This window comes from Neopelma chrysocephalum, unplaced genomic scaffold, assembly GCF_003984885.1.
Source record: "Neopelma chrysocephalum unplaced genomic scaffold, ASM398488v2 Primary Assembly neopelma1_159, whole genome shotgun sequence".
Lineage (NCBI taxonomy): Eukaryota > Metazoa > Chordata > Aves > Passeriformes > Pipridae > Neopelma > Neopelma chrysocephalum.
This window is the reverse complement of record NW_020897821.1, coordinates 1,093,677-1,164,659: the sequence shown is the minus strand read 5'-3', so window position 1 is coordinate 1,164,659 and position 70,983 is coordinate 1,093,677. Positions and strand designations below refer to the sequence as shown.

General features: G+C 44.8%; 2 protein-coding genes across 5 annotated transcripts in view; one reads left to right on the top strand and one right to left on the bottom strand.

Moving 5' to 3' along the window:
* LRP3 (LDL receptor related protein 3) overlaps positions 1 to 10,736 on the top strand; it is a 23,908-nt gene extending 13,172 nt beyond the window's left edge. For all 3 annotated transcript variants that reach the window (XM_027701522.1, XM_027701523.1, XM_027701524.1), the window contains 4 exons: positions 6,103 to 6,311; positions 6,598 to 7,684; positions 8,828 to 8,960; positions 9,906 to 10,736. In XM_027701522.1, the coding sequence (XP_027557323.1) occupies positions 6,103 to 6,311; positions 6,598 to 7,684; positions 8,828 to 8,960; positions 9,906 to 10,709 (2,233 nt within the window). In that variant the 3' untranslated portion in view covers positions 10,710 to 10,736. The remainder of the gene's footprint in view (positions 1 to 6,102; positions 6,312 to 6,597; positions 7,685 to 8,827; positions 8,961 to 9,905) is intronic.
* An 8,525-nt stretch (positions 10,737 to 19,261) lies between these two features.
* On the bottom strand, positions 19,262 to 60,554 carry SLC7A10 (solute carrier family 7 member 10). Of its 2 annotated transcripts, XM_027701550.1 has the most exons (11): positions 60,347 to 60,554; positions 35,328 to 35,532; positions 29,017 to 29,168; positions 28,161 to 28,286; positions 27,061 to 27,214; positions 25,340 to 25,463; positions 25,140 to 25,243; positions 24,022 to 24,118; positions 20,954 to 21,103; positions 20,426 to 20,603; positions 19,262 to 19,566 (listed from the first exon to the last, which is right to left on the bottom strand). In XM_027701550.1, the coding sequence occupies exons 1-11, from the start codon at positions 60,438 to 60,440 to the stop codon at positions 19,439 to 19,441; spliced, it is 1,512 nt and encodes a 503-aa protein (XP_027557351.1). In that variant the 5' UTR covers positions 60,441 to 60,554; the 3' UTR covers positions 19,262 to 19,438. The 2 variants fall into 2 exon arrangements, with proteins under 2 accessions (XP_027557351.1, XP_027557352.1); XM_027701551.1 differs by lacking the exons at positions 25,140 to 25,243; positions 25,340 to 25,463.
* Between the last annotated feature and the right edge of the window lie 10,429 nt (positions 60,555 to 70,983).

Here is a 70,983-nt window from a genome sequence, read left to right as displayed (position 1 = left end):
ATCAGATAAAGATGTCATATACAGTAACTGCCTTTGTACCATCCTTTACAGGCTTTATAGGTGTATGTTTCCTCATATCTGAGAAAAAGATCAAAATAATTTTTGTTTGGCAGTTGCTGTTACCTGAATGGTTGTAATAAACCCTGATGTGGGCACAGTATAACTTTGTTATTTTATTATTGGAATTTATGGGACTGAGAGTAAAATCTTCCCCATGCTCATAATTCAAGATGAGAGTGTTGAAAAGCAATCTGCTCAGTGAACCACTCAAGCTGTCTGTTATTAATTGAGGTGGGGGAATCACCTTCATTAGCTTTCACTTCAGTGATTCGTGACATTGGTTTTGGAAGAAGGAATTGTCAGGTACCTGACAGGAGGGTGGAGCCCAGTGGGGGTCAGGCTCTACTCCCAGGAACCAGCAGTTGGACAAGAGGGCACAGGCTCAAGCTGCACCAGGGGTGGTTTAGGTTGGACCTTAGTAAGAATTTCTTTCCAGAGAGAGTGATCAGACGTTGGAAGGGGCTGCCCAGGGAGGGGGTGGAGTCCCCGTCCCTGGAGGTGTTTAAGGACAGACTGGATGTGGCATCAGTGCCATGGGCTGGGTGACAAGGTGGGGTTGGGTCACAGGTTGGACTGGATGATCTCAGAGGTCTTTTCCAACCTGTGATTCTGTGATTTGTGTCTCAATTTCTGACTAAAACCGAGACCTGTTCATGTAAAGGCTTGCTGGTCTGTGACTGTGTGGATGGTTAAAGGGGCTGTTTCAGAGCCTATTTACCAAACTCACAGGGTTTCAGAACTTGACGTTAATTGGAAAAAACCTTATAATAGCCACTTCAGTTGCATGTGCTCAGCTTTTGAAGAAGCAGGCCCAGTGTCTCCTGCCTGAGGTTATGCAGTTAGCTGGTGCTTGGGAGCTGGGAGCAGAATAGAGCTTTCCTGACTTTCAGATCCTTGTGCTTCAGTGGTTAAGCAGAAATTTTTAATGAGCCAATTAAGTCATCAGTTGTTCACAGTCTGCACTTGCTCTGAGAAGTTGGCAAATAGAAGTAACTTTTCTTGCTTAATTGGCTAGTTCTGTTTTATTTTGGGACTGTGCTCTACTACATAATGTTAATTCTCCAATTTTTAAAAGGAGTTTAGAGGGCCAAATTGGACATTTACTTTTTCATTTATTTACTAATTACTTTCATTCAGATTTTGCATCCCGTGTTTGCCCCTTTCCAGTTATTAAGAATGTTTTTTTTTCTTTTTACTTTAATCTCTAGTCACTCATGCTTAAACTGCCATGAGGGCTGTAGAGAATTCCCTGCATTATTTACGGAAGTACTTTTTTTTCCTGGCTGCTACCACTCCTTTCAGTGCAAAGGACAAAAAGCTTAGCTCTGCTAAGCATTAAGTTTTGCAGGTAGCACATTTTTCTTGTATGTACAGGCTGTTAATGTGTGTTTATGATAATCTGGTTTAATGAAGTTCTTTTCAAGCAACATAAAATACTTGTCAGTTAATAGGACTTTGTAGGCTACTGTTACTTCATTTGAGTACACAGGCAAGAACTGATATATATGACTGACCCTGTAATTTTCTGTAAGCTCCTGGAGTTCTGCTCCCTGTTGGAGGTAACCCTTTTTTCAGTATCATACCACTGAAAGAAAAATCAGATGAATTTACTGATTTCTGCAGAATTCGGTAAAAACAAGATTTAGTGCTGCGTTTGTCAGTTCACACTGAGTTGTTTTGATCCTCAAAGTCTGAATACTGATGGTGTTTACTAGACAATTCTTGTACTTTTATATAAAAGTAGGGGATTTTTAAAGGAATTAGCTGTGGAAGAGACATCCCAAGAACAAGATAACTAGAGTAAGTGCTTTTGAATAGAATCTTTCAGAAGAGACAAAAGCTGCAAAACTTGGTCCAATAATTTTGGTCGTGTATACCAATCTCCTTCCCTCTTCCTGTATTGTTTTGGAGATCCCCAGGCAGCAGTGAGAACAGCCTGAGGGCCAAAGCATTTTGAAGGATGTTCTGTGGTGGGTGTTGTGTTTTGTTCATGGTGCAGTTCCAGTGCTGGAAATATCAATGCTGGAGCGCTTTTCCTCTCCCTGCCCTGTGACCTGGGGCTGTGTGCCCTGGGCATGGAGCAAAGCCAGCTTCTCCTTCCCTTCATCATCCAGTTGGGATGCTAAAGCAGAGAAGTGAAGCTCTTGGGTGGAGGGGGATGCCTAGAGCAGGTGGGGAAGGCTGTAGTTGAGGAGTGCAAGGACTGGAGTTCAGTGCATGAGATATGGGTGACATTATTCATTAGTGCTCTGTTTCAGTGTGGCTTGATCCTCTTTCTTGTTTTAGTCACAAAAAATAATGCAGCATTGGATGAAAGGACCTTCCCTCAACAACAACAATCACAGACTTTACTCAGTGCTTTCCCAAAGACTGTAAGATGATGATCTTGGAGGTCCCTTCCAACCCAGCTGATTCTATGATTCTATGATTCTCTGATTCTAAGATATTTGTATAGTCCTACAAGCACAAGACTTTGTCCCTTATTTCCACTGCACACCATCATTCATTCAACCACTGGGTCAATCCTTTTGATAGAAAAAAATTTGCATTCCAGTTTGAGAAAGTTCAACTGAATAAATAAATGTCCCTGAGCTCTATTTTGTGGGTAGCAGAATTAAATTATTCTTCAGAAGACTGTAACAGCAGCAGCACTAGATCTAATTACAGATGATGAAAGAAGTGGAGTAGCAGAGGTTGAGCACAGTATTCAGGACTCTTGGCTAAAATAAATCAGTTATATACTTAATGTCAGGAGTAGTATGGCAGAAACTTGTGACACAAAACCTCGTTGTCACAAATGCACAAAGTGAAAAATTTCACAAAAGTGAAAAGTAACTGTATGTATTTATAAGTGCACACATAAGTATTCATGTTGTTTTGTATTTTTTTGCAAAGGAGTGCTTTTTGTGGTGAGGGCTTGTTCAAATATATCATGCTTTTGGTCTTGGGTAAAATCACCATCAATTTAAATGAGGAAAAATTTGCTTCTAGTGGGGACAGTATAACTTAAAAGGATGCTGGAGTGAAGTGACAGTGTCTTAATCAAAGGAAAATTTGTTCAAAATACATCTGTTGATTAGTTTGCGTGAGGTGGAACATCATTCCTTTGACTTTGCTTTTGCCCTTAGAAGAAGAAATTTTATAACTGCTATGGTATCTATTTGCACTGGATCTAGAATGTATTTCAGAGAAATTGTGTTTATTCAGTGGTGTTTGAAACTCCTGGGCACTTGGGATTAAGATATACTTGGTTTTGTAAAAGAGCTTGTTCTTGTGAATATTCTATATTGACCCTTTTCAAATACCAAGGTGTTTTGTTTCAGTTGTGCATCTCTGAGAAGCATGAATCTGTTAAACCTGGTGTTTCCTTGCAAGTCTGTTCTGCCTCATCACCCTTCTACTCTGTTGGCTTTGTGGCTAAAGTTTGGATTTTTTAGTGGAGAAGTGTGGAACTCTGCTCTGAATCTGTTTGAGACCCACAACTGGCACTCAGGAAAATCACTTATCCTCTGTATGCCTGGTCTTCTGCTTTGGAAAGTGGGAGTAAAGGTTCTTCCTCTTCCACACCTTTTATAATAAACCAAAAAAAAGATGTTTATTAGTAATGTACAATACTAAATTTTCAAGGTGCAGGTAAAAGATATTAATTATACTCGACAGCTATTGCTGTAATCTGCAAAAGAGTTTGTAAGCAAGGCATGTGCTTGTAGCTGACTTTTCTATATTCTTTGTGAATCTTAAAAGTGTTAAACCTTTTGTTTTGTTTTTTCCTGGAAAGAAATGCATTTTATTGTAAGGTGTAGACAGCTTATTATGTAGGCAAATTCTGCCCTGGGTGAATTATTTACTTGATAGACAAAAGTAGCTCTTTTCAGCAGAGTGGGGAAAACAGTGGCTGTGGGACCCATGTGGAGTGCTGGGAACTGAGTAGGATAGGAGAACAATTTGTTTTTATTTTTAAGGTTGATCCTGGTACATCTAAAATAGTTGCAGAAGTAAGAGATCAAAAGACTTAGTAAATGATCTTGTTCGTATTGCAGAAGCAGAAGTTTTTCTAGTCATTCCCACCCCCCCTTCCAAGTTTTGAGTTTCCATTTCTTTAGTGACTGTTCCCTTTTCTTAAAAACTTTTGTTCTTGGGCAGATAGGTATTTCTAACACTTTTTCAAAATGTCTTTATGACAAGAAATCCTTACAAAAATCCTCCAAGTAGAAACCCTGGGTGATGTCTGGTGCCAAAATGAATTTCAGAGTGCAAAGCCAATGTGGTAGCTCAGTGATGCTGCCTCACATCTCCTTGTAAAACAGACTTGATGTGGGTGCCTGTAGTTTCCCTGATGCTCTGTATAATTCCTGTTCGTGCTGCAGTGCTTTTCATACGCTTTCTTGGTCATTAACAACGTTTTTTGCTGAACACCTGTGACAGAAATACTCTTTAGTTTATCTTTGCATGGCTGAGTACTTAAATCTTTTCATTCTGACTGCACAGTCATCTAAAACTTCCTTGCAAAATATGCTGGTTTCAGGAGCTTAATGAGGTTGCATATAGCAAAGAATTAAGTGCTGTGGGAATATTTCTTCCCAGCTGTGAAGGCACATAGAGCAGGGTGGGAGAAAAAGAGTTAAAAAAGAGAAAAGACGTATTTCTGGGTGGATTGTCTTTGCCTGCACTTCTGTTGTTGGACATCTCTTAATTTCCATATTAACTTGACACTTTCAGTGCTCCCTCACTTCTTATGCTCTTGCTGATAATTTTTTTTGAGGGTTATTAAGCTGGAGTGCTTGGCAGAACCTACAGGTGCTGTAGGGCTGGATCTCCTGCTTAAATAAATTGGCTAGTTTATGTAGTTGCTGTTCTCTCCCTTTCACCTTCAAAGGGCAGGATCTGGCAGGCACTGACAGCCTTTTATAAATGCACACTGATATCAGAAAATTACCTTTCCATTTATCTTTTTCAAAGACTTTGTCTGTTACGTTTGTGAAAAGTCCTTTGTGGAGGGAGGTCTGTATTTCGCAGCAGCTTTTCAGCCTTTCTGAAACTTCTGTCCAGGTGTTTGCATGGGGCAGGCACGAACTTCCATCAAGTAAAGTTTGTGTAGCTGAAAGGGGACATGAAAGAGGACCAAAATTCATTTCTAAGTGTTCTGAGCAGTGTGCCCTCTCCTAGTGAGTGTGATTTGCTGTGCAATCTGCTGTTGCCATTGCAGATTACTGAATGCAAATTCAATTTGTTTCATCAGAGGACAAATACCACGTGTGGTTCCTGAGCCACAAGTCAAGGGAGTATTATCTGGTTGTGTTCAGTGTTCTGCAAACAACCAGGGCACCTCTTTGCACTAGATAAGCTACTACTGAAAAATCACTGGGCTTTGGTCAGCAGAAGGGCTGGAAATTTGATTGTTAAAAGGTTATAGTCTTGTTTGCTCTGCGTTTGCATTCCCAGAAAGGGAATATTTTAGTCTTTGAATTAAAAAAGAATAGTGTTAGATTTTAGGTTCCATCTCCACCCCTGTTCTCTTCTTGCTCTCTCCCTGCCTGTCCATAGCCTGAAGAGTGGATTTGTGTCCCTGATACTTAACCCTTTAGGATTCTTTGTACTGCTTCCTACTGTTCTTTTTCCAAGGCAGTAGTTACCCCTGTCATCCCTAGTTTCATAGCTGTTAAGGTTGGAAACAACTGCTGAAATTAATCTATCTTCTGTAGAATGTATTCTGGAATTTTGCTTTTCCTCATATCTGTGTTTTACGAAGCAGTTTTATTTAAGGACTGAGCAAAAGAGGAATCACTCTTTCAGCTTTTGGAGCTACTTGGCATGATGTTTATGCCTGGGAGATGGGTGCTTTTCCAAATGGGGAGATGTGCTTTGTTTCTGTATACTCAAGGTACTGTAGATGTTTCATTGTCTTTGAATGTGATGTCTTCATGTCAGCACTGCTTGGCACAGGAAGTCAACTGTTAGAGTTGTTTTTTTCTCTGTTTGGCTTTGTTCCAGATGCATGGCCTCTTTGTAACTTGTATTTTTTTTTTTTTTTGTTCCTAACAGTTTTAAGAACTTCGACTTGGAAGAGTCCCAGAAGTGTGCAGTGGACTGGTTGATGATCGGCCCGTCTTCCAAGAGGGAGGAGTACAAAGTGTGTGGATCTTCCATTCCTCCATCTTTCATCTCTGCGAGGGACCATGTTTGGATATTTTTTCACTCAGATGCATCAAGCTCAGGACAGGCTCAGGGATTTCGCCTTTCTTATATTAGAGGTAAAATCTTACAGTTTTTTTTGCCTTCACTTAAACTCTCTCTGGCAAAACTTGAAGATGGTAGTATTATTTTTTTTGACAGGAGTCTTGGGCCAGTCTTGATGACTATAAAGTGTTAGCATGGTAACACTAATAATATTTGCACTGGGCTTTTAAGAAGTGTTCCTGAAGTGTGCTGGCCTGACTGATTGACTTGTGACATGCAGGGCAGTAGACATTAAAAAATTCCGTCAGATAGTTCCAAAAGTTTTGATCCTGACTTCTTTCTCCTTGTCCTCTTTCACAGGAAAGATAGGTCAGGCCGTGTGCCAGTCGGATGAATTCCGCTGTGCAAACGGGAAGTGTATTCCCAGTACTTGGAAGTGTAATTCCATGGATGAGTGTGGTGATAACTCGGACGAGAGGAACTGCACTGTCCCTCCAACAGACCCTCCCTCCAGCATCTGCCCCTCAGGAACGTTCCAGTGCAGCGCCGCCCACTCCACCAAATGCCTGGGGAACGAGCTGAGGTGCAACTCAGTCAAGGACTGCAGCGATGGCTCGGACGAAGACAATTGTCCTGATCTTTCCTGTGGCAAAAGGCTGGGTAATTTTTACGGATCTTTTGCTTCCCCAGACTTCTTCCGTGCCGACCACAGCAGGTCGGACCTTCGCTGCACGTGGTACGTGGACACGCAGGACAACCGGCACGTCCTGCTGCAGCTGGATTTGCAGCTGGGCTACAACGACTACGTGAAGGTGTATGATGGCATCGGGGAGAGGGGGGATAAACTCATGCAGACGTTTTCCCACCACAACAACAGGCACTCGGTGAGCGTGGAGTCGTCCAAGGGCCAGCTCACTGTCTCGTACCACGCCCGCTCCAAGAGCACCGGCCATGGATTCAATGCCACCTATCAGGTGAAAGGCTATTGCCTCCCTTGGGAGCACCCCTGTGGCAGTGACGAGGAATGTTTCACGGACAAGCAGCACTGTGATGGCTGGTGGCACTGCCCAAATGGCAAGGATGAGGAGAACTGCCCTGCCTGCCAGAAGAACGAATACCCTTGTGAAGGCAACAGTGGGCTTTGTTACTCCATACTTGACCGCTGTAATAACCAGAAGAACTGTCCAGATGGCTCAGATGAAAAAAACTGCTTTACTTGCCAGCCAGGAAACTTCCACTGTGGGACAAATCTGTGCATCTTTGAGACTTGGCGCTGTGATGGCCAAGAGGACTGCCAGGATGGAAGTGATGAACACAACTGCCTGGTGATTGTTCCCAGGAAGGTCATCACAGCTGCTCTGATTGGGAGTCTCGTGTGTGGCTTGCTGCTGGTGATAGCGCTGGGTTGTGCATTTAAATTGTATTCTCTGAGGACCAGGGAATACAGGTAAGCATCTTGCTTTGGTGATGCTTCCATAGCTGTGGTGGTTTTTTCCATTTTTTAAAAAGAGAAAAAAATTGATTGCTAACCAGAGAATTTGCAAAATACTGTGAAATCAAATCCGAGGACTTGCTGACAGCTAAATAGCAGTCACTGCATTAGGCTTAGAGAAGAGTATTAAGATTCTCAGAAGTAGTGAGGGGAATGTCAGCTCTTCTGTGATGGATGAGAAATACACATTTATTGTGCAGCATTGCAGAATCTGTATCTAACTTAATCTGTCTTGAGTAATTTCCTCTTCTTCCTCTCCTTGCAACAAATTCCTTGCCCCTACTAAAATCTGAATGTTGAACTGCTACAGTGAAGTCTTCACTGAATCTGAACTGAACAACCTCTAACCCCTCCCCTCCTTAGTCTTCAGTTCTGCTAAAAGTGATGTCCTGCAGTGTTGGGGCCTGTTCTGGGCAGCAGTCCATGGTGTAAGCTGTGCCCCTTTCCCTGGTCCTGTGTGCCTTGTGGTATGTGCAGTGTGTGTTTCTTTGCCTGTGTTAGATGTTTGTGCAGTTCTGCCCTCTGGGAGAGAGTCGTAAGGGACTTTCTGGTTCCCATCTCTTGTCATGAGCACCAACTCTGTGCCCTGCTGCTGGCACTGTTTGTGTGTTAAGCAGTGTGCTTTACATTCTCTCTTCATCAAATGTGCATGATGAAGGAGTGGAAAACAGCCACTGTGCTATGTTGGGAAGCTCAGTGTCTCTGTTCTGGCGGGACAGCCAAAGCTCACTGTGGCTGCAAGCCGCCCCTGTTGTGTGACTGTTCCCAGGCCTTAGTGTTGTCTTTTCCACAAATAACCTTTGGGCCCTTGCTGGACAAGTTACTGGCCAGTTGAAGAAACTTTCACTGCCACGCAGTGCAACCTGAGACTGCACCAGACAGTTTGCTGGTTTGATTCACGGGTGCTCATACCCTGTACTCTCAGCCCCCTTGTTTATTTTCGCATCCTGATAAGATTTTCATGGAGCTTAGTCGAAGGTCTGTGGTTTTGCTGCTAGCACGAACCCCTTGGCAGTGCTTTTACACATTGACATGAGGGAGGCAGGACAAACTGACTGTTCCTACTCTTCCATGTTTTCTCTCTGGTTCTGTTTCCAGAGCATTCGAGACCCAGATGACGCGACTGGAGGCAGAGTTTGTGCGGCGGGAAGCTCCCCCTTCCTACGGACAGCTGATTGCACAAGGACTCATCCCCCCAGTCGAAGATTTCCCTGTGTACAATGCATCACAAGTATGCAGACACTTGTGCCAATGAACATTTCAACAGCCAAACTACTGTATAAATTACATAGAATTAATCTGGAACCGTATTTCATTTGTGGCTGTGCCAATTATACGGAAGTAATATGAAAATGTGTGTGTGTTACATGGAGCTGAAGGAGCACAGTTGCACATCTTGGTGCTGTGGGTAGTTTTGAACATGTTAAATGTGTTTGCTAGGGAACAGCAGTGAGATAAACACATGCTGTTTTGCTGCACATCAAGATAGAAATGAACCAGAGAGAAAGGTCAGAAAGTAAATAGAAAAAAAGGCATTTCAAGCTGAAATTGTAAATGTGCTTGAAGTGATAAGAAAGTAAGGTCCCTAGCAGTATTTCTGGGAAATTCTGGGATTATTTTCCATTTACAGATACATTACAGTGGCAAGCCATTAAATCATTCTTCTCTGTAATTGCTGAGTTCTCAAAAAACTCCTGTACCCTGTCAGAATTATCCAACTGTGATACAGTTCCTAGTGTGATAAAACACTTGTAGTTTGTTACTCCAGTGGAAAAGTACCTTCCTGGGCAGACGGGTAGAGCTTAAACTCATACAGGAAACACTGTAAGGGAGAGAAGTTGTGGATGTCCCATCCCTGGAGGTGGCCAAGGCCAGGTTGGATGGGGCTTTGACCAACCTGATCTAGTGGGAGATGTCCCTGCCCATAGCAGGGACGTTGGAATGAGACTATCTTTAAGGTCCCTTCCAACCCAAACCAGTCTGTGATTCTTTGAGAGTCTTTTAGTACAGGCAGGTCTGTCTTGGGTGTTTGTTAGAAAACACACATTTTCCAAGGAAGCGTAGGGATCAAGCCTGAGAATTCTGGTCAAGTGGAGATATTAGTGGGGGGAACGGGATTTAGGGGAAGGCTTTGGGAGTATGTGTGAAATGATCCTTTGTTCCAACTGTGTTCCAGGCCTCTGTGCTGCAGAACATCCGGACAGCCATGAGGAGGCAGATGAGGCGCCACTCGTCCCGACGCAGCTCGTCCCGGCGGCGCCTGGGCAGGCTCTGGAACAGACTCTTCCACAGACCCCGGGGGAGAGGGCAGATCCCCCTCCTCACACCCGCCCGCACCTCACAGACTACACTGGGGGATGGCATCATCAACCGTGCCGATGGCACCACTCAGAGTCCCCCAGCTTCCCCAGAAGGACCTGGTCAAGAGGCAAATGGCCAGGCCAGGGGCCCACAAGAAGCTGGATGTAGCAGCCTGCAGCCAGAGGCTGAAATCACAGAGCCATCGCCTGCCAGCGTCTCACCCAGCACTTGCACAGCAGCACATGCAGAGCCCGAGGCTGGACGTGCCAATAAACCTCCAAGTGCTGACTCTGACAGAGAGCTTAAGCAGCCCAGTAAAGTGGATTCAGGAAAGGCTTTCAGAGATCCTTTGTCTGAAAGTGTTACAGAAACGATCCATGGAGGGTCAGCATCCAGGAGGACTGGCCCAGAGGACAGTAGTTTAAGTGGAAGTCATCCGCTGAGTGAAGAGCCATGTAGGTTACCCTTAAAAAAGTGGGAGTCTGGTTATCCAGACAGCCCTGTGAATGTTCATATCCATGTGGATGGACAAAGCCAATGTTGCCCTAACTCGTACCGGGAGGAGCCTTTGGGTGTTCACGCGGCTTGTTGCCATTCTGTGGAAGTGCCAATGTCAGAGCCCTCTGCTCCCCTCCCTGAAATCAATACCAGTGATGATGAGTCTTTACTTGTTTGCTAATAAAAATTTTTGGTTTGGCCCTGTAAATTTTGTAATTTCATTGTTCCTGTGCCAGTGCACTCTGGTGATGGTGGTATGGCTGCACTCTCAGCTTTGTCTCTTCAAACCGCGGGGTTGGATCCCGCAGGGAGTGCAGTACAAGGCTAAATGGGACAACTTCATGTCTTGGTTGCTATTCCTGAAACTCCAGTGGGGCAGAAGTAGGCCAGTGTGTGATGTCAGGGGCTAGGAGAGCAGGAATGTGTCACTGCAGTTTGGAGGCACCTGCATCCTCTGCTATTTCTTCTGTACTTTTATTCACTCTGCATTCAGGGAATTAGTGTTTCTTTGCTTTTCTACTGAACTAGAGAGAACTCTGCTGGAACCTGGGGCAGACACCAGTCATTGTAACGCTGAGGACTAAGCCAGAAATAACATTGTTGTCTTTTCAGGCATAATTTAATTAAAATGTAATAATTTTAATTACAAATACTTAGAAGGGAGTAAAATCCTTTGCAGCTTCCACTTTATAGAAGTTGCTCACTTTCTTTGCTCCCTTCAGAAATGTTTTGATGGCCATGTGGACCTTGAAGCATCCCCTAAACCCAAAGTTTCTGTATAGAATACTCGGAATGAATCCAGGTGTCTTACCTACTGAAGCTTTGTAGTGAGAGTTTAGCAGTGTTCAGTGTCAGGGGAGTGCACTGAACCCCAGTTGCAGCAATGTTTCTCTTCTGTGTTGCATTCTCTTCATAGTGATGTTGTGAAGGTTGCAGAGTTGTTTGCTCTTTCTCTACCCTCTTTTTGCCCTCCTCCCTTGTTGTTTTCAGGGACTTTATGCTGATGCCACTTCGAGTGTGCCCGGAAGGACACTGAGGCTTTACAGCTCCTGGCAGCTGTAGTGGGAAGCACTGAGCACTTGGTAACTGTCAGGATCAGACTCCTGTTTTAGTTTGAAATAAAACCTGTCTAACAAGTTTGTTTGTAAATCTGCTACTCAGCTGCAGATGTGTAAACCAGTGATTTTATTTATTTGTTATTTTTTAGAGGATGCTATTTTGCTCATTTTTTTTTTCTTTTAAGAACTGAAACGGATCGGTGCCATTTTCAAAGCTGACACTGTGTGGATTGTACAACCCTTAAATGTAAACTGGTGCCTTTTTGGTTTTTTAAAGTGTAATTAAAAGCAAGCAAGTTATTTACCTGGAAGAGGGGTGGCATTGCTTAAGCAGGGGTCAGTGTGGGTTGACAGAACACTGCTGTGTGGTGGCTTGGTCCTATTGGGATGGTTGGGCTGGTGGCTGGACTCCCCCTGCTCTGACAAGAGCTCTTCTTCAATTCCCCTGTGACTCAGTGACAAACATAAATGCTTTATATAGGATTAACAAGGAACTTGACACTGCTGTAAGCACCTGGGGCATCCAAAGCCTGATTGTTGTAGGAATTGAAGTTGCCCAGAGTTATTAACTTGTAAACTTGGGGTGGCCTTTGGCATCTGTGGGCCTGGGCTCTGCTGCCCACAGGACCCTGCTGGCTGTAAAGGCAAACAGTGGTGGAACAGTTGAGTTTACATCAAAGTGTCAAAGATTTTTTTCCTTTGAATGGGCTGTATTTTGCCCTGGATCTTTTACTGAGACTATCTTTAGGGGAGCGCCTTAAAAAAGAACAAGGAATAGGACTTTGGCTTTACTGAAATGTAACACAGAAGAATTAAATAGAAATTAAATAGAACTGGTCATTTTTTTAATCTCTTCAGTGGCAAATTGGTTTCGTACTGTGCATTCCAGGGGCAGAAGATTCAAATTCCTTAAGGGCATTAATAGCAGGAAGGGCTTGTGGCAAAATGTGTGATAAGCAAGAGTCATAGTTGCAATAAATAGGTACTGCTCACTCACTTTTTCCAGGGGCTTCTGTGGTCAGAATTCATTTCATCAAAGAAAATGTAGTTTTGAAAGAGATCTTGCTTTCATGGCATTTGTAAACATTTTGGGTACATTCCACTTTTGCAAGGCCATGTACTGTAGTCATTGCACTGCCAGGGTGGTTGGTTGCATCAAACAGGTTTTAGTATCTTTATTTTTTTTAATTGTCTAAAGGTAATTTTAAATAGACTTGTATGTGTAACGTAGTAAACTATAGCTGGGAGAAAGATTAAATTTCAAGGCTTATATTGTGTAGATATGAAGGATCTTAGAAATAAGTGCATATTTAATTCTGTTACAGAAGAGTATTTCTATAATAAAATAATGTTAATCATGCCATGCCTTAAACCATCATCACCATAAGGCTCATAAAGTTGAGATATGTACTTCAGAATACTGCTGTATTTTGGGAACAGCACTGAACAGCTAGCACAAAGAGTCTCAAATTTACTGTTAATTTTGCACAGACAGGTGTGTTGCAGTGCCCTAGAATGTCAATACCTGGGTAAATCCCAAAGTCTGCCTTAGCACATGTCTGCCCTTCCTCCAGCTCTTGTGAAACAGGGAAACAACTGTCCTTGAAGGCACCTCGGTTCTGTTTCATACAAACTGCCTCCTTGTATTCAGAACTTCTTAAAATTATAAAAAAAGTTTGTAAAAAAAAGGTGCAAATATAACACTTTAACTACTATACAACCTAAAGTTAATCAGCCAGTAAACTTGTTAACATTTTTATTTTAATAATGCTTTTCTGCACTCTGTAAAGATTTTTGTAGACGGATGGGAAACCAAGTTGCTTTTGTTTGGTTTTCTTAAGATATAAAACTCCCCTGTCCAACCAGCCAAAAAAAGTCCTCCCTAAAAAACCCCTCTGACTAGAGAAGAATACCTACTGGTTTAAAAAGAATCCAAGCTCAGAGGCAGCATAAAGGGAAAAGTGACCCCCTTATATTTTCTCTGACTGCTGTTAAAACAGAGGGAATATTTCTGTTAGAAAGTCTGGCACCTTTCAGCTTGTCTATGACTCTGTAACATGCCTTGTACTTGTTTTCTATTTCTGTTCTCTGTGGCTGTTTTGTTTGTTTGTTTTTAATTCACCTGTTATATATCTTAATTTGATTATAAGATTTTACCATGCCGTGTACAGGTTCAGGTATGGCCTCGTGTTTGCCAATGTCTGCTGCTGCTTCCTGGGCTGGGCAAGATGCTAAGCAAGGAAGATGCTGGGCATCATCATACTTTGCTCTTGCTTTGGATCCCTTAATTTTTAATAAAATTTCACGTGCCCAGAGCCTGTGGGTTTCTGCCTATCACTCCAACACCAGAGCTCGGGGATTCCCTAACTGTATTCCCACAGTCTTTTGCCAACCATGTGTTCACATGAACGTGAAGGGGAATGGGTGTGTTTTGATTTGGTTTTGTACCTTTGGGTTTTGTTTTTTTTTTAATCATCTGCTTTTTCTTGTAGCTGAATCTGGTGGAGGGGATGTCACTGTTTTAAATAACACATGTGAAATCTTAGCACGAGCAATTCGCTGTTGTATTTACTGCCCTTAAAATATATCTATGGATATACCCCAGGTAACAAAAAGAAGCCCTGAAGTGGTATGACTTTTAGGGTGGTTAAAAAAAATAATTTCTGAAGTGCAGCCTCTCCTTCCCATTCCTGAGGGCAATGCTTGTTTTGCTGATGCTCCTCCTTCCCCATCTCCTTGGAGGTACTGCTCTTTTTCAGGAGAAGGTGGAGGCTGACAGGGATTTTGTGTTGACAGAGTTTTACCCTACAGACTTGGAAATCTTCATCTGCATTGAAGAGAACAGGACAGACTTCATGGCTACAGATAAATCTGGGATGACCCTAAAGTGTGGAAGGACACAGCTGGGTGCAGAGGGATGATACCTTCTGGCCTGGCAGCAGTGCTCATTCAGCTACAACAACAGTGGCAAAGCACTAAAGCTTCAAGCCACACCACCATTCCCTGATGTAATGAGGCTGAAATGGGAATAATCCATAAAATGGAAATAGAGTAATAAATGATACCTGTGTGTTTGCAGGTTTGTTGACAACCTGTGCAGTGCAATAGATATGTCTTACAACAAACCAAGGGGCAAACACGAGAAGCCAGCAGGGAGTTAAGTACTTTTTAATCAGACGTTTCTCTGAGAGGAAAAACTGCTCTGGTTATTTAAGATCTGTGGTCTTGGCAGGAAATGGATTTTTAATCTCCAGGTAGGTGCAAGGATTTAAAATCCAGTTATTACAAGTAGCTGTCTGAACCTGGCAGGCAGCACACCTCATGTCCTGTCCTTTGTCAGTCTGTTGCCCTTGCAAGCTCTTCAGTGGGCCATCCTCCCCTTTTCACAGCCTGGCTCTTGTGTTCTTGGCTACAGCAATTACATGGTGACCAAGGCTGAGGTGAGTGGTGGAGGTTTGTTTTATTCCCTCTTCATTTTATGTTTCCTGCTTTATGATGCCTTCTAGATCCCTTTTATCGCTATGTCTTACTGTAGGATGTTAGGGCAAGTTTGGTTTTGTCCTCTGAGCATCTCTGGTTCACTTCCTAATCCTTTTCCTTGGATTTTCCTTTTCTGTTTGTCCCAGTGCAGAAGTTCCTCATTGAAGACAGAGCACTGGTGAGAGGTGTCAAGGACCAAGGAGAGGAGGTTTCAAAACCAAAGAGTTTGGTTTGCCTGTGCTCACAACTGGAGTTGGAGACAGGACACAACTGCCTGAACTCTAAGGCTTTAGGAAAAGACAAATTCCAAGCAACATTTACCCTTCATTTTTCTTTCAGTTTTCTCTTATGACATGTACTTCAATATCTGTCTTAAAACTCCTCAGCAGCTGCATGACAGCTAACAACTCATTTGGTCCTTGGCACCAAGGGGCTGGAAAGCAAACGTGATTGGTTTTCAAGGTTTTGAGAATTCACAGTAAGGGAGTGAAGGAGTGTCCAAAGGAGGGCAAGGAAGATGGGGAAGGGCCTTGATTTGAAGCCCTGTGAGGACACTGAGGGCACTTGGTGTGTTCAGCTGGAGCAGAGGAGACTGAGGGGAGACCTCCCTGCAGTTCCAATGCCTGGGCAGGGGCAGAGGAGGGGCAGGGACTGAGCTCTGCTCTGGAGGGACCAGGGACAGCAGCCAGGGAATGGCTGGAGCTGTGTCAGGGCAGGCTCAGGTTGGATCTCAGGCAAAGGTTCTTCCCCCAGAGGCTGGTTGGGCACTGCCCAGGCTCCCCAGGGCAGTGGGCACAGCCCCAAGGCTGCCAGAGCTCCAGGAGGGTTTGGATGATCCTCTGGGGCACAGGGGGTGACTCTTGGGGCTGGGCCTGTGCAGGGATTGGACTGGATGATCCCTGTGTGTCCCTTCCAACTCAGCATGTTCTGTGATTCTGTGAGATAACCTTGACAAAACCCTGTGAATGTGAAGCATGGGACAGCATGTTTGCTGGAGGTTGGTTGTTCATTTGTTGGCTTTCCCTCAAAGCTGAATTATTTTATTTAGCTTCAGCTCTCCCAGCATTGGGTTGTTCAGGGGAGAGCCATGGGCTTCCCAACCCACCCCAGCACCTCACCAGGTGATGGTGCTGCATCTCTGGAGCCACCAGCTTCAGTCCTGGGGTGAAAAGCTGCATCAGGGGTTGTGTTTCAGAAGTGAGTGAGTGTGACTGAGGAAACCTTGTCTGCATGTTTTTGGGTACATGCTGTGTAAAGATGCTTCCAAGACAAATGTATTATTAAATGCACAGTGACTCATCTCTCCTTGAGTTGGATGAAAGCTCTGAACTGAAACAAGTCTCTTCCCTTGATCCTGCTGAGATCAAACTCCTCTGGTTTATGTACTGAGGTGAATGGAAAACATCTGATTCCTTTATCAAGTTTTTGAAAACGCTAGAGAGTGGCCAGGCCAGCAGCAGTGCCTCTGCTTCCCACTGCTGCCCACTCAGCTTCTATTTCCTGGGGTATTTTATCTTTTCTGTCTTGCAAAGCCTGTGGCAGTGATGACATGATCTGTTGCTGCTTTTTTCAATCCTGTGATAATGCAGATAAGAATAATCCAATCCATCTTTTATTGACTTTTCCTTAGGCTGACTTACAGGTGATGCTCTGCAGGCTATTTTTCTGCATTACAGCCTCTAATATTTTATGCCATATAAATATAATAGCATATAATATATAGGCTTATGTAGTATTTCATTGCTATTGAGGCTTTATTTAAACTCCTTTCTTTTGGAAACAACTTGCTTTTCCATAGCAAGTGTTACAATATTCTCAGCATGCTGGTACTGTCAGCTGTCTCAAGGTTTTTCTTTTGTTCATTGGGCTTTAAAATGCTACCAATTAAGTCTCCTTTGGGGCTAGTTGCTTTGTCTTTTGGAAAAATCCCTCTTATATGTGTTGGGCGTGGTGCTAAATTTCATTTAGCATATCAATTTATCTCTCTAATTCCATACATTGATTGCTATGATTAGAAATTCTACACATTAGGCACTAAACTTTGCAAAGCCTTTAATGTCTGTGATGTTGGGAACAGACATGAAGCTCTTCCTAAAAATGAAACACCATGGAACACCTTTTGGGGCTTGGCAGGTAATTCAAAGATAAGCTCTAGTAAACCATCCTGTTCTAAATTCAGCCTTCTGGTTTAAGGCCAAATATTGGTTGTTTTAAAGCATGGCAGTACAATCAGGGAAAAATTGAGTCAAACCCAGTTAACAACTCTGAGGCAATTGGTTCTTTAATTTTGCTTTTGATTTCCTTAAAGAACAGCCAGGCAAAGCCTTGGTAGCAGCTGCAGGACTATTATTATTATTATTATTATTATTATTATTATTATTAATAATAATAATAATAATAATATTGTTGTTGTTACCTTTTTCCTTACCATACAGGCTTGTCTCAAGAGCTGCAACGTTTCCCTGCTGGCTGATCTCTATACCTTTATTGTTTAAACCAACAAAAACAAACCCACACCGAAACTTAGCAGTTCTGAAAGCAACCATTATTGCTGGGACTGTAATACATTTAATTTTTCCACTAGATAATGAAGGTATTGAAAAAATTAATCTGTTGGGAATTATACCGTGGAAAGTGGATTTTGAGCTGTGGAAAATGAGACTCAGCCATGAGAGCCTCCAACATGAGTTAAGGGCTTGGGTTTAACCACAGGGCAGGTCTGCTGTGAATTTCTTTTTGAACAGCAAGCTGAATATATATGATTTTCATTAGCAAGCTATATGTTCATACCATTATTTAGAATGTGGAATCTGTCTTTACATATGCACACAAAACCACACCTTTTTTTTCCAGCTAAATATACATTTCAATCTCTTCTGATTAACAGCTTTATACAAAGAGAAGAATGTGAGTTGTGTTCCCTTCTGGTATCTACCATCTGAAAGTAAAGAGAGAGATGGATAGATATTTAAAATATGGACAGATGTTTAAAATATAGATATTATTACTATAGATATTTAAAAATAAAAATATTTCTGAATAATTGTTCAATTCCTTGAACTTGCTCCTTATTTGGAGTCTATTCTTAAATCTTTGTAAAGCGTGTGGCATTTGACAAATTAAGAGATAATGAAATCCTTACTTTTTGTGCCAGGGCCTGTAACACACAGAAAGATACTTTTAAAATTAAATTCACATGGCTGTTACCAAGGCTACTGAACGTGATGGTTTTTGTTTTCAAAAACTGCCGAAGAACAGTGGCTCAGAGCTGTTCTCGCATTTTGCATTTTCAAGAGATTCTCTGGTGTGAAAGTGCCCATATTGCTGCAGCAGCAAATCTCTATGTATTAAAGTGCACGAACGAGATTTTTTTTTTTTCTGGTGTATGCCACAAATAAAATATGCAAAACACTTTTCTTGAGGAGCATCTGATGTGTGAATGGCTCGGGCTTGTTACTTGGGGAGTTGGTCTCTGAAGCAACGTGGCCCAAGCCAGCAGACAGGAGGAACATCAGGCTCCTTTCCTGTGTGTCCCTTGAGCCCCCAGTGCTGGGCCTGCTGCAAACCCCTCCTGTGGGCACCTGGATCGTGCAGAGCTTCGTGCAAGAGTTCCTGGATGGTGCCAGGAGCTCCATTCCCTCCGGGATGCAGGAACCCCACTCCACCTCTAAACAATGCTTCAGAACTGAGAGACTTGGGATTTATATCACTGCTTCTGTATGTTTTTTCCCGTGTCACCACATGATGCCTGAACAGTCAAGCCTGCTGTTGGTGGTGTAGCTTTTGCTCCGAGGTCCCCCAGGGCAGGTTCATGCCCAGCACAGTGACCCTGCCTGGCTGTGACGGTGCTGGGCTGGCAGCAGGGATGGGAAAGGATGATCCTTTGGGCTGTAACTTTGATGCCTCATGTGTTCTGGGGGGGTTCACCCCACCCAGGCACAGCGACAGCAACAGGTCTCCTCACTTTCTCTTGATTTCTCCGGTTTGATTTTGTGTTGGGAACTGCCCTACTTCTGAAATGCCTAAATTTGTATGTCTCTGGTGGACCCTCATGGCAACTAAAATCAGTATTCCGGAGCTGTGTCTGTGCTGCTTTCCAAAGCTGAGCAAATATGCTGCCAGAAAAAAAAAACAACCAAACAACCAGCGCCTTATTTTATATTTTATTTCTTTTTTTTTTTCCTCTTTTTTTTTCTTAGGGAAAAACTAAAAGCTACAGGTGCCACAAAGGGTGTAGCTCATTTTACGGGCTTCACTATCGGAGCTCTAAAAACATATATATTTTTTTTTCCAGAAAAACTTTTTTTTTTCTTTTTTTTTTTTTCAAAAATCAGCATGTAAACAAGAAGCCAACTTCAGCCTCAAGAGGTTGTTATTTCCTCGCTGCTCTTTCGCTCAGCGGCCGCCAAGAGTGGGCCGAGGAGGCCTCCTCCTCCTCAGCACCCCCACACTGAGGGTACACCACGAAACACAGCTTCTGCCCCCAGCACGTCAGGGACTCTGCAGGGAGCAAAGGGCGGGGGGTTAATGGGGGTGCTTGAGCCCTCCCAAACAAAAGTGTGGTGCTGGGGGGATGCTGCACCCCCACAGCCCCTCCAGCCCTCCCCATCTGTGGCTCAGTGACCGGGGGTTGTGAAGCCAGGGCAGATTAAACGGGGCAGATTTGGGGGCATCTTTCCCCAGCCCCTCACAGAGCTGCCCGTGGCAGGGTTGGGATGGCACGGGGTGGCTGCCAGCCCTGCTGGCACTGTGTCAGCCCTGCTGTGGTGGCCACTGGCCCCGGGGAGCTGCTGGCAACCCTCTGGGCAGAGCAGGGGGCTGCAGTGTGCTGGTCTGAAAGTCCTCGCCCTGCAGCAAAGCGATTGCAAGTCAAACACAACCAAAATGTAACAGGCTTATGTGCAGTTTTAGTTTTATGTGTAAGGCTTTCTTATCTTTGGAGTTCATCACCCTCCCTGGAGTTTGTGTGGTGGGATGTGCTGGGGGCACAGCAGAGGAAGGCAGGGCAAGGGGGAGACAAACCTGCATCCCAGCCCCTTTGTGAGGGCCCATTTGGCCTTCATGTGCCTAGGGTGACACCCCTGTCCCTCTGCCCTGGGACAGGCTGCTGAGAGCAAGCTGGTGGGGTGGGTAATGATTGCACAGGGGCACGAGAGGAGGCAGATGCACCCAGCAGTGAGCAAAGAGCTGCCCAGAGGGAAGTGCTGCCTGCCCACTCTGTGCCTGTGGCTGGGAGGGGTGGCCAGGCTCGGGCAGGCAGGTCCCTGGCTGTTTTAGTGCCGCTGTGTCAGAGGTTAAGCAGACCCCAAGCACAGTCAGTGGCCCTGAGAGGGCAGCAGGGTACACAGTGCTGGCTTACCTATTAGCCTATTTACACACTTTGGTTTATTTCTCCAGTAGACTCCAAGGAAAAACACTGGCACTCCGGTTAAAATGATAATGAGTCCAACCCCACAGACCACAGGCTCCGAGTATAAGCTGAAGATCAGCAGAAATGCCCAAAACGCCAGGTAAGTGATGGGGATGAGGAGGTTCACCTACCAGGAGAGAGCAGAGCAGAGCACGACTGTGCAGAGCAACAGCAGTGGCTGACTGGTTGTGGGGGGCTGCAGGCAGTGCTGTGGCTTCAGGACACCCCCAGAGGTTGTGTCCCCATTCCCTCTACCACTCTTTTCCTCTCTGCCCATCCCAACAAGTTCACGAGAACTTGTGCATCCCACTTCTGCACCAATGGCACTCTGGGACATGCTTTGGGACCTTAAAGCATTCGTACTACTTCAAAATAAAATAAACTGTTATTCAAAACAGGACAATGGAGGGTTTGGTGTTCCCATCCCACCCTTTGCATCACTCCTGCAACCAAGAAATTTAGCTTTAATAGTGTCACCTTGATAGGTCTGAAGATTTTGGGTTTCCTCCAGCGTAAGACGATCAGGCCTATAATTGTCACTCCATAGCAGAGGTAGTTAATAAAGGACACGTAGTTGATTAGTGTGTATGTGTCTCCAACAAGCATGATGATAAGAGTGGCCAAACACTGCAAAGAGAGGAGCACAGCCTTCCTGAGCTGTTACTAGAAAAGGTAGCTTAAAAACAACAAACCAAAGCAAAAATCCCATTAAAGCATTAAAACTCCTTTTGTTCGTGGCCTCTGCTGGGCATCTGCTGCCTCCTGTGGCTCGGTGCATTATCCCTGAGCTGTGCCACCGGGACTGAATGAGGATTTGGGGTTATTTGGGGTATGCTGAAGCCAGAGACCAGAGGGACTGTTTATAAATACCCTGGGGTGCTGGCAGAGCTGTCTCTGCTGCCCGTGGCCAGGCAGGCAGGGCTGGGAGGACTGGCAGAGCTCTCACCCCACCCATTTCTGTTAAGTGTTTTAAAAAGCTGTTGAGCCCTGTGGTGAGGACTCCAGGTGAAAAGATTTCTTGCAGACTTTACGTGTTCTGTTCAGGGGACTGTTGTTGCAGGTGGCCTGGATATTAGGAAGCATTAGAGGTTTGTCCTTTCCCCTGGGGTTTGTGTCACGGCTGATCAGGACCATCAATCTTATTTGTGTTTGGCAACTGGCAGATGGACTGCAGAAATTTCCATACTTACACTTGCTTTTTTGAACTCCATGTCTGTAGAGCCAGGAGAGCTGGCCTGGGGGGCAGGGTGCTGATCCTTGAGTCCCCCACCCAGGGGCTGAGCTGAGCTGAGCCCTCAGCTGCACCACACACCAGTCCAGTGAACACTGTCTGCTGGGGCCCAGAACCTGGGGGAAACTAAACATCCAACCCCCTCCAGAGAGCAGTCAGGGTTTTGGCCTGGTTTACTCCAGGCTTTCTTTTTGCTTATGTCTGTTCTTCTTAATTAGCTGTTTCAATAATAAAGTCCTCCCAGGAGGGAAGGCTTCTGCACCACCAGCACCAGGAATTAAGCACCACCACAACCAAATGCCCCTTTGGTCCCACTGTTCCCCTGTTCAAAGCCTGGCAGGCTCGGCAGGGGAATTTCAACACTTTGAGCAGTCTCACCACACAATGGGTTTAAAACTGGACACGGTTTCACACTGGTGTCATTACCATGGTCTCTGCTCTCCCCTGACACGGTGTCACACACGTGTACAACCCTCTGCTGCCACTGAAGGGCTTTGCAGCCATGTCACTCAGAGCACAAGGTTCCATGTGTAGGTGACACTGATGTGTCACGTCTGGTCATGGTGTGGGTGTTGTGGCTGCAGAGGGGTGTGCTGCCCTCCCACAGCCTGGCCACAGCCACATGGGGCCAGTCACTCCCCACTGCCTTGCAAAAAAAAACAACCCCAGTCTGTTTATTTTACATTTAGCTCGGCCCTGTGATTTTTGGAAGTAAAATAGTAAATCAGTAAAAACAAAGGTCTCACTGGTGATGGTAAAGTAGCCTTTTTCCATGTACAGAGAACCCTTCCTCCATGCAGGGTGTGTTTCACTGGGAGAGAAAAGGGACCTGATGTATAAATTAGGTTTGCCTAAAGTCCAACCCTGTTTGCTCCTGTAGCAAAGGATGAATTGATGTGCTGAGCTCCTTCTAGGATTTGTGCTGTGGTTCAGGGGGGATGGTTGGAGCAGTGCAGGGGCTGTGCCTGATGGATTGGTCAGCTCACTCTGATCAGGGCTGTTCTGCAGTGAAACAGCCTCTGGGACTCAGTGTATCATTTCAGCCCATGTATTTTTGAGGACAAAGGAGTTCTGCTTCGTGGGCACCAGTGGAGCACAGTTCCACTGGGATCCCGTGGTGCCCTGGGGCAGGGCAGGCACGGGCAGTTTACCCCAAACTCCCAACAAGCAACAGTGAGATGTTTGTGGTGGGGCTCTAAACCCGGGAATGCTGTAAAGCCTTGGGAAGATGTGCATTTTGTCACAGAATGGGAATGTCCAGGAGGCTTATTTGGTGAAATCTTGTATGGGTGTATTGTGCCAGAATTGCTGTTAGAGCCAGAAGATGTGTAAACATGGATCTCCAGAGTGCATCTGGGGTGGTTTTGATATCAGTGGTAAACTTGCAGTTGGCAGCCATTGGTGCAGCCAAGATTGCAAGCCAATGCCCTCTGGGGAATTCCCTCACTTGGGCCCTGCAGCCAGGGACAACAGCACTGGGAACCATTTTCCTCTTTGCCATCTCCTCTGCCCATGACATAAAACCCATCACATGTTCCAGTTTCACTGCTGGTAAAAGAACATGAAGGTCTTTGTCTCAAATAATAACTTCTGTAAGTCATCAGTACTGTGGAAATTCACACTGTTTAAAAAGTGAGAGAAACCTTCCTCCCACAGCAGCACACCAGCAACTGGACCAGTCCCATGCCCTCTCAACTCATGGATGTCTGATCATTGCAGGTGACCTGTTGTCTGCCTGATGTACCATCCAGCAGATGCATTATTCAGGGACACTGTAATCATTGCCTCTACTTAATTTTTTGGCCCATGGAAAAGAAATATCTGTGTCCCTCAGAGAGCTGCCTGATCACCCCTCACAAGGTGTCTTGGTTGTTAAGAGTAAGTAATTTTAGGAGCACTTTGCTCCCTGGGATCCGGATTTGGCGGCAGGATCTAAAGCAGCTCTGCCTGAGTGGGATTAGCAGTGACCATGGGGATCTCCAAACACTTGTGGGAAGTGGAAATTGGTCTGAGGAGCTCATCTTCTCTTAAATGAAGTAGGTAATGAGCTTACAGTGCAGCTCAAGTCAGGTATGAGGGAAGCCCTGCAGGTGTCAGGGGGGTTGGGAGACGGGATTGTTTCCGAGGCCAAAAGCTGCTTCTCCCTGGGGCAGCTGGAGCTGCTCAGCTGGCACACACCAGCAGCACTCCAGGCCTGCTTTCTTCTCCTCTTCTGGGGTAAAACAGCCCCTCCAGGGGTTTTCCAGCTCTCCTCTCTGCCATTCAGGGTTTCCAAAAGCAGGTTACACAGTGACAGAGCAGGGGCAACACTTACACAGAGGAGCAGGGCAGGGATGGGCGTGCAGTTCTTGACATGGATCATGGCAAGCAAACTCGGCAAGTGGCCTTCTCGGGCACCAGAGAAACACAGCCTGGAAACAAGAAGAGTAATGATGAATCCACTGGGTGTGCAGCAGGCTCTCCAGTCCTTAGCCATATAACACCTCATCTCTTCCCATGGAAGGGAGCTGTGGCTGAACTGGGGAGTCAACTAGAGACTGCCTGAGTCACCTGGTGAAAGGTGTTCAAACTAGACCCCTTCAGTACACAAGGCCTTGAACAGCTAATGTTACCTGTGAAATGACCTGCTCTGAGGCGCTGGAATAGCTCTGAAATCTGCCCTGTCCCTGCCTGCTGGCCAGCCTTGCCTCTTTACCAGGGGAGGGATGAGTACCCTGAAGGTTGTGTGGGTGTTTCCAGTGTCAAAAGGGTTTTGGGTAAGGTTGAACATGCTGAAACATTTTAAACGCACTTGTTACATGTGCTCTCAGATTTGTTGCATCTCGTTATGCTCGTGAAAGTGCTGAGATAAATAACTTTCCCAAGGTACTGGAGTTGCTTCCTCAAAAAAATAATAAAAATTATAAGTTTTAAATTAAGTTCAGAGAGGTCACTTATTACAAATGGACTTTACTGACTACAATCTAACAGATTATACAGATTCTGGCCCCACTACCAGCAGTATGCATGCAAAGCATCTTGCCTCCAAGTTTTTCCAGCATAGGTGTGAAAATGCCTGTAACTGGGAACAGCACCAGGCCCTAAAACTCTTCTTTGAGCTAAGCACAGTTTGGCTTGTAGTTACTGGAACTTTGTTGATGTAAAATTACTTTGGTTCCACACTAAAGCTGTGTTTGGCTCTCACTGTGAATTATTCCACATCTGCAGGCACTTCCAATAACTCACACAGACTAATTTGCAAGAGATTTCATGACTCAGTATTACATTTGCTGGTTTGAAACAGAGCAATTCATAAGTGATTGTATCCAACACACCCAACAACGACCTCGTGCTCTACAACATCCAAAATTAGCTAGCATTTCTTTAGCAAAGGAAATTAAAACAGCCCCTCCCCAAATCAGATAATGTTCATAAAATTGTACTCCATCTAACCTTGATGAGGTAAAAAGGTATCCATTTATTCCTCCAAATGTAGATAGGGCCACTGAGACTGGCATAACCCAGGAAAAATAGCCCAGTAACTTTTCACCAAATGTCTAAAGCAACAGAAGGCAAAGAAACTGAAATACACTGCAAAGCACAGAACCGAAATCAAAGTGTGTTCGAGACATCCAGGGAATGGTTTTACTTACTACCGCCACAGCGTTGGAGGACAAGAGCTCTTGGGGTGACATGGCAGTGAAATAGGCAATGTTGGTGAACGTATACACAAATGTCACCAGTGGGATGGATATGAATATGGCACGAGGTAGGTTCCTAATAAAAGAATTGGGAGGGTAGATAAGCAATGATGGTCACGCACAGAGATCACAACAACCGTTTCTGGCCCCGGGGAGCTCAGTTTGGGTGAGTTTGGGGTCGGTGGGTGTTGCTCTGGAAAAGTTTCCCTGCTTCCAGGATCTCTCTGACCCACTGCAGGGTGGAGAAGGCTGAAAGTGCTACAAAATGCCACGTCTGCAGGGAGCACCCTGGGACAAACATACCACGAGTTCCCTTTGGGCTCTTGGTTGGGACTGGGGCAGCCTGTCACTGAAATACAAAACAGCCATTTCCCTGGAGTTTTGGGACTTTTGCCTTAAATGCCCTGCTTTCCTGTACCTTCACCTGCTCTGAAAAAGGAGGAGGTCCTGTTGTTCAGCTGCTGCCTTGGCCCATCGTGTGCCATAAGCCCGATCTGGTCCAGGCAATAGGGTGGCAACTTGCAGTGGTACAGCTGTGCCTGATCTCCAACCCAGAGACCTCCTCAGGGGAGGGCACCTGGACTGTTCTGTATCTAACAAAATAATGCATTTTTTCCCTGTCTGTCAGATTTGGAAAAAAGGTTTTAAAAAGCATATTTAACCTTTGTAAATTTGAACAGACTTAGTGAAAGTGGGAAGTGGTTTTAGTTATCCAATTGTTTTTATATATTGTAATTTCCCCTCAGAGGCTGCAAAAATCATTAAAAAAAAAGGCCATTTGTAACATTTTCTCTTTATTTCCCAACTAAGGCTGTAATTACCTTGTTTAAGTCATAACTTACTATTATTCAGCTTTGAAATTGTGGTGGTCCATTAAAATGTTGTTGTTTATTAAGAAAACACATTTCTTTGTTTCTGCCAAGATCTCTGGACATGCATTTTGCCACTCACTGGTGTGCAGAGCCACACTCAAGGCTGCAGCTTTAAGTCATTTCTGTCCAGGCTGTGTAGTAGCTCAAATTCCTCATTGTTTAATTGCTGTGTGCATTGGATGCCCAGAAATAACTGAGCTGCTCTTGGCATTTGCCATTCCACTTCATCAGTTCAGAAATGTTGAAACACTTGAACTTTGCTAGACCAAAATTCCCTTTCCCTCACAACCTGCTTGTGATGAATCCTTTCCAAGCCCCTGGACCCAGGACCAGCAGTGACCCAGTGTCAGCTGCCTTGGCAGGTTCTGGGGCAGGGAGTGCTGCTTTCACTGCACAACTAATCTTCTCTTTCAGGTGTCTGTGGGAGATCCTCTTTGGGTGAAAAAGCAAAGACAACTTCCAAGATAATTCAACTATTTTCTAATGAAGGTGATTCTCCCAGTAGATGTTTGTGTGGTTAATTTTCTGCTGTAGAAGCACTGTATGATTGAGTAGTGCCATAAAGATACTGCTTTGTCTGTAGGCTGCCTGGATTCAGTTAATACCTTGTGCTGTGTATTTTTAATTTCGGTGTTTCTGTAGCTTGCCTTCTATCTGTTCTAAAGAAAAAAATCTTTCTCCTTTAGAAAGACCAGTCCCACAGACACAGAAGGACATCTTTCAAAATGAATAATTCTACCAGATGGCTCCAATGCCTCAGCACTCCAAGAACATGTGGATGGCATGGAAATGGATACTTGCCTGCGGGGATCAACCAGTTCCTCTGTCACATAGTTCAGGAAGTTCCAGCCACTGAAAGCAAAGGACCCTTGAAGAAAAGCTAAAGCTAAATGCCCCACAGACGGAGTCATCCAAAAATTGAATGCGTTGCTTGGTGTCAGCTCTTTGTAGTTTCCTGCACAGAGAGCGCAAGCAAGAGGTTAATCCACCCCTACCTACCAGAGACAAACAGGTTAACTTTTGCTTTTAATTCTTTATTCTTTATTCCTGATTAGAATGGAGACTTCATGCTCTTCCTGTCACCATGGGCTGGCACTGCACTCGCAGTGCTTTCTGCAGGACGGGGTCCTGCTGAGGGATGTTGGGCTGTGTGGGCACCTTGTCCCCACTCAGGGGACCCTTTGCAGCCTGCCCTGCCTGAGGGTGGCTCCCTGGCAGTGTAAATTCCTGTCTGCTCTCAACACAGTTCTCTTTTGCGAGAGTTTGGTGTTGTTTAGCAGAAATACTTGAAAAATAAGATGCCTGTGGGGCTGGAAGATCTGTCAAGGTTGTAGGACTGTTACCACTGAGAAAACAAGGTTTTTGCTCTCTGTAGATTTCTTCTTCCCTTTTATGACTCATCATATACATGATAAAAACATTGTAAGTCTTTTGTGCTTTCTGCTTTTAAGTGGTGAATCAGTGAGACTTTTTTTGCCCATGTTTAATCTTAAAAGTGACTTTTTGTAGGGAATTGGACTAGTGCCTGAAATGAAGCAGGTATATCTTCCTGCCCAGGGCAAGGCATTGTTTATTCATTTTTGATCCAGAGCACTTCAAATTCAAGGAAAACACAACAGATTAAAAAAATTAAGTAACTATCCTGAAACATCCTCAGCTGCCCTCTTTTATTCTATCAAATCCCACGAGGTATAAAGGGGCTTTTTAAAGCTGATACAGCCCATTTCTCCCTCAGTTTCAACACTCCATCCTTTCCACAGCCCCATGAGTGCACAGCCCTGCAGCTCAGCCACATCCAGCACCTTCAGGTCTGTTTGTAAGGAGGACACAGTGCAGTAAGTGGGAAGAAACCAAGTCTATCAACAGTACCATACCCATGTCACAGCTGTCTCACAGAGTACCTTTAAAGATCTGTATGAAGCCCACAATAATGATAAGGGTCAGGGCTAAGAGTTTTCCTGCTGTAAATATATCCTGAATGCGCGTTGCCCATCGCACGCTGGAGCTGTTCACCCAGGTCAGGAGAACTGGAGAGCAAAAGACTGAATTCAGTGAAAGGAAATTATGTTTATTTAAGAACATACAGCATTACAAAACACAGACTGATGAGCGTGTTCCTGCAGGGAGCTCTAGTGTGGGCACAAGGGTGAGGAGGAGCATTGCCTTTCCCCAGGAGACTCCCAGCTGTGGGAGCCATCAGCCCTCACTCCTCGGGTGCTGCCAGTCAGGGCTCTCCCCAGCTCCAATAACTGTGCCTGCGTGTGCTCAGCGTGCTGGGATCATCCCCTCCTCACAGGAGCAGTGAACACCTTCAGTCCTGCAGCTCTGGTTTGCTTTTGCCAGCTCTGTGAGTTACTAACACAGAGCAGGCAGCTGCACACTCCTTTGGGAACGTGAAAGAAGACTAGGAAGGGCTTAAAGGTGGTGGGTCACCTGTGCCACCACCTGTGCCAGGAGCCCATGGCTCTGCAGGGAGCACAGCACTGTCCCATCCCTCATGCTCACCTGCTGCCACTTTCCCTGGGACCCACTGGTGGGTTTTGGGTGCTGTTGTGCCTCACTCCAGGCCAACGTGCTTGCTGTTAGGCAAGTGGAAAGGGATGTAATATCCCACAGCAGTCCCAGTGCCTGTCCTGGGACCTCCCCACTGGCCTCCTGAGCTGTGGCCATGCCCCCAGCCTGGCTGGAGCCGCCCCTCGAGTGGCCCCTTGTGAAACCGAGTCAAGCTTTGTGTGTGTGTGAGGAGCAAATACTCACGTAAACACACCATGGAGAGGATCCTGGAGGCATTATAGGGGGGGATACAGTTAGGGAAGACGGGCTGCAGGACATAGTTTGAGAAGGTCAGTGCTATGACAGCCAGACTGGTTGGGTACATGATAAGCACCGCGCTCCACAGCAGCAGGAACCTGGAAAGACAAGGAAAAGCACAAGAAAGCAGCGCTGGGGATGTGCTGCAGGAGGGGACACATGCTCAGCTCTGCAGCTCTCCTGCTCCTGAGGAATCAGGGCTGAGCACCTTCATCCTGCTCACACCTAACAGTCGGTAATTGTGACTGTCCTCATCCCCTCTCCCACATCCTCAGCACGATCTGGACTTTAAATGAAACATTGTAAAGCAAAGCTCAGTTTAGGAGTGTGTGAAAGAGCGAGGATTATGCCCGGCAGGCACGCTTTGATTAACTCTGTGTGTCTAAAGCGAAGCAGCTCTGTTGCTCCTGGGCTGACACCAGGCAGCAGTCCCTACATCCAAGGCAGCTCTGAGGGGTTTTGCAGGGCCTCCAGTCACAGGCTGGGTTTCTTGACACCGTTCCTGTTGGCTCTGTGACCCGGGCCAGGGCAGGTCAGTGTGCAGTATCCTGTGATGGATCACTCAGCTGGGCTGCACTGCCTTGGCTCTCTGCCTCCAGCTGTGGCTTAAGGGGATTGCAAGGTATCCATGCAAATATAAAGCGTGAGATATTTTGGCTTCTCATTCTAGGAAGAGGAAAAGAAAGTTCCAAAGGCAGCAGTGGGTCTGGTTAGTGCTTTAAAATATTTGAAGCATTATTATCTCTGCAGTGAGAAGTAGTCATTGCAAGAAAGTGAAGTCTTTCTTGCCATGTGCATGCCCACACAGGTACACTCACTGTCACTCACTCACATACATGCACAAATGTAACATACAGGGATGCCCAGCACAAATGAGGATTTGAAATGATAGTTCCAAATAAGACAGGATAATTTCTATATTATGCAGGTTGCTCTTTAAGAGGCTGCACCCAGTGGGTGCCAGCCCCATAAATGTGGCACAGCTGAGGGAAGCCCTCTCCGTGCCACTAATAACCTGGAGGGATGGAGTGCTGCTTGTTGGATGCTCCTCAGTGAGGGTGGTGAGTGTCTCTCAGTCCCCTCCTTTACTTTGCCTTGTTGCTTCTGAGGAGTATGGGGCAATTATCACCTACCAGAGTTAATTTGGTAAACTGGACTGATACAAGATCTGGGTACCTTCCCACCTGGTACCGTTGTTTTTTACAATAAACTAGGTGGGGTTTTTTTCTTCCTTTTTATTTTGTCATGTTACTCCTTTTTTTTCCCCAATTTCCAAAATTTTTTTTATTGAGGTTCAGAACAGTTTTCTCCAGCGATTGCTTTGTGCTACCTGGTGGTGTGGATGATGTACCCACCATCTGGGGTATCTCTGCAGACTCTGCTTGCTGTGTGAGTTAGCTCAGCAGGTCCTCACTCAAGAATAAATAGGACCTAAAGACTGCAATAACAATTTGCTGGTAGGGTTTGGATACTGGTGGTGCTGAGTGAGGTCAGGTTGGTGTGTGTATGGCAGCGTGGCTGTCAGCTGGCAGGGCCTGGGCAGAGACCACCAGTTCTTCCCTGACATGGTTATCTTAGCCCATAAAAGTTATGCAGCTGAGAACTGCATTCAGCTAAAAACGTTTAATGGGAAGAATGACACAATTGCAAGTAAAATTGTCCCTTTTTTCTATGATGTAATATGAGGTGTGGTAGGTAGACTGTGGTTTAACAGGAATGGGATCATTCAATAGACTTCTAACAGTCTATTTCTTTTTCACAGCCTTTGAAATGCAGGACTGACAATGCAAATCAAAGCACGGGCATCGTTCGAGCAGAGGGGGAGAAAGTTCAAAACTTTCTCAAAAAAGATGGCAACAAAACAAGAAGGAAGCTTGCCTAAGATGTAGGCCCACTTTTATCTTGTTTCTACAGTAAGTTTTAATCAAAACCCGGTTCTGAGAAAAAGATTTCCATGCTGCTCCCTCAGATCACATTCACACCCCAACCATCCAGCCGTGGGGGCTGGGGCTGCACTGCTGGTCTTGCCTTGCTCCTGCAGTGCTGATGGTGCTGTCCAGGCAGGATGAGGAGCCAGAGGCCCAGGAGCCAGCTGGGAATGGCTCTACCTGGCTTAAATTGCCTGTGGGGAGATGGCATTTGCTCGAGGCAGGAAGATGTCACCATGGCACACCTGGAATTACTGTGCCTGGCTCTTCAAGTGGAAAGTGGGGGAATTATTGCCTTGAGTGTGTTGGGAGCTGAACAGCTGAACCTGCCAGCTGAAGCTGATAGCCTTTCACAGTTACCCAGCAGTTGTGATTACAAGAACATGAGAAGTTAAATCTTCCTTTGCTGCCAAGAATTGATCAGATCTTTAGAAACAGGCTTGAGAGAGATGGATGCAGAGAAGAAGATGCAGCTGCTGTTGTTTGGTTGGTTTTGGTTTATTGTTTGCTTGTTTGTTTTTTTTCCTGAACATTAGAGTTCACGAGACATCTGGGCTCCTGCATGTGCTGGTGGTGGTGAGAGCTGGTAAAATAACCTCCCTGCCTGTATTCTGAGCAAACCACAGTTGTGAGTAGCAAGCATCAATAGCTGCTGGCTGGCTGGCCTCTGCTGTGTGTTTTGTTGTTGAGTCTGATCCAAAGTTCATTGAAGTTAATGGCTATCCTGCCATCAGAGTGTATATGCATGAGATAATGACCCTAATTAGAGTCCAGCCCTCCCATTTTAAGAACAGGCTAGAATAAGTGACAATCTATGGAGCAGTGGGCTGCTTTTGGGAAGGTGTGGCATTCATGTGCAGTGCCACTCATCCAAAACTGAATTTTTTTGCGGGTATCTCTGCACACTAATTTCCTCACCTGTGGAAAGAAATAAACAGCATGGTTTGATCTGGGTCTTTAATAGTCTGGTGGACTTGGTGAAATCAGTTCTCTGACATGTATTTAGGACATGCCTGTACTCCCATGAGGGTCTTGCTTCAGATATAAAATGTTATGGAGTAAAAGCAGCCTATGAAAATATAAAATTAGAGTGTACCCTACACGTGGATCATTAGCAAAAGAAAAGTGTTCGAAATAGATGCTGTAGTGCAGCTCACTGTGTCACAGGAAAAACAGAACTGCTTTAAGAAAGTTGGAGCCAGTTTGAATACTTTTAATGCTACTCTATTTGCTGAAAGACTTACTGCCTCTGGAAACTTCAGATTTTTGCAATAACAACAAGGAAACATGGAATTATATTTGAAGCATACTATACTTGCAGTTAGGAGTGACACTTAGCAAAACTTTGGCTGGAAACTCTCTGCTGACTGATTTTAGGAAGGACATATGTCCATCCAGCCATCTCTGCTGGTGAAGCAGCTGTGTTAGCTGCACCCTTACTGCTGAGCACTCAGAGGAAGCTGTATTGTCAGAAACACACTAGAGGGTCTTTTATGAAGCTGAATTTATTCATTGTCTTCTGCAAGAATATATTGAGCCTTTTATTTACTGTTCTGGGTAATGTTCTTTGAGTGACCTGCGAGACCATGCGTGTGTACAAAGAGCTGTGCTCAGGTGGCTCCAGCAGCAAGGGCTGTGCCACATCCCCTGCAGTCAGCGTGTCACACACAGTGCTATTTCAAAAAGGTGGTTTCTAAATGAAGATGAAAGCACGGGTCTGCTCTCTGGTACCAGACCAGAGCCCTCCCTCTGTGATACAGGAGCCCTCCCTCACCTTTTCCTTCTCCCCTGGCCAGAGGAGCCAAGGAGTGTCCTTGCTCAGGGTCATCTGCAGCCAAGGTTTGCCATCACCACCACTTCTCAGCAGTTTTGTGTTGACTTTGAGCTGGATTGCTGCCCTGCAGCCAGAACTCCTGCCAGCTCAGGAGATGGCCCTGTCCTGCCTCTCTCTTTTATTCCATTCACCTTCTTACATCACACCTAAGCAGTGTGACCACTGTGTTTTGGTTTGGTTTGGTTGGGTTTTTAATTTATGCAACCAGCTATCAATACTGCCAGGCTCAGAAGCTAGGCCATGTAGTGCTCCACTGCCTGTTAAAATCAAACAATATTTCCTTCTGCCTTGTATCTATGCAGGAAAACACGATAAATGGGGGGATTTTGGGAGGCAGGGACAAGACAACAGTAGATGTTGAGGTCTGGGTGGGTCCAGCACGTGCTCTTACAACAAACACCTTATGTGAATAGACCAAACCATCCAGGCTGGCTGTTGGGAAAGTCACCTGGCAGATGCACTAAAGCTTTGTGTGCTGAGTTTGATGTACTTTGCTGCAGAAGGATTAAATCAAAAGAGAGAAGTGGTGTTTTTTCCTCAGGGGAGGCACAGTGCAGGCTCCCAAAGGGCCCCTTTAAGCTCAGAGCCCCATGTACAACCACCAGTGGTGAATGGGCACTTCCAAAGTGGGAAGCTGGAGGTGCTTGTGAGAGTTCCCCTGAGCTGCAGGCTTTGGGTGGTGGCTCAGCAAAGTGCAATCCCAGCCTGGCTTTACTGGAAAATATGACTGAGTCCCCCCCTTTTTACACCAAAACCTACCTGAAGGCTTCTTGCCTAATGCAACCCTTTGTCACACTAGTGGCACAGCTGATTTTTCTTGGGAGAAAAGGTAAAGTCTCTACACAGCAAGAATGGGAGCACTGCTTCTCTTCAGGTGACAGGTGGTGCTTTTTTGATATTGCTTGTGCATTACAAACATGGACACCAAGAGAGCACTGCCCCAGCAGAAATTCCTGCTTTGGGAGGTGACACTGTCCCCAGGCACATGCTGGGCAGTGAGTGATCACCTGGTGAGTGGTTTGTTACAGCAGTTGCTCAGCCTGGTGCTTGCTGGTACCAGGTAAATCCTCTGAACGTGGCACAGAGTGAGCTGAGGAGCAACTTAAAGCCAGGTTTAGTTGTACTTGATTCCCAAGTACTCTTTTCTCCCCTAGAAAGCATAATTCTTTTGGTTTTGTGAAATTCTGGTGGTTTCTGGCCTCCTCCACAGTGATGTTCCATCACTTGTGACTGTTTGTGAGGTTCTGTGCTCCTTTGTTTTCCTGGTCCTTCCCTGCAGACCCTGTTCCTGGGAGCAGGCAATGGGACAGCTGCTGCCTGCCTGCTGCAGTGTCCTGGGGGAGCAGGGGCTTTACTGTGCAGCTCCTGCCCCTGTGAGGGAACAAGCCTTGGTGAAGATGAGTAGGGATTTGGTTAACCAAGGCAATGTTGTCACCTCAATCTGTTCTGTGATGTCAGGACAGCAGGACAGAGTTCAGAGGAGCAATTCCACCAGTGAAGAAATGCTGGTTCCATGAGAACCAGCACCAGGCAGTGGCTGGAGTCTGACAAGCACCAGAACTCTGTGCTCACCCAGCTGGCTGGGATGCTGGCTGGGATGCTTGTGCCTCAGCCTGCTGCCACATGGGCACTGGGCACAGCCAGCAAGGGGGACAGGGTGACAGGGACAGCCTCCTGTGGGACAGGGTGACAGGCTGTTCTGATTTGCCCTTGCTCAGCAGCCAGCTCAACTGTTAGGAGCTTGTTTTCCGTCTCAGATAAGAAGGAATACTCTTTATTTTTTCCTGCCCCTTCACCTTTCTCTAGTTTTCAGTTATGCTGCTTAGTTTTCATAACTAAACCACCAGCATGTGGTGTGGCCTCTCCACTTGCTGATGAGAGAGCTGGTCAGAGCATTTTGGTGCTTCTCTAGTGAGCTGTGAGTACAGGCTGACAGCTTAATTTATCTTGTTGAATACACAAAAAAGTATACACTCAAATATAAAAGATGACCTCTTCTCACTTGTCCCTCCCTATCTCAGCCACGCTACTCCACTAGTGGTGTTTCTAAAGAGAAATCATTCCCTGGATTAGCATTCCCACCTCTCTGTATTTACAGCTCTTGGTTGTTTTGAACAGCTGCATAAAGTGAAGCAGCTTTGCTTTATTCATGGCAAGGAGCTCCAGCCCAGCCTCCCTGGTGGGTGAAGCTCCTCAATAGAAGGCACTGCTCATTCCCAACTGGAATGTCACCGGGACACAGCACCGCTCTTGTCTGCCACGGACTTCATTGAGTCAGTGAGGGAAGTAAAAGGGTCCATCACCTTCCCTTGGGAAGTGCCACTGGGATGTCCGTGTGGGGGCAATTTGGTGTTTCTAATGAGAACAGAAAGATTGATTTTACAAAAAGCGTTTTTATTGACAAATGTCTTCTCTTCCAGGTCAGACGGCTTTTCCACGACAAACACACGCCATGAACACGTTTCAGAATGAGTTTATAGAGACGGGGTACTTACCCAGCTAACCCACCAAAAATCTCTGTGACGTAGGAGTAATCCCCTCCCGATTTGGGGATGGTGACTCCCAGTTCAGCGTAGCAGAGTGAGCCCAGGGCAGCCACGCCTCCACCAAGCACCCAGATCACCAGGGCCAGCCCCACCGAGCCGGCGTGCTCCAGGACTCCTTTGGGGGAAATAAAGATCCCAGAACCAATGATATTACCTGCAAAGGACAACAGGTTTGCAGTGAAGTAAAAGAAACAAACTTTTGGGGTTTTTTTCATTTATTTTAAAAAAGGCAGACAAGCCCACAGCCCCCACTCGGTTTCAGATTTTGCATGATTGCACTTTATCTGATTACACCCTGGCAAAAGTGTTGCCATTTATCAGCAATCAAGGATGGAAAGTGTGTGCTCAGCTCTGCTGAAGCACGGTGAGACTCAGGGGAGGATCCCTGAGTTTTGTGGCATGAACTCACTCAGCTGTCTGCTCTCACCTGCCATGGCCAGGTGTTTTATCAAAAGGAGTTAGAACTGACTTTGTAGTGAAGATTTTTCATCCCCTTTTAAGAGGAATCTGAACAAGTTAAGGCCCATTTTCAGGGAGGTTGGGAGATCAAAAGAAAAAGGTAGCATCATCTATAATGATGGGGCCAAAAGGTGCACTTGCCACCAGGACAGATTTAAGAGTGTGCTTGAAAAAGTCACCTCGAGGTCTGAAATAGTAGAAATCCATTAACATTTTGTACCTGCAGTACCTGTGCTGCTTAGTCACCAGCCACAGATTTTAAAGGGATAATGTGGGGTGACTGAAACACTGGACAATATGGCAAATTGAGACAATGGGAGCTGAGACAGTGCTGGGAGCAGGAAAGGAGTGCTGGATACCACAGGTGCTCTTTTTCCATGTGGGGCCAGGGCTGAGGGCACTTGGTTTGTTCAGTCTGGAGGAGACTGAGGTCAGACCTCCATTGAAGGAGATGGTTTTTTGTCAGGTTTGAGACTTTTTTAAGCAATATCTAAAGAGCACTGTTCCCAAAGGATGTGAAGACCCTGCTGCTGTAGGACTCTCTGGCAGGCTTTCCTCTTTTATGAGTTGGTATTAAAATCCTCACTTATAAACTTGACTTTAAAAGCATTTCTTATCAGTGCAGTCACAAAAATAAAATATTGTGTAGTTGTTAATGAGGTATTGTCACCTAAACCAGCCTCTCTGCAATCTTTGAACCTGCATGTCATCAGATTTATGCTCTCTTCCTCCCCTTTGCTTTATAAATGCTTTTCATCTGCAAATGAGAACTCCCTGGAGACACCCCCTTATCCCAAATTTTGCTGTGTTTGGCTTCAATTTTGTTCTTGTGCTTCTTTAAAGCAGGTGCTGGAAGTGCAGCTCATGCAGCGGGTGTGCCCTGGCTGTGCCTGTACACAGCTGTGTGTTTGCAGACACCCCATCTCTGCTTTGGAATGGAATTAAGGTAGAAAATAAACAGCTCTGATGGCATAGGTGGCTGCTTCCTGGCCTCTGGAGAGCAGCTGAACCCAAGACAATAAGTCTGCAAATATACAGACAATATTTGTAAGGAATTCCTGTTTTGTGTGCATGGGCTGCTTTTTTTTTTTTTGATGCCCATGATGCACAGGTAAGGAGAAGCCAGAAATTCATGGCTTAAAGGAGATCAAGGGTTGAACTCTGGAAAACCCTGTCAGCATTGAGATCTTTAGCTATGGAGGGAGTGAGTCCCTGGGAGAGACAGAGACCTTCCTGGTGCAGCTGGGATAGGCACAGAAGCACTTTCTATACATTAAAAAAAAATAAAAAATCTCATGAGGTATGTAGATTTAACAAAACTAGACCATACTAGAGTAACAGTAAGATTAAATGTAGCTATTCCTCAGCTGAAGTAGCACAGGGAGCCCTAAGCACTGGTACAGCATCAATCTCAGCAGCTTGTGCTGAAGGAATGGGGTTTGGTGCAGATGAGTTCACAGTATTTTTCATTGCACTGATGGATTTGTTCTGGGTCTTCCCTACTGGGAAGCTCCACAAGCTGGAGTGGAGTGGTGAAATCTTTCAAGGAGATAGATGAGGAGTCAATATATTGCTAAAGCATATTTAATACTTTATTATACTTTCTATTTAATAGAATTTATGGGGCTTTTTGGTCATGGTTTCTGCTGCTGGCTGAAGCATTGCAATATATTTAAACAAACAAGTTTTTCTGGAAGATGGCTTATGCCCTGTTCAAGAACTGTAACAAATCTTGAGTTTAAGCTGAAAAAGAAACACCTGCCTTGGGAGTTTAAAAACTGTCTTGACAGTCTTTGGTGCTGCTGTGTGCTGTACTTGTAACAGTGGGACTCATGCATATGGAGAAAGGGCTTAAGATATAAAAGACTCTTAAAAATGTACATATGCTACCTGCCAGCATACATATCTGTGTGTCTTTATCTTTCAAAAACCAATGTACACGGAAACACTGTGCTTTTGGGAGGAGCCAGTGGTGTTTTGGAGAGCATGCTGAAGTTCACACACGTGGAGTTCACACATAGTGCTTTTTACCAAAATAGATCTGTAGCTTTCCACTGCCTCTTTGGGATGGGACAATATTCCCTTCTGGTAACCCCAGTACTGAACAAACGGGAATTGCCCAAAGACAGAATAACCCCTAAATGAGTCCCCTGGCTCCTCTCGTGCCGTCTCCTCCTGCTCAGGGTTTTCTTTCACCTTAGTTCAGCTTTGCTGCTGGTTTTGGCAGCAGGGAGCAGATGCCATTGCCCATCCTTCAGCAGGCTCTCAGTGTGAGCTTCCACCCCCTTTTTGTTGTGTCAGGACGTGGAGGAAGGATACAATCCAAACACAGCACAGCATCCCTCAGACTGGCAAGGGACAGGAAATCCCAGGTGGTGTCCCTGCAGACCTGTGCTGTGTGACCCCTGAGCTCCACTGTGGGGTGAGCTGATGGCTCTCTGTGACAGGCAGACCTGCCCTGGGCTGGGAAGGGTGGGGAAATGGGGAGCTGAGCATCAGCAGCTCCCTGGGGAGCAGTGTGATCAGGCCATGCTGTGATGGACCCAGGGAAGGGAGAGCAAGTCCTGGTGAGATGAGGTGGCAGCAGTCACCTGGCACGGGGGTGCCACAGTGCAGTCTAAATGCACAGGCAGGTGGTTGCTGGTGTGTTTTTTAAGTGCTTGCACTTGGCATTGTCAAAGGCCTGAATATCTCTGTGCTTCCAGTTTCTGCCTCCAAGAAGGGGCACGGCTCATCCCTGCCCAGATGGGTGATGGGCAGTGAGGGGCATCAGCAGTGGGGCTCTTACTCAAACCCAAACTGCTTGGAGTGATGGCCTCTTCTTATGTCAAGACTGCCAAAGCAGTCCTCCTCATCTGTAAGTCTGTCTGAGCTGGAAACAGCAGAACTTCTTTTGTTTAGGGAGAATATTTCTGGGTACATCTATCTGAAGGAGCAGGGCAAGGACTAGACAGCATTCTGGATCGTTCTTTCATACAAACATTCATAGGATTTTTGTTGTAAATTAAGTAACCAGGCATATTTAAAACAATCTAATGTCTTCCATGAATGGATAAGTGATAAGGCAAAGTTATCTTCCAAATTCATTGTGGATTTCCTACGACTTTGCTCTTGCAACATGTGCAAAAACCGTATCAGGGGAGTGGAAGTGCTACACCCCTTCCGACAACAAAATGTTCTTATGGAAACCTGCCATGAACGTGATAAATGTGCCTAAAAAAGTACCTTCCCTTCACTTGGCGTAGGGCATGTTTAAAAATAGATATGGTGGAGATGCTGGAACGCTGCAGAAAATGAGATGTCATGACCTGCCTGATGAGCAGCAGCTCTCAGGAGGTCTCACACTCCTGAGCTGACATCCTCAGGCCAGAAGGCTCAGCAGCAAGGCAGATGTTTCACATGCACGTAGATATTTCAAAGCAACTCTTGGTCAGCAGGAACTGGAGGGAATTTGGTGAGCAGCTCTGGGGTGAGACAGAAATTCGCTGGGCAGTTCAAGGAAACTGTCATTGCTGTGCTGGGTCAGGGATGATTCTTTCAGCTTTACTAGTGCTGGTACTCCTGACACTCACTGCATACGTTTTTTTATTTCTAAGGTGTGAAGATAGGGAAAAAACTTAATTAGCTCTTGTAAAACAGCCACTTTCTCTGCTCCTTCATGGCCTCTACTAGAGTTTTCTGCTGCAAAACTACCTCTTTGAACCAAAAGGAAACTAATGCTTGAATTTCATGTGTCCATGTCATGGGCATATCTTACAAATAGAATAAAGAACAAGCTGTCTAGAACTATATAGCCAAAAATGAAACATGGGGAGAGATGGAGTCACATGAAACAGGGCAGGTGCAGTGTGTCAAGGTGGGGAGAGTGGGATGATGAATGCAGATTTGTCTGTCTGCTGGCCCAACCCTGCTCCCTTGGCATGTGAAAATGTTTCTACTACCACTAAAAAACCCCAATCACTTTCTCAGTCCTGTCATATTCCTAGCTTTAAAAAAAAATAAATCAGTTTTTTGCAGGACAGAAGCTGTCCTCAACAACTGTGTTGTATAGCACCAAAGAGCCTTGAAAAGACATCCTGCAAAAATATTGACCACTGGAACAAAACCCTCTTCCTGCTCTAATCAGTTGAGAGTTTTCAAGAGGTATTTAAGAGCCTTGAACTTGACAAATTAAATTCTTTGGGTGGGATTTTTTTTTTAATGTTAAATTTATTTTCTTATCCACGATGAGAATGGCTTGTTTTGGGGGCAAGGACAAAGGTAAACCTTGCAGCTATGTCTGCCTGATGTTAGAGAAAAGCAGTTTTGATTTTAACTTAGAGAAACTGGCCCATAAAATTGCTCAGGAGCTGCTCACTGGGGTGAAAAGATGACCCTGGCAGGACTGGCAGAGCCAGCAAGACCTTGGGTGATCTGCTGCTTGCACACATTCACTAAGACCCCAGAGTGCTCTTGCTCAGCTGCACATCCCTGCTGGATGTGTTACTTGACTGCAGAGGTGAAAACACTGACATTTCTTTTTTTTTTTTTTAATTCCCCCTTCCCCCTTTCCTATTTTTCTAGGATGTGAAAAGAGCTCTCAACATTGTTCAAAAAAAACCACAACAACCCCAAACAAAACATGACACTGGGTAAGATCTCAGAAGTGATATACTTCAGGCTATTTTACTTGCCTTCTGTGTTTTGTAAATTTAGACTTCAGATTTAGACAACTTTCTAAAATGACTCATAAGGGTTAGGAACAGAATTTTTAAACAAAAGCTGAAGTTCTCATGGTGTTGTTATACCACTTATTCCGTGCTATTGTGAAAAGGAGGAAAAAAGGCAACAAACACCTACAAACAAAAGATGACAAATACTGTGCTTTGTATGGGGAGGAGTGCATTTTGCACCAACTACAGGGAGGCAACAGCATGGGTAATAAAGGAAAAGATCCTATCATATAGGAATTTATGCTTTTAAATAGTTTTTAATACTGAGCACATCTTTGCCCAGCTCCACTCCGTATGTGGCTGTGACCCCACGAGCCTGGTGGTGCCCGGGAGGTTGGACAGACCCAAACCAGCTGCTGTAACATGGCACTGACCTGGGGGTGAAGTGAGCTCAGTCTCTCCTGTAAGCCATGCTCCACCTCTGACTTAATGCAAGTGGGTCTCACACCTGTTTTGGGCTGAAGGGAATGCCAAATCCCCCGTCCTTTCAAACCTCCAGCCCTTTATCTAATTATGTTTAGGATGTTCTGTGACCCAGCCCTGGGCTGGGTGTCCCACACACACAACATGCAGATCTGCCCCGAGGTCAGCACCTCATGTAGAGCTAAACCATTTGGGAACCATGGCACTGACCTGAATATTGGGACTTGGGGCTTACTGGAAAACCCAGTGCTTTCAGTTTGCTTTTGAACTGTGAGAGTGCATTTGGGGTCAGGTTTTGGTGTTTCTCAGTGTAACTCTGAGAACTGAAACTCGTCTTTTAACAAAAGCTGAATTCTCATCAAAACACTTCGAGAACTGCACTTTGAAGGAGAACAGTAAATATGACTGTGCTTGTGAGAAAATAAAGGGACCTGGTAATATTGGTATTAACCCAGTATTCACTTAGCATGCAAAGCCCTTGGGGCATCTCTTCCTTATCTCCAGCATACAATCAACAGAGACTGTAAAAATAAAGGATCTTGCAGCCTGTTGAATGTATCCATCACTTCTTTAAGAATGGCCTTACTGACTGTATGTATGGATAAAACCAAGCAATTTCCAGTGTGGTCAGCAAAGAAAGAAATCACTCGTGCCTTTTGTTGTGTGTGCATTTCATTAAAGGTCTGTTGTACATCTGAAATTCCGAATGGGTCTGTAACACACCCCAGAAATTTACCTACGTAGCTCTTCACCCTACAAAGTGAAATGTTAACAACAAAGAAATTCTGTGCCTTTTTTGGCTGCAGTGAGGTAAGTCACTTTGTGAGTAGTTGTTCAGTGAAGGGTTAGAGCAGGAAAAATTCCTAAAAAAACTATGTGTGGTTCATGAACATGAATCCTGCCAGATTACTGCTTTCATGGAGTGTGTTTGTTGTCCTCAGGAGATGGCACTGCACAGCTCGAGGTAGGGATATGGGATGTCCAAAGGCAGGCAGAGGGAATGTCCTGCTTCCTTCAGCATTGCTGGGGAGGTGCCTCCCACATTTATTGGATGAGAGCAGTAACACAGTAGTCAATCACAGTGTCATCCAAGATCACATCCCCAGTTGTGCAGCGGGGGTTTCGTTGCCACAGCTGTAACAGATGGTCTGAGACTTGTTTGACTACCAAGTCCAGCCTCCTTCCTCAGGGCCAATGTGGGCAATGTGAGACATTACTTGTCACTTTTTTAATGAAGCTACAGAAAATTTGATTTTTTTTTTATTTTCCTTTTAAATTAAATGTTTGAGACCAACCTGGTTTCAGGTACGGCTCTCTTTTGATACATTGGTACATCGTATCCTCAACAGCAGATACTGAATTTTCACTGATGGTTGTGAATGGAATAATAATCAAAAGTCTGCCCATCCTCTCAGGTCTCCCACATCTAGGCAGAGTCATTTTTCAGGCCAACAGGATGACAGTCTGTGTCATTGCTTAAAACAGCTCTCTTATAAACAAATGCTGAAGCTTTGCATCCTCCTTGGGAATTATAAATAAATAAATCTTATTTGAGTAGGAAGTACTGTAAAGAATTGAGAATCCTGTTTGGCAACAACAAAAAAAATCTTAGCCAAAAGGAATCGTGCTTTGCAAACTGTTTAAATCCAAATTAAATACGAGGTGGACTATGTCAATAATGGCAACGATGTAACTCACCGTGGATATATTTATTTATATATTTATTGAGCAGAAAACTGCTAAATTAAGCAGCCTCCAGTACTAATTGCCCTGGGAGCTAATTGGAGTTAAGCATTCCCAGTTGAGGACATTAGTGGCTGGTTTTGACTGTCACTGCCCGTTTGTGAACCCAGGGCATGACACATCCACAAAACCAGGCAAGGGATAAAATGTGCAGCTCATAATTTTGGTGCTGACCGGAAATGTTGTGGCAGCACAGCCAGTCCCAGTGGCTCTGTTTATCCACAGGGAATAAACTGGCTGCTCCCTGCCCTGGCTGACCTCCAGCTCTGACATTCCCACATGGACCGGCACAAGGTGCTGCTCAGGCTCCTCTCCAGCTCATTAACACCTAATACAAGAGATTATAAGTGCCCCTCCCCAATTAAAACACAAAGAGTAAACGAAATTCTGAATCAACAAAGCAGTCAGGCCTGAGAAATTACCTGCGGGGACTCCGCAGGATTAAACCTGGCAAACACTTCAAGTGTGTTTGCTTAACCTCCAGTCCAGCATGAATTTAGGCTATGTGGCAGTGTTTAAGTCATTTCAAGCAATTTCTTGGATTTCTTTGCTTTTAAATAGCATTCAGAAAACTCTATTATTAATAAAGGATCTACAAAGGATCTATAAAACTCGGCATTAAAATAACAGCCATTTAACTTCATATGCATGTAACAAATGTAAGTCTTGTACCAGTAGAAAATGAATTATGGCTGCTCTGCCAATATGGTTGAAAAAACCCCCCCAACCAACCCTTAAAAATGGCTATAAAAATAACAGTGATAATTAATGTCTGCAGCGCTTAGTATTTAACAAAATTAAATTATCTTAAAACCTGACTTCAGTTCAAATATTTATGTTAAAATTCCTAGCAAGTAAGAACATGACCAGCCATTGTAAACTGCTATTCCAGCATTCCAACTGGATTTTACTGGGTTAAGAACTTATAATCTGATTACACTGCACCCAACTTTAAAGACTTTAAAAATCAGGCTGCTTAAAATACTGAAAAATTTTTTTCAGTTTTCTTTTTATGGTAGGTGTACAAAGAAGATATTTGCATTTTGAGCACTACAATACAGGCGGACTGGAAGAACTAAGGTTATAGCAATGAAGGTGAAGAACAGAAACAAGGAAGAATGGAAAACCAAGTAAATGAAAATAAATATTTCAGGCATGGTTTTACTAATAATACCTGGCATGGTCTTACAGAGGGTGTAACAGTGTGTTTCAGTATTAGGTTAGATATTGCTATCACATAGGGTACTGGGGAGATCTGTGAATCATTTAAATATCCATATATTTTGAAATAATTTCAATATATATATATTAAAAATGAATCCATCTCTATTAAAAGGAGCCGCAGCACCCTCAGCAGGGCCCCCTGCCGGGCACTGCCGGGGGCACTCAGAGCAGAGAAAAGGCCACCTGGCCCATCGGTCGGGAAAGGGGCCGGAAGTGCCTGTTACCTGCAGCTGCAGCGAGGATGGAATCTCATCCTCACCCTGAATTTTAGGGAATGTTAGTGGGCCAACAAGTTTTTGGTTTGCTGTTCTGCCCAGTGACCAACCAGCCCGCAGGGTGATGTTGTGTATCCTCCCCCAGAGAGGGAATAAATAACCTCTGCTTGCTCATCTTTGTTATTTTAAGGAAATATAAGACTGATTTAATGGCAAAGATCACTGGTGAACAGAACTAGCAAGTGGATACAACTGGGACACACCAGCTGCCTTGTTGTGATTTTGGGGGAGTGTAAGGAGCTGTGTTGCAATCAGATGAAAAATTCACAACCTAGAGAAGAGCATTCAAGGCAAACTCGTGTTAACCTCAGTCTTCCTGAGACCCTTAATGTGTCTGGGGCCATTTGAATGGTTGTTTAAAAGCAGTAAGCTGCACATTTGGCTCTGGCTTAAGGTGTATAAACTGCTTAGTGACCATGGTTAGTTTGGAATCCTTTCCACCAGCAGCCTCGGAGGAAAGCAGCACTCAAATCCTGCAAGATGCATTTATGGGACTGCAGTGCTTTGCTGTTCGGCTGAAGCCTGCTGCTTGCCACAGGAGGCTGACCATGCTCAGCCCATCAGTAGCCTAATCTCTGCCAAGGTACCCAACAGCTTCAAACCACAAAAACATGGTGGTTTAAAATTCCTACTTTTCTAAAAGGCATCTTCTATTTGTAAAACGAGCGATAATTTGTCAGTTGCTTTTCTTCTGCAGAAGCAGGTTAACCAAGAGAAACTTCATCAAGCCTCTGTCTTGGTAACACGGTGGTCACAAAATAATCTGCTGCTTCAACAGCATTCAGAGGACTGTAATTGTAGGAAGGGCACATTTGTACTGTAAAGAAAGACCTCACTGCAAAAGATATGATGTGGGGATATTCTCAGTATAGCACTTGGAGTCAAATACAAATGTTCTCTTAACCAAAACCAGCACTGGAAAGTCTGATCCCGTTCTCTGGCTTACAAGCATCGTGCTCTCCTGAGTATGTATGTGGGCATTCATTGGGTGTGACAGGTTAATTTACAAATCTGTGTGCCCAAAATTGCAGGGCCTAATTGAGCACCTGGAAGGAGACACCTTGTCCCCGTCAGCCAGTGCTGGTCCCCACCTGCTGGAGACTAAATATTTGGATGATGTGTGCAGAGGACAGATCTGCACTAAGGCAGATAAATGGCCAGGAGGTGCCAGAACCAGGCCTCTCAGGAGTGTGAGAAATAATAAAGACGACAGATGCCTGCTAGTGCGCGGTTTTATTCAGTTTTATTTGAGTAACGCTGTTACAATGTGTTTATATCAAAGGAGAAGTTAAAGCCTGTATGATAGGATTTTTGTTGTTGTTCTAAATTGAGAACTCCCTTTTATTCTGCTAATCCTTTCACAGGCTGCAGGCTCTGTCTGCTCTTTTCAGGCACACAGTCCACTGCTTTATTTCCTGCTCCTCTGTTCTGACTCTTGTACTCGGTCTGATTTCTCTACTTCCTTAACTTCTGACTTGTTCTCCTCTTCTCTTGCCAGTGTTGGGATATGTGGGCTGCATTTCATTACCACGGAGAGCAAACCTCAGCCTGCTGTGCCTTGCCTCTGTGTGCTGCAACGATAAGGCAGAAATGTCGGGCAAAGCCTCTCCTGGGGACAGAGTGACATTTTCCTTGGGATGTGCTCAAAGTGAGCTCCCACACTGCTGCACTGAAAGCAGCCTGGGCAGCTGTAGGGCTGTGTCCAGGAGGGGGTTACAACCAGCTACTTTTACTGAGCTTCAATTGCACCTTCCTCTCCTGCCTTATTCCCCAACATCAGGGACCTGGAGCGGGGTTTATGGCAGGGCAGTGCTGCCAGCTGAAGAGGAGGGAGTGCCACAGAGAGGTGCAGAGATCTCCCTCTTGGTGGTTCCCACTGCATCCCTGTCTGTGGGGAACAGGGGCTCAAATTACCCCCCTGACTGTGGGACTTCAGCACATAAAGGAGCTAAAGTGACCCTCGAAGCAAAGTACTCTTGTGGGGTTAGAGATGCTTCAATGCTACCACTCATTTCCAAAGAGAAAATGAGTGCCAAACCTACCTTGGTGCTGTGAGAGGGATGTGGAGGGTTTCCCCTGTAATGTTCCTAAAATGCCTGGATTGCCCTGGTAAGAAAGTGCAGCACTGCACACTGATTGTTCCCTATAAACAGTGCAGCTTTTTATGCTGTATTGGCCCTTGCTACCTGTCCAACATCTGGTTTCTGTGCTCTCCAGATCTCAAAATCCTGACTTGGAAATTTACCTGCAAATGGCAGAAATGTGTCCTTAAATCCCCTGATGTAGAAATGGGTAGTTTGTAAAGCTCTGCCCTGCATCCAGGGTGGGGGATGGGGGGATCTTCTCTAGGACACCATGGGGGTGATTACTACCAGATAAATCCTAATTTTAAGGAAAGCCACTGATAGTGGAGATAGTGGAGATAGGTCCCTCTGTAGTGGCTTAAGGGGCAGATGCCATCCCAACCAGCTGATTTAATGCTTGTCCCTTGGCTGAGAAATCCCACAAGTGACAGCTGCATCTCTGGGAGGGCTCTCACGGTGCCCTCTACACCTGCAATGATTTTCAGTATCTACCAAGAAGAAAAGCAGTTACAAAATGCTGCTGTAAAGCTCACCAACCCAGCTTTAAAAACAGCCAAGGAGTTCAGCTGTGCTGGGCAGGCTGTGGGTCAGACAAGGACAGTATGACAGATACAGCTATTTGGCAGCCCAGGCTCTTCAGCCCTACTCATGCCAATGGCAGAGACCCTGGCACCACCTTTGAACATAATTTGTTTCATGGAAAATACTGTGGGGATTTTCCCTTTTTTCCTCCCCGTAACTCTATTCTTCTTGCTCATTGTGACTGTGAACAGATTACTCAGTCTGGAAAATTTATCAGCCGCCGCTGCCCAGTGGGAAAACCACTTCCTGTCCATTCCTGAAAGCCATCAGTCCTCATGGAAGTATCATTTGCCTAATTAGAAAGGTTAAACAAAATGGTGGTATGCAGTGGCAAGAGTTACACAGCACAAGAACACAAGCACACAGAAGGACTTTTTTTGGTTAGACAACTCTAGGCTCTAGCAGAAGAAACCAGCCTGGAACCCTCTCTCCGACCCCCACACTGCTCCACAGCCACTGTGACACCTCCCTGCTCACCCCACACAGCATCCCTGCAGCTTTTTGCTGTGAACAATGTTCCTCCTTGTGAATGAAAAACTTTGTTTGCATGTATTGATGCCCTTGCAACCCTCAGTTCTGGCTACCAGGAACCCACACGTGCTCAGCCAAGGGATGGGGGGGGGACTCCTGGGGCAGCATCACAGGAAAGAGCAGGTCTGGAGAAAAGACACAGTCTGAACTTATTTGTTCAAGTGCAAACAAGGCAAAACTTAATTCCCACTCTTGCCTCTGATTTTCTGTCAAATTAGTGGGTTTTATGCTTTCTGCTCTGACCCAGCAAAGATGAGCCCTGCAAAAGTGTGCTCAGACTCAGGCCAGTTGGTGGATTTTGGACTGTGCTTATGTAGCTTCTGCAACCTTGGGATCCATCAGGAAGAGCATGTCTAAACTAGGCATTGCTTGATCCTTAACTTCTGAAGGGGTTTAATGGGAACTTAAGTATATTAAACTCTCAAGGTACAGCTTATTCTTCAATATTATCCTGCACAGCAAAGTGTTCTCCTGAATTGAAATTCCTGGCAATACGTATTTTAAACAAAGCAATATGAAATGGCAGTAACAAGTCATCCATAAACACCAACTGTTGTGTTTTAGCTCAGGTTACCTTATTGAGAAGAAAGATTGATTCAGAATCCCCTATAAGCTCTAATGCCATTGCCTGGGATCTCACTCAGCCTTGTTTTGGATGCAGATGTAAACAAGACATGAGCTCCTTAGCACTAAGTTTGCTGTTCCTGTAGGTTTTCCTTGATCAGAAATAACTCAAACTCTCAAATTTACGTTCTTCTGGTTGTAAATCTGTGTTAGCAAACCCTGTGTAGTTAGTTTTACCTCTGTCAGCACAGTCTCGTTACATCTCAATTTTATCTCAATTTTAGCAAAGAATATAAAAATAGGCTTATGTTTCTCTATGCTCAATGAACAGAGGTGGAATTTAAAAGCAAAAAAAATGGTATTTATGCTTCCTGGGGTGTGTACAACTATTGCACAATGATCTCTGATTTAAAGCTTGCACTACATTTCAGGTGCACTTCGGTAACTAGCTCAGCCTGAGCTGAAATGAGATTTACAAATACCTATCAGCTCAGTCCACACTTTGACAGTCAGTACTTACAATGTTGTGCTGCTGTCCTCACGTATTCAGAAACCGGCACTGACTTCTATATTGACTTTATTTCTAAATATTTAATTTATTTTTAAAGAATTTTACTGATGAGAACTAGAATCTTCTGGATTTCCAAAAGAAATAGCAGCTTTTCTTGAAGCTCTTAAATATCTATGATCTGGGAATTTGGGGGCTTGTTGTAATATGATATCAAGAGGTAGCAATATTACTATATTCCTTTGTGTGTATGAATCCTGTGTTTGCAAATATCACAACTATCTTTTGAAAATAAGTATCTTCAGAATTAGCAGGTTTCATGTTGCCCACTGATGTCTTTATATATTGGGTTTATCTCAGCAGTTGACCAGTTGTATAAATAATTTGTCAAAAGAGTGTCACTCCTTCCCCATGGATGGAAAAACTTGTTTACAGGATGGTTTGAGTACACAGAAACATGGAATTAAATTAGCTAATCCTACAAAATACATGTTAACACAGACCTGAACACCCCTGGACCCTGGTTATAATACACTTCCTGTTCTAGTTTTGCAACAGATTGGAGATGTTTGATTTGTCTTGTTTTTATTCTTTCCCAGTCTCCTAAAGCAACAGACCTCTGTTTGAAGCAGGTTTTTATAAATTTTCAGAAGTTTTGTCATTGGTTTGGGTTTTTTTCAGTTCTGTGCAGCTAAATCTCAGCCAAGGGGTCCTCAGAGTGTCTCAGAATCACAGAACCAACCAGGCTGGAAAAGACCTCTGAGATCATCCAGTCCAACCTGTGACCCAACCCCACCTGTCACCCAGCCCATGGCACTGATGCCACATCCAGTCTGTCCTTAAACACCTCCAGGGACGGGGACTCCCCCCCCTCCCTGGGCAGCCCCTTCCAGTGCCATATCAATGTTTGAAGGCCTCAAAGAAGAACACAGGGATTTCAGGAGATGGTGCATTTCCACAGATGGTGTGTTCACAGACCTGTCTTCAGGGAGGTCCTGCCAGTTGATGGCTGGAAGTGAATTTGCTCCTTTTGCCATTGGTGCCATTTTCCCTGTCTGAAATACAGAAGGATGATCCCTTCCTGCTGCAGAGGGAGACCAGGATGCTGCTCCTGTCTCCTGACTGCGTTTGGTTGATGACAAGTGTGTTGATTTTAGACTTGTGGTAAAATAAGTGTACAGGACTGGCCCCCTGTAACTTTAATTAATGAGAACAGATTACACTTGTTGCCATTGCTCACCACTGTGCAACCTGAACACAGTAAGGCTCATTCACACCCAGCTTCACTGCAGTGTGACTGCCAGCCTTGCTCAGGTATGTGGGCAACAAACAATTAATGTGCTTTGTACCTCCCTCACTGCTTTATTTAAGGCCTGATCCTATGAGGCACTGAAGTCCTCTGGTCTCGTTGCCTTCAGTAGGATTTGAGGGACTTGGGACCTGTTAAGAAGAGGGTCTGTAATTTTTCACACTAAGGGGAGCTATTCCTTCTGCACACAATCATAGTATGTACAGCATTTGGGTACCTTTTGTAATAGTCTGCTTAAATCTTAATGAGTTGCTAGGGAACTGGCTGTGCCCACAACCAAAAAAACATGTAGACATTGTGTCCTACTGGTTTCTGGCAGAGTTTACCATAAGAAATGGCTTTATTGCAATGAGATCTACTAGCAGGAGTACAAAAAAAATAGTTTGTCAGCTTTTTTTTTTTAATTACAAATTTTTTAATTCTATCACACAAATGGAAATCCCTTCCAAGCTGAAGGCTACACATGTGAGGACACCACCAGAATCAAATACTTCTTTTCCTTATTTTTTGAAATATTGATTCAGCTATTTTTTAATTAACTTCAGACAAAGTGCAGTGTTTGGAAGCTTAACAAGCTTGGATAATCTCTGCTCTTTTGTACTAACTAATGCTATTACTATTTTCAAGACACTTGTAAAAAGAGTTGATTATGTGTATTTCCAAAATGTATGGCTTTTCAAGTTTTCAGACTGCATTTAAGAGTGTCAGAATAGATGAAACTTTTGTGTTCATGGAGTCCTGGAATGACATTTCTGATATGGCTTCATATACCTTTCATGGACATCAAAACTGTCTGCATTGGTTTAAATTAGTGACAAAACAAGGCTTGAGACCCCAGCTAACAAAGAATAAGTCTGCTATCAAAACAGGACAAAATCTGGGTAGACAAAAAAAAAAGTCATGGGGAAATGGAAATGAAATATAGTCTGAGGTGACCTCCCCTACAACAAACAAGCAAATCCTGTTCTATTAAGTTCTCAGGAGAGCTGCTAAAGAATTTTGAAGTAATCCAGAGAAGGAACTCAACCCCTCATTTTTATTCTTTTTGTCCATTCCTTGCAACTCCCTAAGAAAAAACGATCCCTTGGGCGTTTTGTGCAACAGAATGAATTTTTATGATATAAAAGCACGCAGGTTAAAGCTGTAAGTCCTCATTCCTTGGCAGTCATTATCTTCACGTCTAAGGAGAAGCACCTATTGATCCTTTCCAAGGCATGGGTGGGCAGGGAGGCAAGGAACACTCTTCTAGATTCATCAGCCTGCCTTGTGGGGCCTGAGCAGGAGTGAGCTCATGGCACAACACTATTAAAAACCCATCACATATGATGTGTTAATAGTTTTTTCTCCTTCTCTCAGGGTGGTTGCAAACAGATGGAAGACACTTAGCTTAGGAATTACAGGAGACCAGCCAGCTAAGGATGCTTTATCTTGTCAGACCTGTAGCTTACAGCATCATGCACATGCATACAAGTGCAATGGCCTTTTCACAGAACTGCTTGTGCTCCAGAGAAGGCTTTTCAGTATTCAGACCTCAACTTCTGTGCTCCACTGTCTGGACACATCTCTGTAATTAGAGAGCAACTTTTTCTAGCCTGGCTGCTCATCCCTGTGTGATTATCTAAGCCAGAGCTAATGTGGCATCATTAACAAGCCCACGAGTTGAGCAGTGTTACAGGTGAACCAGAGGGTTTGTGATGGGCAGCCTTGGGACATTCCCTGTCACAGATCACAACAGATTGTGGATTTTAGCTCTCTGACCCAGCGTATTGGAGAGAATGAGACTCTTCCCTGACTTGATTTCTCCTGGCTTTCGTGATTGCAGACAAGGTCCTTACATTGTTCCCACATAATTCCTTGTGCTATACTATATTAAGATGCTTGGCCTGATCTAGATTAAGCGGCTTCATGTAACTGATGAAAGAGCTATTGTTTCTCACAGCAGAAAAACTGCCACTCATCCAGATCACTGACCTATTTCTTGGAGTTAGAAGTAACTGAAGTTTCCTGATTCCTGGAGTTTTACTGATTTTTAATGCTATGTTCTACAGTATTGATCTTCTAGCCCCATATTTCAAGTGTGATTACACCAGTATTTCAGGATCAGATAAGAAATTTCAACCTAACTTTCAGATGCAGAAAGATTTTAGTTTTCTGTAAGTTTTGGTACTGTTCTAAAGGAAGTGTTAAATGAATCAAAGAAATTGAGCTGTGGGGGTTATTCCATTACTCAATGATATAGAAATTCCTCAGGCTTAAACATCATCAGCATATTCCTCTCCACCTTTCTGGCTCTGAGATCCAGTGGAATTTGTCTCTATTGCCTGAAATGGATGATGAACCATGTCCAGAAACAAGAATTTAAACAGCTCAGCCTAACACCAGATTGGTTCTTTCATTACCTTGCAATCAGAAAAACAGAATCTACAAGTTCCTGAAGAACCTACAAGTTCCTGAAGATGGGAACAATTTGTAGACAACCACTCTTCAAATTTTGCTTTTCAGCCCTGAATTGCAGAGGCCAGTGCCAGAAGAACACATCAGGAGAATAAACTAATACTGCAGAAAGAGATTTTGTGGAGGCTGGCATGTGAATACATGTATTTACCACTATATATGGCTTTCCTCAGCAGGAGAACGGGGCTTGGATATTCTCTATGCTCTCTCATTATACAGAGAGGGACAGGAGCATTGAAAAAGGAATTAGGATGCTGAGATGCTCAGTCCATGCTGGATTGCTGGCTCCCTGCTCTTCGCCATGGAGCATCTGCTAAAGAACTCCTTGGGAGACTTCTGGGTTTTTCAGGACCAGCAGAAAAAAAACAAACACTGTTAGGATGTTTTATATTTGGGGCACTTCAGCAGTGACAAATGCCTTCTCATTTTATCATGCTGCAATCAAGATGACAAAAAAGGGTGGCAGCGAGTAGAAACTCCCCCCGCAGCCCAACAAAAAAACGGGGGCTCAAAAGGAAAAGTTTGGCACACGAAAAGCTCCAAACACAAAAAAGTTAAACCTCCAGCAAACCATTTCTGCCTGTTGTGAGCCTGCCAAAGCAGGACAGACTTTCTCAACAGAAAAGGCTACATTATGCTAGAAGGAAATGAGCTGCAGGGCACAGGAAAAGGGAACACGAGTGGAGATTTATGGCACTGCTGAAAGCAGGCACTGTACTGCCAGATCAGGAGTAAGACACTTACCAAAGGATGCTACCTTCGTTTTTATATCTATCAAGGAAGAAGGAGTTTCTGTTGTAGGGTATCTAAACTACCAATATCCATTGCAGAAAGCTCATTGCTTCAGCCTTGTGATCAGAGTCACTGTGTCCCAACCAGAATTTTCTACTTTTTTGAAAGTTAAGAAGGAGAAAAAAAACCCAACCAAAACTAGCAAAAGTCACCCAAACTGAACCCACCCAAACCAAAACCATCAGTCAATGAATACCCGATAGTTAATGACCTGGAAACAGAATTGATACAATAAAGTACATTTTTTTTTTCCAAAATATTTTTCATCAGGCCCAACTGCTGTTCCTGAAGATGATACGAGAAGGATTCATTCATGTTGACACTTTTTACTTTGTCTTTTTGCTGCTGTTTGGCTCTTGTTCTTTGTATTGTACATGTGGGACTTCACACGCTGAATTCTCCTGGACACAGACTGCAGCAGAGAGGCACATGGACAAACAAAACCCTTCACTTTGTCCAGAAATACTCAGTAAAAACACAAAAAAAACCCTTAAGGCTTTTTTCTTTTTCTTTCTTTCTTTGTTTTTTTTGTTGTTGTTTGTTTGGTTTGGTTTTTGTTTTGTTTTGGGTTTTGTTTTGTGTTTTTGTTGGGGGGTGGCGGTGTTTGTTTTGTTCTGTTTCGGCCAGGAATTTCTAATTACAGCTGCTTTTTGCCTTCCTCTGTAAGTTTAGTCTCAGAGGTAAACTGCTAGCCCACAGAGGCTGCAGAATCTCCTTGGATTTTTAACAGTTTAATTTGAGCTTTGCCATGGTTTTTACTCTCAAATAAAACTGTAGCTTGTTTTCAGCTCCCTGAGCTCAGGTGAAAGGCTACCCCAAACAATTCTGATGGAGAACTGTGTGTTGGAACAGTCTCGAAGAACGTGAGAACATGGCATCGGCCCCAAAATATCACGCCATAAATGTAACCTGCATTTTGGATGGGCATCTCTAGGTTTCTCTCTTTCAAAATGCAGGGTCTGACCTTTCTCAGCATCACCAGCCTCCTTTTCATACTGGTCATCACACCAAATTACAGACACCTCTCAGCTTTCATGTACACACGGAGCCTGGACATGTAATTTTCAGTAGTATCAAAAAAAAAATTCACAAGTGCCTCAAAAGTGTCTCTGTGGTTTCTCACTAGTAAGGAAGATGTGCCATTGATCTCAAACAAAAATCGACTGCTGACCTTACCAAACCATAATTTGCATTTATAAGAGGACAAGATATTGAATTGCATTTCTCTACAGTCCACGGATAGATCCTGAACTATCACCCTGAAAAAAAAATCAGTTGTGCATTTATAAATATGTTGTGTGTTATGTCAGCAGGTGCCATGTGGAACTGGATGCTCAAAAAGATTAGTTAGCAAGGTGTGTAACAGAGATAAGGAAGGCTTGCTCTTTCTAGAAACACTTTCTTTTGAGAGAGAAATATTGAAGTGTAATCTGTATTACTCTCACAAGTCAGTGAACAAAAGTGTGTCCTGAAACTTCAGCTAGCTATAAAAGTGAAATGCTCTCACATGGATTCAGAGAGGGAGAAAATTCTTGCTGCAACACCACTGTTTTCTATGATCCCAGGCAGGATCACAGAAAGCAGAAGAAACCACCCAGAGCTGTGGGTGAGTTTTTTGTTGTCTTTTTCCTACATCTTTCTTTCTGCTGCAGCCCTTTAACTCAGGTACTACTCCAGTGAAGTCCACTGTGTCTGACTAGGAATGATCTCCTAATGATTTGATAAACAGATGGATCTGATGGATGCCTGTTGATTCAATGACCAAACCCCAGTCTAAAGCACTGGTGGCACATGGAACATGATCAGAGAGGATTCCCCAAGCAGCAGGAGTTAATACCTACCCATTTCCACTTCAGTTCTTGTATGTTATGAAAAAGGATTACAAAGGCTATTCCCACTTCCATGTGTTCTCCTTCCCCAAAGTTTAGCTAGCAAGACAGGTGGAGAGGAATATGCTGGTGATGTTTAAGCCTGAGGAATTTCTGCATCATTGAGTAATGGAATAACCCCCACAGCTGAATTGCTCTGATTCATTTAACACTTTCTTTAGAATAGTACCAAAACTTACAGAAAACGAAACCTGTACTGGGTTTCTGCCTATACAGACTGTGGGATTTAGGGCATGTTAGAATGGGAGGGCACATAGTGGTAATGAGAGAGCAAACTGACACACAAGAAGGCTGGTAAATAGTTTTCTGCTAATGACAAGGAGGAAAAATCACATTGAAGTGCTGTCCTTAGAAGTGATATTTCTGCAAATGCTAATTCCCCTGTACATGCAGAAGCAGGTGTTCTATGTAAGCATGTCTGATGTAAGGAGGTTTTCAGCTTGTGTGCACTCTGCTGAGAGCATCCATAGGGTGGCTGATTGAAGGGGATTCACAGCCACCTGCTGATGCTTCCCCAGACACGCTGCTGGGATGTTCCCTATCCTCAGGAGGGGTCAAAGTTCTGATTCTCTTGGAACAGAGCCAACAGGGGGAATGATTCCTCCTTTTCTCCCCTGTGGAGGAGCATCACACCTGAACAAGCACAAGGACAACTGACAATTGCAAGTCTGTAGTAATAAACTTACTCATCTGATTTCTCACTGATCTGTCTTGGATCACGTATTTTCAAGTGTCTAAACCCTGAATTAACAGGCAAAAGATAAAACCAGTCAGCTATGGAAGAAAGTAAGTGTGTGCTGTTTTCTGGGTGATATGGATAGATAATTCCAGAAAGTTACTTTCGGGACTAGCAGTAACCCCACATATTGCTCACTGGTCAGCTGAACAGTTTTGATGCTGTCATTGGACTTGAATCAGGAACCACTTTATGAGGGATCTTACACCAAACTCCTGTGTGAGTAGAATGAGCACTGCAAGCATTTTTTAAGCAATGCCAAGTCAGCCGATGCAGAGAACTTGACTGCCTGTGCTCAGCAAAATAAGGAGATGTATTTAGTTTTAGCTGACAGATTTTACTGTGGCTCAATCTGTAGGTCTTCTAATAGGCCTTATATAGCCTGACACCAAATAATTCATGAGGATTCAACAGATTTCATCATAATGCAAGTATGACCCTCTGGCTACATTCATACAGTTTTACAAGCCACATAAACAAAAGTTTTAAGAGATGCTGAACTGTTTTATATAAAGTTACTTGGTGTGCATTGAACAGTCAAACATCTCTTGTTACATGTGTTATATGTACAATTTGTGTATACAATTAAATGTACATTTCTAATGTAAGAATGCTGAATTTCGTTATTCTGACCAAAAGAACCAGGCTGGTATCAGATATTAATCAGGCTGCTGTTTATAATTCTTGTTGTTTTCTAAAGAACTATGGAATGCAATAGAAACTACACGTAGACAAGTCATGGAGCTTCTTACTTAGCTTTCCATCTACAGAGGCAAATCTATCAGGAAGGCACTGGATGAGAGGTTCTCGCTGTAGCTCATATGCCTGTGCTCATAGAAAAGACACATGCAATAATCTTAATTACATATATAGCTCTACCAATGATAGGGAAAGCCAGCTATGTGTATGTACATAAAATAACTGTTGAATTAAATACAGCATTGATTTCTGTGTCTGCTAAATAAAATCTAGTTTGGGTTTCAAACAATTATCTAGTTATTATCTAGTGGATAATAAAACACGTACGTCACTGCTTTTTAAGCTGTATCACTTCATCTGGGTATTGGCAAGCTTGATTTGTGGTGTAATTGAGTACTTTAGAAGATTATTAATGTCTGGAGCCCCATGAGAGATTTGCTTTCACTGTACATAACCATGTTTGAGACAGAGCAGTTTGGGTGCTTCTACAGCAAGTCTCAGGCACTTCCCAAAATTCTGTGGCAGAGATGTGGCCAGAAAGGTTTGTTACTTCTACTAAACACTGTTCAGTTCTGCAGTCATTATCAGTCTCTTTTTAGCGTTAAAACAAGCAGGTTTTGTATTTGGTACCTGCATTTACATAAGAATACTCCAAAGATGTGTCTTCTGCCTCAGTGTGAAACAAAGTCTGGAAACAGCTTTCTTCTCTAATCAGGCTTGTTTGTATGCAAGTTAAAAACATAAATAATGAAGTAATGAAGGACAGACAGGCTGTGAGAAGGCTGGGCTGCTGGAAGAACTCAGGAGACTGTTCCGTGGGGTGGATATAGGACAGGCATATTATATCCCTAATTTGATGTACTTTGTTATGCTAATTTTTCTGAATATCTTCTGTTAGATGAACTGGTATATCTAATGTCAAAGCCTTTCAAACCTCTATAAAGAGAGGATAAAAATTTGAAAGGATGAGTTTTGTCAGTATATTCAGACAGCATAGTAAGAAAATTGTCCTAAAATTCAAAACATGGCAAGAAGATTGGAAAGGAACACCTGTTTTGCAGGGAATTAGCACCGGGTATGGGAGCTGCAGGGCAGCTGGCAGGATGAGGGCTGCATCTGCCCTCCCTGTTTCCTGAACCAGTACATGCCTCATGTTCCCAGGGCAGGCTGAGCACCTCCTTAGCCTGTCATGTTCAACCTGGATGAAGTGATGTACCTGCATCTAAAGGTTGGTTTTATTTCCTTGGTTGCAACTGTGATGGGGTACTAATGGACTACGAAATATCCAGAGATCCTGACATTATTGGAATACTCTCAAATATGCCAGTTTATCGTGGTGTGACCTCCAATCCTTCTCTTTCATTTAATTTCATTGTTTTCTGAGTGCTCCCCAGCACTCCTTGCCTCCAACTGCAAATCATACAATGCTTTCTTTTAAACAAGCAGAATTAGTGTATAGAAGGCAACCAGCAGCTTATTAATAACACAACATAAATAACAAAATAACTTAAGCTCATATTTAGAGTATTTTCCAAATACTCCCTAGTGTTTCCTCTTATTTCCTAATTACTAGAAGATTATAATTCTCTCCATCCATCCTCCAGCTGATTAGAATTGTAGAACAGTCTGCTAAACCTCAACATTTGGTGTAATGCTGGCAGATCACAGCATCAAACTTCTGTTTGAAAATGCACAATACGCTCTTACATTTTCTATATCTGCAGCACTTTCATACACTGTTTGAATAAAGGTAACCTGCAAGAACATTTAAAGAAAAATAAGAAAGCACAATTGTCTTTTAGCTCCATGCAGAGCAAGAAGAGGTTTTTTTTAAAGGCAATTTCTGTTTTTCTTGAGGTTCTCAAGCAACATGACTTTGCTGGGGGACGTGTCAGAATTTGATGTCTAAACCCTTGTTTCCCTCCCCCACTCATAACAGGAAATTCAATATGTTGGCTGACATAAAAGTCCTGGTCTGTCATCAGTTCCAAAGGCTATGACACACCAACTGCACCCATTTCCCACTCCATATTCAATCATTTGGAAATAAGTCTTACCCCAATGTTGAATTTTATCATACAGAAAATTTGTGAGTTGACTGGTTGCCTAATACCAGTTTGGATCAATTAGTTTATATTTTTGCTGAAGGAGTTTTAAATAAGATGTCACTTTTTAAACACCACTAATGGCTTGCAGTGTCCTCTGACTCGAGGCTGTCATGTTTTATGTAGTGACACCTACAAACCTATACTATACTCTAACTGTGTATCATTTTGTTACTGAAGACTTTGTGATACCTGATGTAATTTCACACATCTGCACACGGACAAATCAAACTCAAAAATAGGATTCTAGGGTTGTGTTTCAAATGTCTTTTATAAAAATATGGGGGAACTTGCAGAAGAATTTTTAGGCTTCATGTGGCAGAGCAGGTAACCTTCTCTAATACCTAAGCCACTTGAGAGTACTAGACTTTATCATAAACGTCAATACTTTTTCCTGCTCAAATGTCCTTGATTAAATGAGGGGCTGTTTCACAAGATTTAATTTGGACAAGTGTTACATAGATGTATTCTGCTTGCAAGATGTTGCAAATAAGTCAGGTTGACGAAAGGCTGACGGCAAAGGGATCTGGGAGAGCAGGGTAGCAGTCTTGAGATACCATTATCTAATACCTAATAAATGACATAGCTGCCATAAATTTTCCCTACAGCCAGCAGCAATTCAGGCAATGCCTAACCCTGGAAGTGCCTTACTTGCAGCACTGGGCTGCACTGAATACCCACTAGTGCCCCACTCTTACACAAGGTCATCTGTGCTCCACTGAGATCCAGAAACCAGATTTTCCCCCTTAAATGTGCTGCAGGATTCAAAGTAAAGGTATGTCTGTATACTTAGAACACACCTTCCCACAAACTGCAGGTACAGATTTTAGTATTTCACTACGGGAACCACATGAAATATTTTCCTTTCATATAACAGCCTTGCCCACAATGCAAGAGATCCTGTTCAATGGAATTGAAATTTCTCTTTTTCTTTTTTTTTTTTCTTTTGCAAGACCCCATCCACCTAAGTTGGACATAAAAGGGACACAAGACTAGTAGCAAAAAATTGCAGTAGGACAGTGTGGTCATCTACAGGAAGCCCGCAGTAAAGTCCTCTTCCTCAGGCTTGGTGACATCAATCACAGAGACACAAAGGGGTGGCCCAGCCAACTCTGCCACTGAACAGTGCATTCCCACAGATGCAGCAGCTCCTGTTGTGCCCACTGCTGCCACGGGCCTTGACCCAGCTGTCACTGCGAGTCTTTCCAACAGCTCTCGGTGAAGGTGAACGCTGGGTCTTCCCACGGCGTTTCGAGCTCCCTGGGTGCTGGTACTCACCTGGGAAACCGCTTCTTCCCCAGGTTTGCCCCGCTCCTCCAGCCCACCCAGGGATGGAGCGGGGCGAGGTCCGAGCACAGCCCGCCCCGGTGGCCCGGTGCTGGTCAGGGACGGGAGCGGCGGCTCCGCACCGCAACCCGGGCATGCGGGAGAAGGCACCGAGCGGGGCGGCCCCGCCAGCGATGGCACCGCTGCCAACCCGCGCCACACACCCCGCGGGTCCCGGGACACCCTGCGAGCGCCTCCCGAGAGCCCCCGCTGCCACTGCGAGAAACACATCCCCGACCGCAGGGACACCGATCCACCTGTCCCAGCCCTAGAAGCGAGCGCCGCAGGAGCCTCGACAGCTCGCGTGCCATCAGCAAAAGCCCCCAGAACAACCTCACGACTTCGCGTTCTGGGGCGGAGGGGGCCGTCGCTCCTGCTCTGCCGGGCACCTCCAGCCGGACCGTGTGTGACAGCGAGACCCGCTGTCCCGCAGCCCCGCTCGCCGCTGCCCGGCAGCGCCCTGTCACCTGCCCGGCACCGCACCGCACCGCACCGCGCCACTGCACACCGGCGCCGCTGCCCCCCGCGCCGGCCGAGCGGAGCGGGCCCTTACCGATGATGATGGCACAGGCGCTCACCAGCCCGATCTCCTTCTTGAGCGCCACCCGCCCCGCGCCGGGCGCGCCGCGCTGCTCCCCGCCGGCCATCGCTGCCCGCGCTGCTCTGCCCCGCCGCCGCGCATGCGCCGCCCCGCGGGCCGGGCGGGGGGTCCCTGAGGGCACACGGGGGTCCCTGAGGGGACGCGGGGCTCCGCAGTGCCCGGGGCTCACGGGGCCGTGTGTTCTTCCGAGGGGCACCGCGGAGCCGGGCCGGGCGCTTGGTGTGCCGGACACTCTGTGTGCCAGGCGCTCTGTGTGCCGGACGCTCTGTGTGCCAGGCGTTCGGTGTGCCGGGCGCTCCGTGTGCCGGGCACCGCCGCCACCAGCCCGCCCGGCGCCGCGCCGGGCTCCCCCTCACAGCGCCGGCTCCGCGCCGGCCGCCTCCTGGGGCGCTTTTATTCGTCGGGGCGGTGCGATAATAAAGTGAAGAACAAACGTTTTGCTGCTTGTCATCAGTACAAACAAGCGCGGTCCCAGCCAAGTGCCCGAGCTTGGTCGGTTTCTGTGTGTTTCACGTTTAATTTCTCCGCTCCTCCTTCCCGCCCCTGAAGCGGGTCCAGCCCCAGCCCGTGCCCGCACCGGCTCCTTCGCACCTGAGGGAGTCCCACGGCTCCGGGGTTGGTTATCTGCTGGGGAGCTCAAGGATATAATAAGTGTTTCCTCTCCTCACAGAGGGGATGGAGCACAGACGGGTCTGTGATCTGTGTCTGTTCGCAAATCCTTTGCTCTGTGAACAAACTGCCTTCACAGGAATGTCGGTGAATGAGGTCTCATTCATCTGCTCTCAGATGAAATCAGAAAGGTGGTTTGGGAACCTGGGCTCTTCCCCCAGGCTGTAACAGCCAAGGGCTTATTGATGGGAATCCCTGGTTTGTTATTTGTTTATGAGAAGCACACTTTCCTGAGAGCGGTTCTGTGCTCAGACAGGAGCCCCATGTGGGTGGCCCATTCTGAAAACGCATAGGATAGAGAATTTTCATAAGAAGATTAAGTGGTAACTGGCAGAGTGTGGGGCAAACAACGAGGCAATGGAAATGGGTTTGTGGTGGGGTGGTGTCAATGGGAGAACGAACATCTCAGGGAAGGAAGGTGGGAAGTTTCTGGGGTGACATCGGTCTGATTATCTCTGACTTTAGAATGAGAAGTATTACCTGAAAATGGGGGAGTCATTTGAGAAAATCCATGGACTATTCTTAGAAAGCTGATAATTTTATGAGATTTTACCTTATAAAGCTGCTTTACACTGCTGCTGTTATAGAAAGGCTGATTGATTTTCAGAGGTTGAGCCTTGTTTCCTAAATTGTTCTATCGCTCTTTTTCTAAACAAACTGTCTCGCTAACCCCTTTTAAAATGTCCTTTTATTGAGTTACTCTGTATTTTTTATATATTTTACAAGAAGAGTTACTTTCTGAACTATGTAAACAGTAGTAACTGCTCTCCTTTCAAAGACAGGGAAACAAATGCAAAGACATTGGAAACAAGTTTCAGGTGTTCAAAAGTAACCTGACGGATTATTTACATGGTTTAATTGATTGCTTCTATGTGGTTTAATTGATTGCTTCAGAGCTATGTTTTGTACTGGTAGCAAGTAAAGTAAGTTCTGGTACCTCTGCAAGTCTCTATATGTTAGCCTTATATGTACTTCATAATTTATTTTGTGAAAGTTGTCTAAAAAAATTAGATTGAACTTCATTTAAAAAGTACACAAGTCAAGAAATATATGAATGAATGGTGTTGCTAACTGTGTTTCTAGCTGTATTACTGAGTTCCAAGAGCCTAACGAAATTTAGGATCAATTAACCTTTACAGAACCACCAATGATCTGTTAAATGAATGACCACTTAGAAGGATAAGACTGGACTTGGTTTCTTGGGCTGTGATAGAAATATTGGTTTGCTCTGAAATATGTGTATAATCTTTGTGGTATTGTGAGGAAGATAAAAATCCCGGTCCAGCCCTCTTCTGCTGATTAGTGAGCAACAGAGCACACTGGCTATGGGATGATGAATACCAGAATTCAATTAACTCTGATAATCTTCTTTAAATCAACTGATCAGTAGCTGCAGGATTTTTTTTTCTTTTAAACATTCTGGACAGTTTAGAGAGCTTTGCCAGGGAAAATGCTAGGAATTCATAGAGTGTGCACTCTGTCTGCTGATATAAATATTTTGTTCTGTGTTTGTTCCTCCTTACTGAAAGCCACAAAGAGTGACTCTACTGATACGTTTTCTTGTATTTTACTCGTAATAAGAAAGGAAGAACCTAACAGAAAAGCATCAGAAACCTATCCTTAGGAGTGGTAGTCAACAAACCATGAAAGCTGTGAGAAGCAGAGGGACTTTAAGAGCGTTCTGTCTTCCTATCCAGTTTCACATCAGGTACATTTTGGACAAGGCTAAAAGAGCTGGCACCAGAGAACCACTGGGTGAAATCTCAGCTTCATCCCAATGAAATCTTTTGCAGCAGAACCATTAATGAACTGTCACCTGTCACTGGGGCTTAGCAAGGCCACAATATTGTGTATCGCACCTCACAGCTTCAGCACCAGACCCTGACTGTGACTTTCATCCTGGAGGGCAGCATCCATGCCCTTACCTTTGTGTGGGGCTATTCCCAGAAGGAATAGCAGCCTTTGTGGTTGGGCAGGGTGTGCTTCCATGGGACACAACAGAACCCTGTGACAGGCCAGACCCAAACACTCAACTGCCCACCCAAGCAGGGATCTTACAAATGTCCTTTTGAAGGGACCTGTACTCTTGCCCTGGGAGTAGAAAATAAAAATATATATTTACCTTTTTCTCAAGATGCTCAGTGTTATTTTGGTGGGTGCTTCTTTGTGGTATCTCTACCAGAATGTATTTCCTACTGCAGGCCATGAGCTTTTGAGCATTGTAGCCTGGTTGCCTGGTGGGCAAAGGGTGTCTTGGTGGTGGAAGAGGATGGTGGTTCTGCAGCAGCAGCAACAGCACAGCCCCTTCCTGCCACACAAAACTGAGCTCATGTTGTATGGATTAAAGTTTATGGGCAAGGGGGTGCAGCCAAGAAATCTGTGCTATAACTTAATTTAGGATGGTAATCCTGGACCCCCCTGGAACACTTAATTTTTCTCATTTAACCTTGGAAAGAGGATACATTCTTTACCTAAATCCATATAAAGACCACTGATTTACTCATTCTTTTCCCAGTGTGTGCATAATAAATTATTGTCCTTTTCAAAGTTTTAAGTGCTTTACTATTGCTGAACGATTAAGCAGGTGGCTGTTTACAACACAGGCTTTCAATATGCCCACAAATATCCATAACAGAACACAGGAGTGTAAAACAGCAGTGGGCCAGAAACCTGTTGGAAAAGACAGCAGTGACAAAAGTTGCCCACATTAACTGCCAAAAAATGCTCTTTCTTTTTTTCTTTTTCAGGCTGAGTGCCTGCCTGCTTCGCTGTGTTTTTTGCATGAGAGTGAAGAGAGGGCTTTTCTCCATTTGTGGCAGCATTGGCTGCTTATTTAGGTTGTGTATTCTGCCCCACTGTGAATATAGTTTCAAAATGAGCAAGTCAGAGGGCATGTACATTCTAATTAGTAGTTATCTGAGACAGCTCTCGGAGCAAAGAATTCATTTAAATCGTTTTGGATCTGAACATACTGTATCTACTTGAATGACGAAATGTTAGTAAGCAAAAAAGCCAAAGTTCTTTTTAGGAAGGCAATTGCTGCATAGCAACTGCACAGAGAGGATGCAATGAAGCTTGCATGTGTTCTCTTTTGTTGCCATTTTTGTCCTCATTTTCTTCATGTTCTGAAATGTACAGAAACTACTGAAGCTGTTGGAAAGAGTTATTTCATTCATTGCTACTTATGCTCTTAAAAAAGAGAAGCAAACAATGCAGTTTGAGGTTTGTATTTTGGGAAGACATAACGAAGGACATTTAATACGCCATTTTTAAAGGGGTGATGTAACTGAATGGTCTTTGCTTAATGGGAAGGGGGTAAGGTTAAAGAAACACGAAGATTCTCCATGATAGCAGACGCTCTTTCCAGTCTCACTCTGGTTTTGTATCCATCTAAAGAAATTTCTATTGTCTTAAAATATATCCTACATAACTGAAACTTACAATAGTTATTAAAACATAATTCAACTTTGAGTTTAATGGGGTCACCATAAACAGCAGATGGGAAATAGTTACTTGGAAGGGTAACATCTTGTGGTGAATCTTTAAACAGAGCAGTGGGCTGACTGGTTTAGCAAAAGGAAATTTGGGCAGTAATGGGATTGTAAAGTGTTTATGAATTGCTAATAGACTTGAGAATAAGGTTTTTATGTTGGATAGTGTCTGTGGGAAGCCTGTTATGCCAGTACCAAATACAAGTTACTTGTTGAAAGCATCCCATTCTCCATCACCTTGCTCTGTTGTGTTCAGTCTCTAAGATAAAGGTGGGAAATGGTGTTCTTTGTATTTCTAATACAATTTTCCATTGTACCTCTGTGTTTTCAGAAAGCCACAGTAGAGGAAGGTGCATTAGGATGTGACTCTTCTGTGACTCCCCAGTATGTACACAAGAAAATGGGGGATGTACATTTGAAAAGGAAAGGCAGAATCTTTTCCCCTAGTTCAGTAAAGAAGGAAAATGTTCAGAGTGGCTTTTTTTTTCTGGGCATCTACCCTACTCTGCAATAATGGCGACAGGAAAATGGTTCCCCCAAGTGTGGAACTGTTCTGAAATATGATAAAGAGGCTAATTCATAGAATCACAGAATATCTTGAGTTGGAAGGGACTCACAAAGATCAAGTCCAACTTCTGGCTCTGCACAGGACAGCTCCAAGAATCACACCATGTGCCTGAGAGCATTGTCCAAATGCTTCTTGAACTCTGACAGTCAGTGAATTATATCTCCTGAATTCTGTAATTTATTGCATTTGAGGGGCATTGGAAAGAGCCATAGCTAAGGTTGACTGTTTGGGCTGACTGATGCCATTCTTTCATCGTCCTCTGCAGGATCTGGGAACTTTAACCCCTTAATTTAGGAAGCTCAGGAGATTCTTCAGTCAGTGTCACTGTGTTTCACAGAATCACAGAACATGCTGAGTTGGAAAGGACCCACAAGGATCATCCAGTCCAACTCCTGGCACTGCACAGGCCCATCCCCAAGAGTCACCCCCTGTGCCCCAGAGGATCATCCAAACCCTCCTGGAGCTCTGGCAGCCTTGGGGCTGTGCCCACTGCCCTGGGGAGCCTGGGCAGTGCCCAACCAGCCTCTGGGGGAAGAACCTTTGCCTGAGATCCAACCTGACCCTGCCCTGACACAGCTCCAGCCATTCCCTGGCTGCTGTCCCTGGTCCCCCCAGAGCAGAGCTCAGTCCCTGCCCCTCCTCTGCCCCTGCCCAGGCATTGGAACTGCAGGGAGGTCTCCCCTCAGTCTCCTCTGCTCCAGCTAAACACCCCAAGTGCCCTCAGTGTCCTTACAGGGCTTCAAAGCAAAGCCCTTCCCCATCTCTGTGTCCCTCCTTTGGACACTCTCCGATGGCTCAATCCCTTCCTTCCATTGTGTCCCCCCAAACTGCCCCAATGTTGAGGTGAGGCCGCCCCAGGGCAGAGCAGAGCGGGACAATCCCCTCCCTGATGCCCCAGGACAGGGATGTCCCTCCTGGCTGCCAGGGCACTGCTGACTCAGGGACAACTGGCACCACCAGCACCCCCACGGCCCTTTCCCAGCTCTGCTCTCCAGCCTCTCATTCCCAGTCTGTCTGTCCATCCGGGGTTGCCCCATCCCAGGGGCAGAATCCGGCACTTCCCCTTGTTGAACTTCCCATGGTTGGTGATTCCCAGCCCTGGGATCTGTCCAGGTCTCTCTGCAGGCCCTCCCTGCCCTCCAGGGACTCAACAGCCCCAGTTCTGTGTCATCTGCAAACTTGTTCAGTGTCCCTTCCAGTCCCGAGTCCAGGTCATTGATGGAGATGTTGGAGAGCACAGGGCCCAGGATGGAGCCTTCTGGAGCCCCACCAGTGACAGGTCACAGTCTGATGTCACCCCAGTCACTGTCACCCTCTGTGCCCAACCCCTGAGCCAATTGCTCACCCCTCACATGATGTGTTTGTCCAGCTGTGGCCTGGACAGTTTGTCCAGAAGGACCCTGGGAGAGACAGGATCGAAAGCTTTGCTGAAATCCAAAAAGATCACATCACATCAATCACCTTGGCCACCAAGGTGGGTTGGGTCTTGTACACAGCAGAGGCTTGCTGGTGTTGATAACTCCCTCCATGGCCTCCATGAAGGACAGTACTTTGACAATGCACAGAACATTCAGGGCCAGCTGCTTCACTCCCTTTGAACAGCAGGCTTTTGTCTGTAGATCCTGATGACTGGAATGTTTGCTGTCTTTTAGGTTAGTACTTCACAAGGTACGAATTGTTAGACATGTAGATACCTGTGTAAAAACTCTGAATTTCCATCTACATGAAGTGGGCCATTGTGTGCTCAAACGGTATTACCCCTTCAGAGACATTTCATGACAGCTCATAAGCAGATGAGTAAAAGTAGATTATGTAAAGAGCTAATTGTAGGTTGCTGATGAATGAGATTTCTGGAGCCAGAGTTATTGAAATAACCCAGTTTGAGTTAAGCATTGGTACAACTGGTGTGTTATCAGAGCACACTGAAACGCAGTGCTGAAAGGACCTGAAACGGGGGATAAATTTCAGAATGAGCACTTGTTTTATGTGGTTTTTTAAAGGTCTCTGACAACACTGTAGTATTTCAACATTTCACCACTATAACAACCAAAAAGCTTTTCTTAAATCACCAATCTAATTTAGATTGCCTGTTGACTTACCTGTCTAGCTTGAGGTTAATTGTAAGCTTTCACATCCTTTACAGAAGGAAGAGAACTCCCAGGTCCTTTTCCTCTGCATTGCTACCTACCACATCCTTCCCTGTTCTGCATATGTGTGCTAGATCCTTTCTTTCTTCTTGCACTTTTTCAGCTAAATACCAGCATCCTGACTTTACACTATTTTGCCAGTCAGATGAGATCATCCTCAATTTTATTCCTCACTTCTGCACCTGGTGAACCCATGAGTTTTTAGTCTGTTTGGTCGCTCAAAATGAATTATATTGGTTCCTGAATAGATTCCAGGGGACCCACCTTGAATTTTTTTTCTGGTTTGTCAGTGCCTTGTGAATAATTACCTCAAGAGGGATAGGGATTTTTTATTATTATTTTTTTTAAACCAGTTACACAGGTTACATGACCACTGTCACTTGGCTCTTATATCTTCTTGATTATGAATATGACAAGTTGAGGAGAGTTAAAAGCTCTAGTTTAAAGGAAATTAGTTAATATTTACCACTTCTCCTTTATCTTCGGAAAGAAGTTCCCTATTGGACACAGAAGCCACAACTCACATCATCTCTTCTTTCCACTTCTTGTTGGAGAAGTGCACTAGATGGCACTCTGGGTCTGTAACTCAGCATTTTACAGTAAACGTGATCTCAACTGTCTCCTCTGATGATTATTTTAAGTGCTTATTTTTTGGAGTTTGGCATCTAAGTTTAAGATTGAAATTACTGCAGTAGTAACAGTCTTTTTTAAGTGGGTTTGTCATCGAAAAAAATCAAATAATCCTTCAAGCTATATTGCAAAGCACAATTTTATGTCATGTGCCATCGAGGGAGTGAGCCTGCTCTGTGAGGGCAGCTGGGACAGGCCAGTGTTGGCTGTGCAATGCACTTGTGTGTCCATGTCTGACGCATGGAGAAGCAAAATAGGAAGAGCAGAGGATGAGGAACATTCTGCCCTCTCTGAGTATGGCTCAGCTGTAATTTAGGTGAAGGCATGAAGGCACGGAGCTTGATCAGGCCAACCATTATCACCATGATCCACAAGTCATGGAAAAGGTATAATCTGTGTTAAAGACTTCAAGAAACATTAGTTCTGCTAACGGCATTAGCTCTGGAATTCTGCTTCTGATTGTGTTTAAATTGCCTGAAACTATACCTAGTGCTTCATTTCCATAGCATGGTGTGACCACAGTTGGGATCTGCTGGCTCTGCCCTTGCTGAGTGCTCTGTAGGCTCCTGCAGTGGTTTGGGAAGTGAGGATTGCACCCTGCTTTCTCTGGGGGCCCAGGGCATGTCTGTGTGGCTGTGCTGGTGTGCTCTGAGCCTGCACTCAGGGTGCTGGGGCAGAGCAGCTTTCTGCATGTAGGGGGCAAGTCAGCTGCCAGAGGAGATCTCTGGACTGCTAGTTCAGTGATTTCCATGAGACACAAGGGAGCACACTGCTGCCTCCTGCCTTTTTGGATACTGTCCTCCCGATAATTCACGGTGTCAAGGCAAAGTCATGGTGTTTAGCTTAACCAGTCTTGGCTTTGCCTTCAAAGGGCAATGCTCAGGATTCCAGTTAACTTCATTCATCTAGGATTTTAGAGCTCCCTCTCAACTCTTCCTGACCTGTGAAGACTCCTGAGTCTTCCAGGACAAAATAAAACAAGTTAGCTGAGCCACCTGGCAGTGGTTTGAACGAACTTGTTTGGCTTTGCCCTAGAACTGACTAGAAGTGCTTACACAGCCAGTTACTGGGACTCAGCTGTAAGGTGTTAACAGCAGAGAAACACAGAGGAACAGCCTTTTAAGAGGCCTGTGAACTGTATGCCCTGGGTGAGAGGCTTTACGTGAGCCTCTTGGCTTTCCCTTTAGGAGACAAGATGTGCTTCTCTGGCCTGTTCCATGGAGGGGTTCTCTAAGAAGCTGTCATGTCTCAGCTGCCAGCTAGTGCAATTCCTGCAAAGGTGTGCTCCTCACCTGTGCAGCACACATGGGATTGCTGGGCCTGAAGGTGTCCAGTGGAGCCACACAATGTGCTTTGCAGGGTTGCTGGAGGTGGAGACTCTCCTGTAGAACCTTATTTTGTTATGTGCTTCAGGCAATGGGGAAGGCAGTTTGGCACACTAGGTTTTCTAACAGTGGCTGAAATACAAAAATGCACTTTTTTCACATTTCTGTTAGTAAGCTCGTGCATCTATTGTACCATGGAATAGTAAGGAAATTATAACACTTCTTACCTGTACAACATTATAGAAGAATAACAAAGTTAGAACATGTATCATGCTCTTCACTTAATGTATAGGTGAATATTTACACAGAGAACTACAAATAAAATAGATTTTCCCATTGCAAATCTGTCTACGAGATGAAGAGTTGTCTTACAGACAGAAATTTACATTTGGTTTAAGTGCATTGTGCTTGGAGTTCATATACATCCCCTCCAGTACCTACTTATTAAAAGAGTTCACAGAAACTACACTGTAAACCTGCTGGAATAATTTTTATTAAATCATTTTCTCTGGTAAACAGGGAAAACAGAGCTGCAAGGAAGTTAAAATCTGGGCTTGGCTTCCCCACTAATGACAAACTCAGGCCCCAAAATTTGCTGAGACAGAGATGACAGGCTCTCGCAAGTACACTGGGTCATGCACCCACCCCTCCTTTCTAGTTGCTGCAGGGTGCAGGTGCACTCAGACAGACAGGACTGCATTGCTTTTGAGCTTTGCTCACACCCAGAGCAGAGCAGGAGGGAGCTGTGGGTGAGCTGTGGGTGTGCAGTGCAGTACACCTGTCCCACTCGAGTGCACCACCCAGCACCACCAAACCTTTCTTTCCTCACACCATCTTCCAAGAATATGGACTGCAAGAGTGCTGCAGCACTGCTGGATTCCTGTCAGTGCTGGGTGGCCTTTTTCAAACTGTCAGCCTTGAACAGTTCCCAGGAAAACCAATTTGTGAGCAGGGATGCTGTGGGTATGTAGGGCTGCCAGTAAGCCCCCTCACTCACACCTGCAACGTGCCCCAGCCCAGCAAACAGTGAATGATGCTCAGGCACTGGTGCATAACGTGATCTAAGACAAATTTCTTACCTCTCTGACTTGGTTCCCTACCTTTCAACCAGAGGTTTCCTTCCTGTTGCAATCTGCCTGGAGACTTGCAGTATGTATTGCGTTATCCTTTGGTATTATCAGTGGTGGACTTTTTCAAGTGGAGAAGGCACAGGATGCCTTTTCTTCGTGTTAGGCTCTGACAGTGTCATTACAGGGGTGGGGGATTTGCTGTGCACTGCATCATCCCAAACATTTCTGATGATAGCATCAGATTTTTCTCCTGCTTACCCTTTTCCCTAGAAAGGGGTAGGCTCTTTGGGTGTTGCCTGACAGAATTCAGGAGGTGGGTGGGTGCAATGAGATTTTCTGGCTGCACCTCTGCAGGGTTACTGAGAGGGCAGAGGGCCCTCAATCCAAGCAGGGGGCAGACTGCACAAATGCAGAAGATTCTCCAAGGCAGCGTGTTTCTTCTTTCTGGAGCAACTTGCCAATAGAGAAGAAGATTATGTTGGAAGCAGCTGGACTGTTCTCTGAGTGTGTGCATTTGGCCGATCATCCGCCGTGTGATCACATCAGCCTCCTGGAAGGTTGCAGTGTCAGCCAGGTGTTGGTATCCACGTGCTGTTTGCACATCACCAGAAGGAAGTGGAATGGGAATTTGTAAACTCTGAAAGGTTGTGTCCCTAACAGAAAGAACCAGAATCCAGAGTTTTACTTGT

Excerpts from the sequence above, each read along its gene's own strand:
- SLC7A10 (XM_027701550.1), bottom strand. The coding sequence starts at position 60,440 with ATGGCCGGCGGGGAGCAGCGCGGCGCGCCCGGCGCGGGGCGGGTGGCG. Across the intron at positions 24,119-25,139 it reads TACCTTTTTACCTCATCAAG|GCTGTGTTTCTCTGGTGCCC; the intron begins GTTAGATGGAGT and ends TCTTGTTTCCAG. Across the intron at positions 20,604-20,953 it reads AAATCTTCAGACCTATCAAG|GTGAACCTCCTCATCCCCAT; the intron begins GTGACACTATTA and ends CTCTCCTGGTAG.